Source organism: Eublepharis macularius, chromosome 8 (genome assembly GCF_028583425.1).
Source record: "Eublepharis macularius isolate TG4126 chromosome 8, MPM_Emac_v1.0, whole genome shotgun sequence".
NCBI classification, from domain to species: Eukaryota; Metazoa; Chordata; class Lepidosauria; order Squamata; family Eublepharidae; genus Eublepharis; species Eublepharis macularius.
In genome coordinates, this window is record NC_072797.1 from 22099959 (window position 1) to 22155014 (window position 55056).

Consider the following 55056-nt stretch of genomic DNA (forward strand, 5'->3'; position numbering starts at 1 on the left):
TCACAGAGTTGGAAGGGGCCGTACAGACCATCTAGTCCAACCCCCTGCCCAGTGCAGGATCAGCCTAAAGCATCTCTGATGTCATGTTAATCACTTATGCTTTAATTCAGAAAGGTTTTATCTGTATGTTTCAGCTTTATGCTACTCTTTAAATTCACAGCTACAATACTCTATTGTATCCTGTGTTTCACTGAATGTTCCAAGTGCTGATCATATTGTAATTTTGCTGTGCATGCCCTAGTTATTATTAGATGTCCTAGTTATTGATCATATTGTATTCACTTTCAGTATGTAATCCGCCTTGGATCTTGGTGAGAAAGGAAGACTATAAATAAACAATAATAATTATAATGATTTGCAAGAATAAGCTCAGCACTATTCAAAACATAGAAGTAAATATATGTCCTGGTCAAAAACGTTGTTTTAAAATATAATGGACAGGAAAAGGCAGTGGAGAGAGCTAGACTTGGATCTGAAGATACGGGGTCACATCCCACTTCTATCAAGCACTTGTTGGCTTTAGTTAACATCCTTCAATGTCAGTTCCTCAACAGCAAAACGAAACAGTGTCCCACACACCTTACAGAGATGGCAAGACAATCAACCCAACAGAAGGTACAAAAGAGACATGTCCTAGAGGGCATTTTAATCAAGGGATTAAAACTGTGGTATAATCGAACAACTCAAGAGGTTGATTTTATCAGAGAAAGAATAATTGTCTAGTGCAATATTTATTATTTTAGTCCATTTCTTCAGCCCTTGTAACACACTTTCTGCATTATGACATATTGTACCTTAGACAGTTTTGTATTTGCATTGTTAGTTCTACTGCATTTTTTATTGGAGGCTGTAGAGAAATGCCCTTGTGGTTTCTGGAGTTACCTTTCTATGGGCTGCAGAGGGGAGGGGCCAGTTCTGGAGTAGAATTTGATTGGAGGGAGAGCGAGTCAGTTGGTGGAGGGGAGTTGGAAGTTGGCAGTTGGTGGCTGGAGAGCGGAAGGAGAGATGGCTCTGAGGGGAGAGGTAGATCTAGTGTAGCCCCAGGGATCAAAGGATTGGGCCTTCCCTATACAACATCTCATTAGGGCATGAGGGAGACAGAGTAGGGGATTCTGTTTCTGTTTTATTATTCCTTCAGTTCACTGTATATTTGCCTGTGTATAGTTAGAAGTTCAATAAATGAGTTTTGGAATTGATGATGGAGGAAAACTCTTCTGTTCCACATAGTCCCCCATGAAAAACAGTTGCAGAGGTGGTCCTGGAGGATCCGGAAACACACCTTCAAAATTGAGCACATTGCTGGATGGCATAACGTGATTGCAGACTTTTTATTCAGAACAAACGTGGGCACTTAGGGTGTCAGACCTTGTGGGTTGGGGAAACTTCCTGATTGTTACACGTTATGTTTTGTTAATGGCTTTCTCCCAAGCTAGTTGGATTCTGCTATGGGGTTCTCTCTGGATGAGAGTACCCCTCCAGCTTAGAATCTAAGGATGGGGAGGTGTGGAGAAACGCCTTTGTGGTTTCTGGAGTTACCTTTCTATGGGCTGCAGAGGGGAGGGGCCAGTTCTGGAGTGGAATGTGATTGGAGGGAGAGCAAGTCAGTTAGTGGAGGGGAGTTGGAAGTGGACAGTTGGTAGCTGGAGAGTGGAAGGAGAGATGGCTCTGAGGGGAGAGGGAGATCTAGTGTAACCCCAGGTATCAAAGGATTGGGCCTGCCCTACACAACATCTAATTAGGGCATGAGGGAGACAGAGTAGGGGATTCTGTTTAGGTTTTATTAGTCCTTCCATTCAGTTTATTTTCCTGTGTATAGTTAGCAGTTCAATAAATGAGTTTTGGAATTGATGATGGAGGAAAGCTCTTCTGTTCTACATAGTCACCCAACTGCTTGGGCCCACTAGCAGAGGAGGGGGGTTAGGAGGCTGTCCTGCCTAACCAGGACCCCATACAGGGACAGTGGTGGCAGCGAATACCCGGAGACAGGGAAGGGAGACAGCCCCTGCAGGTGCCTAGCCAGAAGCAGAAAGGGAGGGGTAGGCAGAGCGGGGTCTACCAGTGGGAGGAAAGGCCCCATTCCGCCACAGAGGTCTTTGCTGTTTGATTTTTATATTTTGTAATCTGCCACGAGTCTCAATGAGAACGGTGGACTGTAATTGAAGTAAATAAATAAAACAGATTTCAGAGATCTTTGCAAATTATGGCTGTAATTTCATGAACAATTGCTCAGAAGTATGTCCTGCATAATCCCATCAGATCTACTTATGTTCAGGATCTAGTTCTCAAAGTGCTATACTACTGAAAAACAATAGTAGTATTGACTGGAAGGTAAGATATGATGTGAATCTGCAGTCTGGTATCCAGAAAGACAGAACAAGGAGTAGTATGGGAAGAGGGTAACCAGATTTGTCCCTGGACTTTGTAATGCAGCACAAGTTTGCCTTTTTCCATTTAAATCAATTAACAGAGTTATATAAAGGTATCATTAATATCCAGCACTTTCCTCCAAACAAATCCAAACCTGAACAGCCACTCAAGGAAGAAGTGGCAACATAGGTTTAAAGATTTGTTTAATCTTTAAACACACGAATACACTTTCTAGGAGATTTTTTTTTAAAAAAATTCAAGAAATACAGATGTATATTATAGCAGGACTTCAAACCAGTGATACCTTAGAGACCAAGAAGATTTTCAGGGTATAAACTTTCAAGAGTCAAAGCTCCCTTCTTCAGACATGGTGCATATTATACTGAAACAGAAATCACACCATCAAGTTTCTAAAACGCTAATTAATTTTACCCATATATTAGTAAGATTTAGGAAAAAATGTATTTAACAGATTTTATGAAAACCATTGGTCCTTAGGTAATTGCAGCATAAATTACGAACTGAAGGATATCTTTTTAAGAGTTAATTTGTAGACTTTTCAGTTAAATCATTTAAAAAGTGTATTTTTGGCTATGCCACAACAAGACTTATATAACATAGTGTGGATACAAAATTAAATAGAGTAGCCTTAATAATGCTAGGAAATGCTGAAGGCAGTAGAAAAAGAGGAAGACCCAAAACAAGATTGCTTGATGCAATAAAAGAAGCCATGTCCTCCAATTTGCAAGATCTGAGCAAGTCTATTAATGACAGGACATTCTGGAGGTCTTTTATTCATAGGGCTGCCATAGGTTGGAGGTGACTTGATAGCACACAACACATACATTCTTAAATAAGCGCAAGGCTCCATTGTGGCTATTAACAAAAATAATGCCGGATACAATCATCTATCCAAATTACAAAGGACATCAATAAAATTCTGACAAGATGGTCAATGCTAATGCAAAAAGGAGCCATTTTTCTGGATAATCTTTTTTTTTTTTTTACAACTTAAATTGAAAACTTGGTTTGTTTGTTTGCAGAACTGCCCACTTCCCTTCAACCATGGATGCAGGCATTTGTGCCTTCTGTTATAGGATAATAAAACAACTCTTCTATTTTTTTCTTCTCCACGGCACAATGCCTATGTTATGGTACTTTCCTTTTAGAGTAGGTATATTGAATGAAGCTATGACAACTTAAAATTCTTTGCACTGTGAGCAAAAACGAAGACCTTTTTGAAAACACTTCTAGGACTCTGATGCTACCATCTAAAACAGGGGACCTCAACACGGTGCCCACTGACCCCTTTCCGGGGCCTGCCAAGTATTTTTTGAAAGAGGGTGATATCAAGTGGGGCTTCTGACCAGCATGGCTTCTGATAGGCCACTGGAGATTTGATCGGCTGTGCAGATTTTTAAAAATGTTGCTTCGACAGCAGCTGCCACCACAACACAAGAATCTTCATTGTGTGACTGAAAGTAAACTGCAGCAGCCACTTTATGGCTGCATTTCGCTCCTGTGGTTGGCTCCTGCATTTTGTGGCTGCGCCCACCTCATCGTGTCAATTCCAAAGGCACCTGCAGGCATAAAAAGGTAAGGGACTCCTGACCGAAAAAGTAAATCACATATGTTAAAAATGTGTATTTCAGACATTTATTCATGTGCACAGCAGCCCACTTGTTTACAATTTTGTTTTTAAAATCATTTCTTCTTAATACCCAGCACCATCCTAAACAGAGTCAGTGGGCTTTGAAGGATGTAACTCCACTCAGGACTGTACTGACAGAAACCAGCCATTCCAGAGTACATCAGCACAAGCAACCCCTATTCTGGCAGCAGTTCTTGGTACACTGCATGCTGCTGACCCACACACAGTAGCATGGGTTTAATCTGGTTTATGACATCCCATTTCATGTCCTAAATGCATGGCTCTTAATGACTGCTGGCAAAGAAGTAGGAGGCCAGCAATAAATCTCTCGCACAAATGCCACCTTCCCCAAAGCTTAATTAGTTGTAGTAAATTGCAAATACTCCCAACTCCATGCTGGAATAACACACTTTTCCAACACCATCTAAATCGAAACTGCTAATGGTTTTGTCCATAACTCTCCTTTGTTGAGTTCATAGCACCCATGGGTAAGAGAAGTTAAAAAATATCACTGGGCAGTGCTAGACCCTTGGTTTCTATAGTTTTATATTATAAATTAGCCTTTGGCTTATTGGATTCAATTACTTTAAGAGATTTAAGCTGTGCAATCTCTTCCTTAGAAAAACCATAATCTAAGAGAATCTCTTCAGTGTGCTCTCCTACAAATGGATCCCTTTTGGAAGAAGGAGTAGCTGGGGTCCTGGAAAGAAGTGGTGAAGGTCTAGGACTTATCTCTTCTTGATCATTTTTAAGAAAAGTCCCACGATCTTTGTTGTGTGGATGCACAGCAACATCATCAAAAGACAGAACTGGTGTCACACAGGCATCCATGTTGTCGAAGATTTGACACCATTCTGCTTGGGTTTTCTGTGAGAATACATCAGCAAATATTTTCTTCATTTCAGGCCAGCCAGAAAAATTATACTGATCAGGAAGTTTATGAGAATCTAGCCCCAGACCTGAAACAATAAAAAAAAATTAGCTATGTTATAAAATAGATCTACTTGATTCACTGAACTGCTGTAGAAAGTAGTATTTATTATAAGCAGTCAGAAATGATATGAAAGTCACAGTTTAAAAGGAGATGACAAAATGAATGAAAATCTAACCCTCAAAAACAAGGATGTAGGCACACTCATCATTTACGTCCGCACACAAACCTCAATGGGCTGATATAGGGTCAAACTACAAGTGACGAATGACACAGGTTGGACACTTGTCAGCTTCCCTCAAGTTTTGATGGGAAATGTAGGCAGCTTGGCAGAATGTTGGACAAGTGACAGTTAAAAAGTCCATTGGACAGCAGTCGGAGAGCCAAGCTGCAAGACCAGGATGCCTACATTTCCCATCAAAACTTGAGGGAAGCTGACAAGTATCCAGCCTGTGTCATTTGTCACTTGTAGCTTGGCTCATAGTTTCTGGAATCCTCACAGCTGTCAGTGTGATGTACAAGCACACTCTTGGAGCACTTAAACATAGTTCTTAAAGTATTGTATACAAACATCTGGTTGGTCACTTCACTTCATTTATACTCCATTTCATTTATACCTCCGTTTCCTTCCAAATGAGAGCCAAATGTGGCTTACAACATTCTCCCTTCCTCCATTTTATTCTCAAAACAACCCTATGAGGTAGATTAGGCTGATTACTAACACAAGGTGATCCGGTAAGCTTCCACAGCAGACTGAGGATTCAAACCTGGGTGTCCCAAATTCCTGTCTGACAACCAGATTCTAGTTTGACTGAAGATTTAAACCTGGGTGTCCCAGATTCTAGTCCAATAACTACTAATCTATTGTGTTGCAAAGTTTAATTCTATATACCATATGCTAGTCCTATTGAAACAGTTTTTGATTTACTACAAAAGTTTTGCTTTTTAGATGGTTGTTGTGGGTTTTCCGGGCTGTATTGCCGTGGTCTTGGCATTGTAGTTCCTGACGTTTCGCCAGCAGCTGTGGCTGGCATCTTCAGAGGAGTAGCACCAAAAGACAGAGATCTCTCAGTGTCACAGTGTGGAAAAGATGTTGGCAGGTCATTTGTATCTCCTCAGGAGGGGTGGGGTTGAGCTGAGTCATCCTCTAAGAGTTTCCCAGGGTGTGGAATGCTAATGGCGGGAGGCTTCACTGTATCCTGAGGAGGTTCTTTTGCATATGGATTGGTGCTTGATGTGCTAATCTTCTCTGCAGGGCTATTGTCGAGTATAGAGTGTTTTGTTAGCCTGGTGTTTTTCAGAACTGGAAACCATGCTCTGTTCATTCTTAAGGTTTCTTCTTTCCTGTTGAAGTTTTGCTTATGCTTGTGAATTTCAATGGCTTCCCTGTGCAGTCTGACAAAGTAGTTGGAAGTGTTGTCCAGTATTTTGGTGTCCTGGAATAAGATACTGTGCCCTGTTTGAGTTAGGCTATGTTCAGCCACTGCTGATTTTTCAGGTTGTCCAAGTCTGCAGTGTCTTTCATGTTCTTTTATTCTTGTCTACGCTTGTCTACGCTTTGTGGTCCCGATGTAAACTTGTCCACTTGCTTTTTATTCTCAACGTTTATGCTTTCCTGCCCCCTAGATGTCAAAAAAACTAAGATATGTGTGCTAAAGTAGCATAAACTGCAGCAATTTGTAGTGGTCTATTGGCGTTATTCATAATTTTGCATGTAGAAAAAGACATTTATACTTTTAAATTTCACAAGTATGCCAAATAGTTCAATTTTATGTTACTGAAGTTTCTAATGATGCTTTATATGTTGTCAAAACAGTAAACTAAGTTCAGGTTTGAGAAGGAAGCATTGCATGTATTATATTTTCTACCAAGTTTCTGTGCTCCTCCAGCCCTCAAAAAAAGATATCCCCTCCCATGGCTTCAACATATCTGGACAGTTTACATGTCTAGAGGAAGATGCTACTTGGAATGCTTTTGCCCCTGTACAAAACTGAGCCATGACCCAAGAGCTCTGATTTCAGACTAGGTGGGTGTTCCAACCATTCTGATCCCTTTAATCAAGACACAGAGGAGGCTTCAGGTTGCACTGTTCTGTAACTAGTCCACATGGTTGAAAGAGGAAGTACCCATAGAACAGTTTGCACAGCTGGCCTCCTATTATGCATGTCAAGCTTCTATCAAAGGAAGAGAACCTCATATTAAGTAGATTCCATTTATAATGAACCTTGGGGGTATTTTCCATTCATATATGTAGGTGTTAGTAGCCCACTGGACAGATTATTCTGAAGAACAGAAGCCAAAATATTATTAATTTTAGCTTAGATATAAAACAGCATGTCTTGCATTCACCTCTATGAATATCACCCCATTATGAAGTTACTGATGGAAGGAAACCTGGTTAAATCAATTTCTCGGTATGTTGTAAAACGCCATAGTAAAAAAGCATCCTGGGTTTTAATAAACACATTTATTAGCTAATAACCACTACAGTGTTCATTAAAGTTAAAATTAAATATTCAGGTGTCCTAATATCTAACCTTTTGCTTTTATAGCTTTTTGTCCCATACACACTGGTAAGACAATGGGACAATGGTAAGCCATCTGCTTTGCATGCAGAAGTCCCAGGTTCAATATCTAGCTTTTAAAAAAAAATATATCAGGCACTAGCTGATGTGAAAGGCCTTGACCTTGGACCCTGGAGAGCTGCTGCAACTCAGAGGACTGATCTTGACATCATGATCTGACTCAGTATAAGCAGCTTTGTGTGTTTGAGAGCCAGTGCGGTGTAGTGGTTAAGAGTGTCATCCTAGGATACAGGAGACCCAGGTTCAAATCCCCACTCTGCCATGAAAACTTGCTGGATGATCTCGGGCCCAGTTACACTCTGTCAGCTTAACCTACCTCACAGGGTTGTCCTGAGGATAAAATGAAGGAGAGGGAATAATGTAGGCCACTTTGGGTCCCCATTCGGGAGGAAGTACAGGAATTAAAAATAAATTTTTATAGGGGGTTCACAGAAGCTGAGTGCTGATAGCAAATATACACAGCTGAATGCATTCACTCAAAAGGTCTCCCATTTGCTACCCATGTTCTGCCCATCGCTAATTTGCAGATCACGGTAATTTCATTCAAGGCTGACACTCTAAAACCATTTCACGATGGAAACTATGCTGAAAGTTGACTGTCACTTAGGAAGAAAGTACAGAAAAGCCAATGGAGAGAGAGAGCCTGTGTGTGTGAATTTAGCAGAAGACTTCAGAGGGAAGGATTGGGAAGTGAAGACCTCATAATAGACATGATGCAAAGCACTGACAAAATGGTGACCTTTATTGGCATTTTTTTAAATGAAAGCAAATACCCTGGGATTAAACTAATTGTCTTGTATTTCTCAAGAATCAATACTGCTTTGAACCAGGCTGAACCTGCCCTGGGCCTGTGTTGTTTCTATTATATAATACCATTTCTCAATCTCTGTTAAGTGCAATGATACCACAATGAAAATTAGCACAGGAGGAAACAGGTTCTAAAAAGAAGTCCCCAAACTGGGATATTAAACTGACCACTCTAGATGATGTCACGTTTTCCACATTTCCTTCTCCTTGTCTTCCAGCTCTTCCTTCCTGGAACACTCTTCTAATTCAAAAGCTTAAGTGCTTATCCAGACAAACTCATTTCCATTTGGTTTGTTGGGGCTATTTCCCCCTCTTGTGTATATTTTCTAAAACCACAGGAACATGTAAATTTTGCTAAATGAGCCTCCAATTAGTTTTAGTACCACTTAGTCTAATGCCAAGCTTATTTGTCCGCCAGACAAACTGAGGCCTGCACAACTGTGCAGTTCTTGCAAGTGACCTTAAAAATAATCTGCTCATAATCAAAACACAAGAGCCACTCAACATAAGCCAACACAGGGGCCAATCCATGTCTAGATATCTTTAAAGAAGCCTAGCTGACGCTAAAATGTATACAGAAACAGAATTCAGTTTTTTATATACAGAGCCACTGACTGTTTCAGGTAACTCACCAAACAGAAGCAAATAAATCTATAGTGAAAAGTCCCATTTATTCATACAGATGCATTCTTATCTTGACCAGTGACCCAGTGTAGACTTGCACTCGTCCCTTTTTGAACATGTGCACCTGTGTCTACGTGTGTAGACAGCTGGCAGGCTTGCCTTGATAATCATGAACTCACACACCTAGCCAGAAGTACAGAGCTCACAGTGGCTAATTCTGTGGCAGTCATGAAGCCACTTTATCCTTTGCCCTTATACTAGAGTTGGAGCCAGGCAACTGTTCCAGTAAAGACGTGGAGGGAGAGGGAACCAGAGACTGCCTCACAGCAGAAAAAAACTCATTCCCTGTTCTTATATGGAGGTATGCAGCTGAATGATCACAAAAAAAAAAAACATTTGTGCATAACTGGAAACAGTCCAAAATGTCAGATCTAGAGATGTAAAAACCTCTTCAAATTTTGAAGCCATTTTTTCCTTGTTTTTTTAAATAGAAATTCTGGGGAAAATTGAAATATATGCAATACTTTCCTATCAAAGCTAAACTTCTTTTACTGATTTAACAACATAAAAGACATCATTTATAACTTAATTAGCATAAACAATTGTAATATTTGGCATATTTATGGAATTTTAAAGTATAAATATAAGCATTTTCTATAAGAAACATAGAAAGTATGCTCAATACTTGAGAAAGATTTGCAGATTGCTGCACCTTTTGCCATCATAGAACATGTATCTTTAACTTCTCCCATCCGAGGAGAAAGAAAAATAAAAGTGAACAGTAGAAAACACATTTTATAGTTAGAAAGTTGAACAGAAACTCTCTCATGGAGTAACAATAACTAGGACTACCATCAAGTTTGAATATTAAGGTAAACTTTGTAACACTGAAAACACTGATCCTTCAAAAAGCCACCCATTTCCCCAGCAACTGACAATTTTCAAAGTACCTTCCTTAGGAGCAGCAACATCCACATAGGCATGCCACTGTGTTAGCAGTCAGACCCCCATCCTCAAGCTAAAAGGGCAGTTTATGGATATAAAATATCATAAGCCCCTTGCCAGAAGTCTCAGACACTGTCTGATCACAGGCAGAGAAGATGCCAGCTGGCCTGGAGACTGGAAAGTTATCAAGCCATGAGTCATAAGGGATGACTGACTGAATGGTGGCCAAGCCCTGGAGTGAGGCAGAAATAATGAGGATTCCAGAGGAAACTCCCAGCTTTATCCCATTAATGCCCTCCCATGCTTCCCCCCACCCATGTAACCTAATCTGGATATCCAGCACATCTGATAGCCTTCCTATCCAATACTTGCCAGGTCATCAGAGCTATATTTTTACCTATAGTCCATCCCAAGATAGCCATATCAAACCTTTCCCAACTTATTGTCCTACCTCTGGACAAGCCATAAAGGTACTATTTCTGGAAGCAAGACGTACATTTTGCTCCAGGCACATTTCGCTCTAACTGGGCTGTCCAGCCATATGCTCAGTGTGTGTGTGTCTTGGTACCTACTCATGCACCCCCTCTCCATTGGGCTCCTTCTCTCCATGAAATGCTGGTTGTTTTGTTGCTCTTCTGCGGACCTTCTCCTCCTCTCTGAGACTGGTAAATATCACCCTTTCCCCAAAACTGCTTTCCCATTTTCTCATTATTTTCCTAGTTAGCTCTGTGTGTATGCTGTGTGTGATTTTCTGTGCATTTGCCTTTTACTGCTCTGTTAAAAAAAGAACCTTTCCTGTAGAACATCTGCCTGTTTATTTGAGAGTTCTCTAAGGGAATGATCCTGGTATACATAGGTGGAGATTTCCCAGTTATCCCTTCCTTGAATGCTAATTCCCACAACTCACAAGGAGACCCCCCTCCCTCAAATTAGGGTAACAACTGCCTCTTCATTATTTATCACTTTTGCAGAGTTCAGAGCCATGGAAGAACTGCAGCATAGCTTTTGAGGAGGATTTACCCAAAGACTTTCAAACTTCTGTGACAGTGAAGTAACAGTTCATTCATATACCACGCTAGGTCCAGGGCAAAGTGCAGCATTAACATAAGGGGTCAGTTGGAGTCAGAATAATCACTGCCTCTTTCTCCTGTGAAACAGCTGATGCAGTACAGAGGACAGCCTATGGTTACCACAGAGATTTGACCGAAGCAAGGAAAGAGGATGAGCTGGCACTTCTCAGACTTTTAGCTGTCCAGCACATACAAACTGTAGCCACTGTCTGGAACTTTGTACAATATTTTTATCCCTGACCTAGATTGATTCTATTTGAACCCATTATGGGTTTCCTGCAATCTCCTTCTCCTGATCATACTTTATTCTGCCACTGCTGTAAAACAACATAAATTACTTTAAAGTAGCCAGCTTTATTGTTCAAAAACTAATTAACTGCAAGCTTTGATTGGAAGAAAAAAGAAAAGAAATATTCTCTCAGTAATGGCAATCAAATTAGGAGTTAAATTTACAGAAAAATAAGTTAGCTATAACAGGCTTAAAACTTCTATGCTTAAATTATAGAACTACTAATTATTAAAGAACCCCTAGCCCCCATTTTTGGAAGTTTACTTACCAATCACTTTAAAACTTAAGGTAATATCCAGAACACAAATGCAGTTAAAATTAGCGCCCCCAACTCACCCATTACAGAAACAATGCAAATGTATACATTGTAAGAAAATAGTAATTTTGTCTTTCCATAGTTTATAGCTGATTTGCATATAACAACACTAATTCTACATATTTCTACACTTCCAATTCAGGCTGCACTGTGCTTGCTGTAGAGTCTTTTGCTTTTTATGCTGCTGCACCGTTTCCATGGGGTGCAGGATTTTTACCCCAAATTCTGAACATGGCAAAAATATGGATGAATAAACCTGCATAATGAGGTTATGTACAGAGAAGGGAGATTAGAAGAAACCCTAAACTGTAGAAGCAAAGGAGAAAGAGTTACCATTTGGGGGTTGAAAAACAACTACAATAAACATTGCTAAGTAGCAAAATCAAAAAGAGTCCAGTAGCACCTTTAAGACTAACCAATTTTATTGTAGCATAAGCTCTCGAGAATCACAGTTCTCTTCATCAGCAACTGGTCAGATATAGAGGAGGAGAGGGGAGGGCGGAGTAGATGCAAACAGTTCCTTCTGATATGGAGATGCAAACAGCTGTTTGCATCTCCATATCAGAAGGAACTGTTTGCATCTACTCCGCCCTCCCCTCTCCTCCTCTATATCTGACCAGTTGCTTTTTGCCCCCCATGCATCTGACGAAGAGAACTGTGATTCTCGAAAGCTTATGCTACAATAAAATTGGTTAGTCTTCAAGGTGCTACTGGACTCTTTTTGATTTTGCTACTACAGACTAACACGGCTAACTCCTCTGGATCATTGCTAAGTAGGTAGCAGTGAAGACAGCCCCTGGAGAAAGGATCCCAGGCAACCAGGAAGAATGAGTGGATAAGCTGCTGCCAGCCACAGAAGAGGCCAGGGCATACAACGATGGCCAGGAGCAATGCTGCTACCTCCTCTTCCCTGCCCCAGCAACTGCCACTCTGCTCTGCCTTCACCAGGGAGAGAGGGGGCGATAACAGTGCTGCTGCTGTTTGCTGCTGCTTCTTTTTCCTTCTTCCCTTCCCTAGCACCTATCCTCACACAGGTAGCAGTGGAGGTGGCCAAGAGGAGATGCCACTGCCCCAGTTTGCAAAAGGTGGGCAAACAGTGGCAACCAGGAGGAGGCAGGAGGAGGACAAAGGGGAGAAAATAGTCATCTACACATACACGTGGAAGCACCACAGAGAAGGGAGGCTCCTAAAAAGTTACTCCCCCCATCCTCCTTGCTTGTAAAATCTTATTTTCTGCTTTTCCTTCAATCTCATGAGGGCTGCAACTTTGCTTGTTTAAAAATATTTAAGTGCACGTTTACAAAACTCTTTTGATGGGGGGAGGGGACTGGGAATCAGGAAATTCAACTACTGATGTAGCAGATAAAAGAATCCCAGAATCTGAACCTGAGCTCCGCTCACAATACTGCCGCAGTGAACACTAGGCACATTGAGAATATGTCAGTTCCTCAAGCATTAGTTCTTTTATCGTAAAACTTCTTTCTTTCTTAAGACTACTTTGCTGAAGAACCAAGCCTGACAAGCTGGGAGCCTACGACAGCCTCTTAGAGCACATTCAGACTTCATCAGACTACCGATGAGGGATTTTTTGGTCCTTTTACAAAGTCATCTTTTCCTTCTGCTTGAAGACTTGCCAAATATGCAGAAACCCCTGCTTTCTCTGTGTGGACTTGTTTAACTGTTGTTGTAATCATAATAGGGGCCAATGGTTATTATTAGAAAAAGTGGTATGGACAAACTTACCACTGATCAGCTGCTTATAGAACTGTGGCTCAAGAGCACCGACCGCCACAAATTTCCCATCTGAAGTCTTGTACGTTTCATAAAAAGGGGCACCACTATCAAGCAGGTTTTCACCCCGAGGTCTGTTCCAAAGGCCCAAATTTTGTGACTTCCACAGAAAAGAACTTAAGTATGCAGCACCTTCTACCTTAAAGATACAATGTACAAAAGAACAATTTCACACTCAAATAGCTTCAATAGGAATACAGGAAGTGCTTGGCTAGGTTCTTCTTCCTTTGACAGATGTAAAGACTTCTTTCTGCTTTCCTCATCTTCTCCCATCCAGCATCTCTCACAACTCACAACAGCTAGAACTTCTTTCTAACGCTAGCATAATGTGTTAATTCCTGCTTTTATGGTTTTAGTACCCAAAGCTATGTCTCCTGTTCGAAGTTCTTGGCTGTAGCCTCAAGCAGCCAGTTTCAAGGGGAATGTGGTTCCTTATGTTAATTCAGTACAGCCAGCCTTTTAAATTTAATCTGATTCTATAAAAAGCAAACGTTGCTCTTGTTTAATTTTTCTTCATGCTGTCCTATTCAGTTAATTGAAAATACCATCCTGGAAGTTTTCACTCTCTCATGTTGCTATGATCAAAGGTCTCTAATAAAAACCAGCAATAAAAGCATTCAGCCATAAACAGCAATTGTGAATACACTATAACTTCACTTGGCTTCAACAGATGCTTCAAAAATTATCTCGTGTCCTAATCTGATAAAGGAAATCCACACATGGGCCTGAAGATCAGTTTGGTTACCTGTCTCTACTGAACAGAATGCATGAACCTGAAAAAAAACACACCACTACCCACTGCCACAAGTAACACATACAGCTGGATTGGGAATCCACACATCTTAGACTGGGAGCAGTAAGACTTCTGATTCCAGAAACACATAAGACCACCTACCATCTCTTCAATATTATCTGTATCTTTTTGGTTAAAAATCAACTTACCATACTTGCATCGATTACTTGCCCTTTGCCAGATTTTGTGCGTTCATAGAGTGCTATAATAATGCCCAACGCACACATGACGCCACCTCCAGCAAAATCAGCCAGAAGATTCACAGGAGCATAAGGATTTTCATCTTTTCTGCCAAGTCTCGATAACACACCTACATACAATAAGCATACTTTTAAAAAAATAACCTGTGAAGTTAAATAACTTTTAAAATAAAAATAACCCAAGCAGTATAAGAATCCTACTACTTTTTATCTCACAATTTCTAAATCAATTATTTTTTGTTAAGAAATCCCTCCTAATGTCTTCTGAACAGTATGCTTATAGCATACCTGAAGGACCACCTATTCCCTGACCACTACAGTCATCTGAGGCCCTACTTTGGGCGCCCCTGCCTTTTGAGATTAGGCGGGTGGCAACCTGGGAATGTGCCTTCTTGGTCACTGCACCAAAACTGGAACTCCCTCCTCAGGGAGATTTGTCTGTCCAGTTCTGTTACTATCTTTTGCCAGCGGGTTAAGACTTTTTTGTTTTGTTTGGTGTTCCTTCAGTGATCCCTCCTTCCTGCCCAATGTCTTAATTGCTATTTTTGTACATATTTTAGCTCTGGTTTTAATTGTTTTAATGTTTCTTTTTTCAATGGTTTTTAAGATGTGATTTTATTATCACTTAAGTATCGTTGTAAGCAGACTATTATGGATACTTTCCCTCCCCCCCTAAACTTCTCTTTCTTTTCTTGCTTCTTTATATTCCTTCTTGCTCTTCTATTTACCTTGTATTGGAAAAACTAATAAAAATTTTTTTAAAAAAAGATGTGATTTTATTATGTATGTTATGGTAGTCCTTGAGAGGGCAGAAAGACAGGGTATAAATTTTGTAAAATAAATAAATAAAATGACTCTAATACTGCTGCTTTCATCCCATTCTTAAAATGTCTGATCCTCTTTACTGTGGTGGAATAATGAAAAGTGGGTTGGTCCTTCTAGCTAATTTTTAGTAGATACTTGTGTAAAAAGCTTGCAGAAAGGAAGCTAAGGCCTTTTACCAACAGAACAACCTGCAGATTTCACATATGCTATAGCACCTCTACTGACTCATCAGCTCCAAATACCTTTTACAATATATAATTTGTTCAGTTGTTTCTTTTCACAATAGTATACTACCAACTTTAAATAACATCTGCTAATAAATACAGAACAGGTTACTTATTAAAGTATCCTTACAAAGAATAACAAGCATTTCAGTCATTTCTATACCCTTTAGTACTACTGGACCTTAAAACAAAGTCCAGAAATCAGCTCTAAGACATGGCTGTGCCACCCAACACAGAGTTACACTTTTCTATGATCATTAAAGTAAATGATCTTAGGCTGCCATCCTAAGCATATTGACTAAGGAGTAAGTTCCATTGAATTCAAGGGGATTTACTACTTGAGTATACATGCTTAGGACAGTATTACAAAAGCCTGACAGCACGATGTGCGCAGCTGATTTATTTTCCTGACTGACATAACGGAGAGATTACTGAATTACAATCAAACACATGAATTATGTACAGACACTAAGAGCATTTATAATATGACATTGTATAACTTACCTGACACAGCCAAATAATTAATATCATGACCTGCCATCTTGCTATATGCTCCTGAATTGCCAAATCCAGTTAGCCTTGCATAAATGAGTTTGGGATTATTCTTAAGGAGGGTATCTGGACCAAGACTAAGTTTTTCCATGACACCTGAACAGGAAAGAGATACAAAAGTTCGTTTGGACTTGAGACAGGACACCAAACGCATTTCCAGTTCCTGTTGCTTTCAGAGTGATCCTCGTCAAGTCTGTTCAGAATCCTACTCGGGTCTATTCAATAGCATACTCCTAAAAAGGTGACAGAAGACTTGAGTCAAATTTCTGTTTTCCACATTTCTGTGTAACAAATTGTTTCACTTGTGGTGGCAACAAATTGTTCCAGGGAGCAGCATATCGACGTGACCAATGCAATGGATCAGATATTTTATTTAATTTTTTTAACTTCCCTCCAGTACTGTTGGTGACCCTGTACAAACCATTAAACATCTGAACGTTTGCTACAAGACTGCCCCATCCGTTTCTTTCCATGAGTTGAGAAAATCCATTTTGCTCCTTATGCAAAACTTGAACATGGTGCTGCAAAGAAGGTATACTGCTTACACATTATATGGAAACTATGAAAGCAAGTCACGAACACACAGTTGCCAGAACCCTAAAATCTCTAAACAAAAAGTGTTGTGATTAGTGTTAGACAGGGGAGATTTGAAGTCAAATTTTCATTCCCCAATTTACTTTCCCTTATCCCAGATAGCCCAGGCAAACCCAATCTTGTCAGGTCTCAGAAATTAAGCAGGATCAGCCTTGGTTAGTAATCGGATGGGAGACTTCCAAAGAAAACCATGATTGCTGTGCAGAGGCAGGCAATAGCAAACCACCTCTGTTAGTCTCTTGCCTTGAAAATCTCAGCAGGGGTTGCCACAACACAGCTATGACTTGATGGCACTCTCCACCACCAATTAATTTCACTTTGGACCAGTGCTCTCTTTTAACCTTTCCAAGGGGCTGTTGTGAAGATGAAAGGGGGACTAGCCAACCCAACTACACTAGTCCTGAGAGTGTATTCAAACATCACTGGATATTGTGCTTGCTACTGTTGCACTACAGCAATTATTCACTCCCTGGTTTGACTTGTCCACACCTGAAAATCTAGTTGTGAATGCCTGCTATAGATCTATTATAATGCAGTATGCAGTGTTAATTCCAGACGACTTGCTGTGTTAAATCTGTAGCAGCAAAATAAAACAGGAGTCCAGTGGCACTCTAAAGATGTATTTCCAACATGAGCTTTTGCCAAAACAGAACTCACTTCATCAGCTGCAAGTGAGTTCTGAGCCATGAAAACTTATGCTGGGGTAAATTTTGTTAATCTTTTAAGGTGCCACTGGACTCCTCTTTTGTTCAATGAGGTGTGTGAATGCAGGCAAAAAACTGGACAAAAAAGCAATGTGTATAGAGAGATTCCTCCCGGGAAAAGACAGAAAGGGTGTCACCTCCCTCAGCCATTCACACGTAGAGAAAAACAGCAACCAACTGCCAAAGGTAGCAATCCTATTTGTGAACAGCTCTCAGAGCAACACTTCTCTGCCTTTTCCTTCTGAAACCTCCAGCCAGAGCCATTTTTTCTGAGGCAAGTTTCAGGTAGGTGGCCATGTTGGTCTGGATTAGAACAGCAGGATGAGAGCTCCATGGCACTTTAGAGACTAACACTGTATAAAGCTTTTGAAAGTCAAACCTCCCTTCAGATATTTGAGATTTTCTACCAGGTATAAGCTTTTGAGAGACAAAGATCCCTTCTCTAGAGACCAAGCATCTGAAGAAGAGAGCTTTGACTAACAACAGCTTATACCCTAAAAATCTTGCTTGTCTCTAAGGTGCCCCTGGACTCAAATCCTACTTTTCTGAGGTAAATCCCCCCATTCTGGTTCCACCTAAAACCCCACGCCCCACTCAAGCACTCCCCCTCAAATCCTAATCAAACCCTACGCTGAAATGGGGGGACCCCCCCTACATCTCGCCCATCTTTTCAGGCTCCTTGTCCCCCAATTCTGTTGCGTCTCCCCCAGGCAGGCAGGCAGGCAGGCAGGCGGGCAGGAACCTGGTCGGAAGGGCTCGATAAGCACGTCCGCCTTCTGGCAGAGCCTGGCCAGCGTCTCGGCGCCCCGCGGCTGCTTCAAATCCAGCGCCAGCGAGCGCTTGCCCCGGCCTTGCACGTCCGCATTGAGGGTCGTGCGAAGGAAGCGATCCACCCGCACCACTTGGGCGCCGAAGTCGGCCAGGATCTGGCCGCAGAGAGGCGCCGGCGCCAGGCCCGCCAGCTCCAGCACCCGCACCCCTCGCAGCGCCATGATGACGGGGCGGGGCGGCCTAGGCGAAGCGAGGCAGGCCTCGGCTTGGCGCCTCCTCCCGGGGCGGGCGGGAAAGAGAGAGAGGCGGACTGCTTGGACTCAGGGACGGGCAAAGTACGTTTGAGGGGCCGGAGTCCAACAGCTCCAGCCTGTGCATGTTTACTCAGAAAGTAGTCTCATTTAATTCAACGAGGGGGGGGGGGCTTGCCTTGTAAGCGTGTGTTGGTTTGGTCCGGCAAAGCTTATCCTGAAGTTAAATTAATTTGAGCCCAGTGGCGCCTGAGATCTCCACTCCTCCTTGTAGAGGTACGTTTCCTTAGGGCTCAGCGATCTCCTCCTTGTATGTGAAGAAGGGAGCTTAGATCCCGGAAGCCCAATCCTTTTGGCCTCCCTGAGCCCAAAGTAAATTTACCTCAGGGAATTTATCTCCACAAGGAGGCGTGGAGGTCCCTGAGCCCTAAGGAAATTTGCCTCAAGAAGAGTGGAAACCCCTCAGCCCTAAGGAAGTTTATCTCAGGGAAATCAAAAAGAGTCCAGTAGCACCTTTAAGACTAACCAATTTTATTGTAGCATAAGCTTTCGAGAATCAGGTTCTCTTCGTCAGATGCATGGTACTTGATTCTCGAAAGCTTATGCTACAATAAAATTGGTTAGTCTTAAAGGTGCTACTGGACTCTTTTTTATTTTGCTACCACAGACTAACACGGCGAACTCCTCTTCATCTATCTCAGGGAAAAGAGCAAGAGTCCAGTAGCACCTGTAAGACTAACAAAATTCGTGGTAGGGTCTGAGCTTTCATGAATCACAGCTCGCTTCTTCAGATACTCATGAAAGCTCAGACCCTACCACGAATTTTGTTAGTCTTACAGGTGTTACTTGTTCTTTTCTACTGCTACAGGCAAAGTTAGGCTACCCATCTTGATCTATCTCAGGGAAATTTACTTCAGGAAATTTGCCTCCGCTCCTCCTTGTATCTGAAGAAGGGGGCTTTGACTCTTAAATCTTAACCCTGAAAATCTTGTTGATCTCTGAGGTGCCACTGCATTCAAATCCTGCTGTTCTGCAGACCAACACTGCTGCCTGCCTAAAAACTTAATATGGCTTTTCAGGTGCCCCAAAATAACATAAGAGTCACAGGAAATTAAAATAGGATTGTTGCCTAATGGAAGAACGCTTCATGCATCTGATGAAGTAAGCTGTGAAAAGCCTGTGCTGGGATAAAATTCAGAGAAATCTTTACGATCACCCTGGACTCCTGTTTTATTCTGCTGCTGCAGGCAGACAGAGCTGGAATGATCAGCAAGGTCCCGTTAGCAGACTTGCATGGCTGTCCCTTTGGAATTAATAGCATTCCAAATATTTAATTTTCGTGGCGTTCTGAGGGAAGTTCCTCTCAGTGCAGATGATTCTTATTTCGAAGAAGAGTAATATTTTTTTAGGAAATAAGCAGGTGCCAGACAAGTTTTGCCAGTTTCAAAACAGCTGTATTGTTCCCCTGCATATAAATACATCCTAAATATATTTCTGCTAGCAGGTGTGCTTATTTCTTGACTTGTAATGAAGGTTGCATTGGTCCTTCTAGGCTTATTTACTTTTAGTACACATAACAGATATTCTTTATTCTATTTCTTTAATGCGTTTTTATCCTGCCCTTTTTCTAAGGAGCACTGAGCAGCATAAATACTCCCCCCCTCCATTTTATCCTTACAACTATCCTTTGAGGTAGGTTAGGCTGAGTAAGAATGAGCGGCCCCTCAGTAAATACTGTATATGGTACTTGTTTCAATGTATATTTTTCATTATTTTCTAGAAATATAACCTGAGATAAGTAAAAGGTTCCTTTTTATTGTGGAAGGGATACAAATACTTAATGTTGGATTGGACTAGCGATTCACTGTATGTTGCTTAGCTCTACCAATCAGAGGTATACTAACTGCTTGCTGGCTGCCAGAATCCTAAACAACCAGGGATCCAACACAATGCCTCTGCCTTTTGATCCTGCAAATTCCTATGCTGGTGTTCCTGTGCATCTGAACGGGACTGCAAAAACAAAGGCAGGTACAATGTAGCATTGGATACTCATGCACTGACACTTTACATTTGGTGGTGAAGGGCATTGTGACCAGTACCAGTTCCAGTTTCTTTAATCTGTAATGGCAACAAGAAAGAGACAGATAAAAGCTTAAGGTTTATGCATGGGGTTTGCATTTGCCGCCTTCAGAAGCGTCAGAAGTATGAGCCCCTAAAGACTGTAATGGCATGAGATTCATTCATTTATTTCAAAAATGTATATGCTACTGCAACAGAAAGAGTTTTAAACGCAAGGATTACCAATTACTGCATCCAGAGAGTGGAAGGTAAACAGTTAAAACAATTGCCTGGAAGAAGGATAATTGACATGCTGCTCCCCTCTCTCTGTGATTGGCCAGTGAGAAGGTAACAAATGGGAGACCACAGGATTGTCAGAAGAGAGTCTAAACTTGGAATCTGACCAGGGAGGGACAGACTGACAATCCTCTGTGTGAGAAAAATGAGAAAAGTTTGCCCTAACTGGGATAGCTTAATGAAAAGTGTTTAGTTAGTGAACTAAAGTGGGAAGGCCAGCACTAAGTGGTTAGGAGCGCAGTGGTATAGTGGTTAGGAGCGCAGGACTCTAATCTGCAGAGCCGGGGTTGATTCCCTACTCCTCCACCTGAAGCCAGCTGGGTGACCTTGGGCTAATCACAGTTCTCTGGAGCTCTCTCAGCCCCACCTACCTCACAGGGTGTTTTGTTGTGGGGATAATAATAGCATACTTTGTAAACCGCTCTGAGTGGGCATTAAGTTAGATAGAACTGGGAGCATGTGGTTGGCAAAGGAGGTGGGTAGTAAAGAGACTCCCCTTCAGCCAAGAGAACAGGGTTATTATCAAAGAATGTATAGTTACTATTCAGTTGTTGCTGATTATGCAAAAGTCTTTTCCACATCTTTTATCCAACTAACTGCATTTGCCCAGCCCTCAAACTACAGCATTGTGCTGCTGGAAAAATACAATCCACTCCTCTTCTATTCACCGCCCCCCCCCCCCCAAGACAGTGCCTTGTAAAATGTGGTTGCACAAGAATTGCAGGCATCTAAAAGTCTCTCTACACAAGACATCTTACACTAGTAGGATCAAGTGAAAGACCTTACACTTGTTCTCCTGTTGTAGATACATATGCACTGCTAGGGAGACAGAGTACACTAGAATATAAGACCACACAGAAAGTAAGTCACTTGAGCATCCCTGTGTAAAATGTCTTGTGTAGAGAGACTCTAGTTGTCTAACTATTACAGGGGTGGGCAATTGTTTTGGCTCGGGGGCCACTTTGTGGGAGCGGAGGTTAGCGGAGGGCCGCACCTTTTAAAATGATTGCATTCATTAGTTAACTCTGCATTTCAGAAAAGGTATAAATTGTATCATAAAAATCAATAAATATAAATTAAATAAAATAGTGGTAGTTTTATTCAATTTATTTATTGTGCTAATTTCATATCACATTTAATTTTAGAATCAGTTTTATCTCGGTTCAAGGCAGATTTTTCTGACTGTCTTGGCGGGCCACAAAATAGTCTGTAGCGGGCCGCATGTGGCCCGCGGGCCGCAATTTGCCCACCCCTGAACTATTATATACCTTGTGAGGTGATCAGTAATACACTTGTTCCTTTCTCAAAACTGTACCATTTTGGATTTTTAAAGTTTTGATTTTTTTCCCCTGGCTTTAGAGTCTGACCATTTCATTGTATCATTCCCAAATGAGTGCTCTTGTTGCCTTGGCTTGGGTTTTCAAACACAAACACACACACAACCCTCATGAACAAAAAGCTTTTCCCACCCCCTTCAGCATTTCTGTAAATCTAATCTTCCCTAAAGCATATTCCCTCTTGGAGCAAGTCTTGTCATTCTTTTCGGTATGTGGCAATAGGATAGCAGGGAATGAGAAGTGCTGTCAGTCAGCTGCGATGTCTCTCTATGTGTTATGTGTTAAAGAATTTGAGAGAAAGATAGAGGTGTTCTATTTAATATTAAAAACAATGGTTATCAGAAGTTTGCACCTGAAGTCAGGGAGGAAGAAGCTCTTCTCCACAGACTCATATGCCCTCAGTTTTGGCAGTGAATTACAGCCCAGGTGAATATTTTCTATTTGTCTCCATTTGCCAAGCAGTCTAGGGGTTTTTTAGGATATATGTACTGGGTAAATGTGCAAGTAATTGGGGGGGGGAGTTTTGTTTCCTTTGATGAGTTTAGAGTGGGGAAGATTAGAGGGGAAGAAAAATGTTTTTGTCTCACACTAGACATCTGATGGTTCTCTTGGGCTAATCAGCTGTTCTATGATACTTTGAAGTATTCACACTCCAACTTGCTAATGTGTTTACTGAAAAAAGGTAAGAGCAGCAAAGCAGCCTTTATGGTTTTTGACTAAGAATAATCAGAGGCAGAGATTGGAGCATTTGCATATCTGGTGCTTCATTAGTTTTGATAAATCAGTGATCGTATTTATTTCTGGAAAGCTCCTGCAGATGGCGAATTAGCATAAAGTTTCTTTGAAACAGACATAAACTTTTGTGTTGTGTTGTTTTATGCTTTCCGGTCTGATTTGAGATGTAACTTACATCGGTTTTGTAAAGCTAGCAAAAAAACTGTTTTAATAACACGGAATAGCAGATTTAGCAAATTGTGAGTTTTAGCAAACGCATACAGTAAGCTGTTCAACTTCCTAGCTAAATGGGTTTCTATCAGGGCCAGTCAAGGTGAAGCAATACTCAAGCTGTATTGCTGCAGGAGCCACTGAAGGATAATACATTATCACCCATTGGTATATTGTGTTTTTGCCACCGTGGGGGAAAATCCATTTGTGATGCAATGGATGGGAGTGCTGAGTTTTCGTCAGATCTTTGCTCAGGAATGCTTCACGATGCTTGTACACACAGGGGCAAACCATGGCCGGTTCCAGTTCTTCGGCATGTTTGCCTGTGTGATAGATGTTCGCAGATATGAGATACATTGTATTTGTGTGTGTATATGTTAAACGTTTTATGTAAAAAATGTAGGATCTGTCAAAGTTTACAAGGAGCCATGGACAAATTACTGTCTCTGGTTGTCTGTATACCACACTTCCTGAATAAGATCTTACTTGGAGAATGCTGTAGTGATTGGGCCATAGGCTGGCTCTCCTCAAAGCATGTGCTTTGGTCCTCCATTGGAGATCTAAAACAGCTTCCTATACTATTCAATGTTCTTTCATTTTTATCCTCACAACAATAACCCTGTGAGGTAGGTTAGCTAGAGAGAGAGAAAGAGAGAGAGAGAGAGAGAGAGAGAATGGCCCAAGATCACCCAGCAAGCTTCCACAGTTTCCAGTGGAGATTCGAACCTGAGCCTCCCAGATCATATGCTGACACACTAACCACTTCTCCACACTGGCTCTCGTATGGGACTGCCCCTGAAAACTGTTTGGAAACATCAGCTAGCACAGAATGCTGCTGCTAGATTAATGACCGGTTTATATTGGTATGATTATATAACAGTGACGGTTTGACAGGTTAGTTAGTTACCTATTTGTTTCTGCATAAAATTCAAGGCTTGCTACTTTTACCCAAGTCCTTCATGGTCTGGAAGCTGCAAATCTAAGGGCCTGCCTTTCCCCTTATGATCCTACAATGTCACTAAGGTCATCAAGTGCATCACTTCTAGTGAGCCCCTTTATTTGAGAAGTTCACTCAGCTACAGCCCATGTTGTGCCCACACTTTGGAATAGCCTGCTGTACATGGTACGGAAAGCTTCTACGCATTCTTCCGTCTGTAAAAGTTGCAAACTTCAATTATTTTGATGGAAGTGGAAGTAACTAGTGGAAGTAACTAATGAATGTCTCTGGCAGCTGGTAGTGAGTGTCCTTATTTTAACTTGATGTATTTTAATGTATGTATTTTAACTATGCTTTGTAATGGTGTATGTTTATGTTTTGGGCATTGTGGAAAGGCATCATACAAATATTTTTAAATAAGCAAATTAACAAAACATCTTCTAGATTAAGTGAGCAAACTGAATATGCTAAGCCCGAGCCCGCTTCGCCCAGTCCCAATCCTAGAGTTGGTACCATCTTATCCTCACTGCAAGTACTGGGATGATAAAAGGAGGAAACTTGGAGGAAATCAGAGGATCCTTCTTGAACTACAGTAATTTCTTGTATGATTTCCTTCCTTGAAGAAATGTCTGGGAAGCTATGGGGCTACAAGAGAGAAAGAAAAATCCAGGAAGAACAATGACGGAGGAAAGACTGGGAAATTCTGGAAACAAGTTTAAGTAACAAGGGCCTCAAAAAGGGAGAACTGACATCTCTTAACCCATGAGATCTATATTACAACTCGTATTCCGGAACATATGTGCTAATTATCTATAATACTGCGTGGGCAACAACAGGGGAAAGAACATCATGTGCCTATTAAAGTTCAATGAGAGATGGTACCCTTTATTGTACTTATTGGTCTGCTGGAGATAAAATGCTGTGTGAATGTTTGTTTCCATAGTTACCCATTATCTTCTTTTTATACAAGTATTAGGTAATTTCTGAGTTTATTCATTGTCTCTTTGCTTTGTCCTTACGTTGAATCCACATGCTTCCTGTCTGTACTCTTAATGTTTGCAATGCGATTTTTCAGCAGGTTTTCCACGCTTCGCTTTTGACCTTTCATTTATTTCTTATTTAAAATAGGAGCACACAATCACCCACCTTATTTAGACAAACGTCTAAGGGTGTCAGAAGGAGAGAGAATCAAGGAATGCTGTAATCTAGGCCTATAGAGTCTTTGCCAGCTTTTAGCCCCAGGAATTTCATTTTCAAAAGGAGGCTGAGAATCTGACCCATTGCAAGCTTCTTACTGCTGAGGATGCTAGCTGGCCATTCCTTTGTTAGACTGATGATACAGAATGAATACGCAGGTAATTGGAAGAGGAGGTGGAAGTAGTGATTGCCGCTCAGAAATCTTGGGCTGCTTTCACACCAAGGATTTTCCACATTTGAGCCACCCAACTTGTGCATTGTTTTTTTTTCATGTTTCTACAACATACCATCCTCTGTTCATACACAGACCATTAACTACTTCTTGCTTCCATAAAAAGTTCTACTTTATTTTAAACCTGTAAAAAAACACCAGAGCTTCCCAGGCAGGACACTATCGGCAGCACTAGCAGTTTCTTGTGTATGAAAGGGAAACCATGCCATTGCTTGTCAATCACTCTCTTTCATTGTTGTGGACATGATGGCCAGCCCCTTGCAGCAATGGAAAGAACTAACAGAATAGAAAACAATCATCCACAGCTCAGCTTGTCTTTTAGAGGGGTGGTGGTGGAAGTTCTTTTAAAAGATTTTTAAAATCTTTTGCATCATTCCTATGCAACATTACTCATGCACCTCCAAATCAAATTAAAAAATTTGAACAGGATGGCTGAAGAATCCTGAGGGTCACATGAGAATACAGGGGTTTTTGGGGGGGGGGGTTCAATACACATCAAATGTGAAAGGGAAACCACAGCTACCCTCTGCTGTCTAGAATCTCCATACAGTTTCAGACACAATCACATCAGCGACTGGACCACCATGGAAAACAACCCTAATGTGGAAGCAGCCAGGGTTGGGTTGCCTAAACTTGGTAAACCAACAGCTGAAGTTCCAAGGAAGTGATTTCTATGGGCGGACATGTCTGTTGCAGATTTGTACTGAGAAGACAAGGGAACATGCATCTTTAATGTACCAATGCACAACATGAAAATCTATGTTGACCTTGTTTCCAGTGGAATAACAAATAGAAGGCAGCTGCTACACAGTGGCATGAAAACATGCCCATGCCACAGCAGCAGCAGCAAGTGATGTGGGAACAAGCAGGAGTGGCGTCCATTTCTCCTGTTCCCATGCCACCTTCCCTTTTCCCTCATCGTTTCCACCTGTACTTTTGTGCAGGCACACCAGGGACCATGTCATCATCCCCCATGGCCCTGAAACCCCCTTCCCCTCCCTTTCCCTTTCCATACCTAGGCATGCTGTAACACTGCAGCACAGTTCAGCAGGAAAAGAGAAAAAACCCTTTAAAGGAAGGGTGCAAAGGAGTCAGCTGCCCATATCATTTTGAAAACCTCTCTTAATACATGCCATGGTGTCCAGTTGAGCACTAGCCCGTAGTTATTATGCAGATTCCCCTTTGAGGCAGATTAAAATTGTGTCTTTTCCCTCCTACAGCTTAAAGGGAAAAGCCCCAGGAACATGCAGTGTTACAGCATGTGTAGATATGGGAAGAGGAAGGGAGGCAAAGGGCATTTCACATGAACATTCCCCTTTAATTCAACAGCTTCCTGAACAAAAAGCGGGAGGGGGGACCCCTTGTGGTTGTGGAAAGAGTGTAAGTTACGTATGACCATTGGACTTCTCCATTTATGGTATCAATGCTTGCACTGAAAAATATATTCTGTCATTCTGTGCATCACATCCTAGTCCCCTGGACTTCAGCACTTTGTAGCTTCTTTTTATTTGGTGATTTGAAAAATCCAACCTGGATTTTCCATTGGATCTTTTTGGTTGATTTTACTGCATTTTTAAACATTGTTTTTTGGAATCCCTTCTAAAGCACTTCTATATCGACAGAAGAATCTTTTCCCCAAAAAATCATCTTTACTATTAATGTACACAATAAGCAAATGCTTAACAAAAACATACATGACAACAAATATTAAAGGGTTTCATATTATAAAGAGTGCTATTGGAACTAATGGCTCTGGTTCTGTTTTGTCCTTTATGCCAAAATGTTGCTAATATACTTTAAAGCATAAACCTTTTCTTTGGTGTGATTTAAGCAAAGGTTGCATTCAGTTGTCATGAACAAACTTAGGTTTGCTAGTATGATAATGAGCCCAGATCATTCTTGGACTTGTGCATTCCCCTCTCATGTAAAGAGAACTAAGATTAAAGACCTCCTGATTTGTAAAGTCTTGTGGGCCAGAAACAAACACTCATTTGTTAAAGCAAATATCACAACAAATGGTGATTAGATCAAGGGGCTCTTGAACCCTGAATCAGGAAATCTTCAGTCTCGGTGCTGTGTGAATGGAAGGGGAGAAGGAAGCACATGAGCATAAGAATAAACCAGGTTCATTCTTGTCCCGAGCACACCAGTTTGTTCATAATGTCAGAAATCAGTCAAAGCCTACATTTAAAAAAAATGCATACGTCCCAATCCACAACTATTAAGGCCAAGTATTTTAATTAAACCATTTTAGACCAATTAATTTCAACAGGACGGAATCACTTTAAAGACAGACATTCAGCTTCACCTAATTGAAAATTAGCCAGATAATTATGATCAATACTTTATCAATTATTAGTATAAAAAGAAAAACTTAATCTATTGTTCTTCCTAAAATGAAATTTTGTGCACAGGTTACCAATTTATTATCCAAAGCAGAGGTCATGTCTTAAACTATTTGACCTGTCCCAATAGCTATTATATTCATATCCAGGACTTTTTTTCAGCTGGAACATGGTGGAACGGAGTTCTGGAACCTCTTGAAAATGGTCACATGGCTGATGGCCCCGCCCCCTGATATCCAAACAGAGGGGAGTTTAGATTGCCCTCTGCACCACTGGAGCGGCATGGAGGACAATCTAAACTCCCCTCTGTCTGGAGATCAGGGGGCAGGGCCACCAGCCATGTGACCATTTTCGCCGAGGGCAATTTAAACTTTTAAAAACTCCCCCCTTGTTCCAGTTGACCCAAAGTAACGTCATTGGCCCTGGGAGCACGCGTGCACTTTGTGTGCGCACATGTGGTACCAGGGGCACCACCTCCCACCAAGAGTTGCCCCCTGTGCTGGCAACCCACTGATTTCCACCACCTCTTTTCCCAGAAAAAAAAGCCCTGTTCATATCTACGGGTAAATTCAAGAGAAAAATCTAACTAACATGTAGAATATTAGTTGTTAATTTTAATCCTAATCTAGGATACATTCACTCTGATCCAGCAAGGAAGCAATTTCCATATATAGATAGGGTTAGCAGCTGGCCTGTCCCTTTAATGTGTGGAAAGGGGAAGCAGAAGCTTTTCATGGTATGAAAGTAAATAACATCACATGGTTAAAAAAACCCATTAAGCCTCTATTAAGGACAGGACATTTTTCTCCAGTCTTGTTGGCAACCCAAATATAGATGATTTTGCAGAATATTATACACTGCATGCAAGTGGCATGTGGATGCACACCTAACTTAGTTCTATGGATGCAAGTACTCCAAAGCAGATTGGATCCTGAGATCTCCACATAATGACTTCCCTTTTCGTTTGAATGAAGGTCTGCATGCATACGGTAGCCCACGTTGGTCTCATGGAGATCTAAATCAGGCAAAATGCAGTGATAATCATACCACTGCATTTCCTGGAATTAGATTTCAGTGACTCTACTCAAAGGCGAGTGGTGTGTGGACCACAGAAAGGCAGTGTGATCCACAATGACACAGAGGGGCATATATCAATTCATGCCTAACTTCCCTTAGCACACTATATACTAATTAATGGGATTAGAACAAGGTCCTACAGTTTTAGTATGCTGCCATTTTGTTTCACAGCACAGGGGAAATGAACAACAAAGGGGAAAAGATCTCAAAGTTTAAACTTTCATCTATTTTGTTTCAAAAAGAAGAAACCCCGCAAAAGTGGAAAAGCGTTGATGATCTCCATGCAGCGCTCCGTTGCCCATCCGCAGCCAAACTTCATCTCCCTTGGCAAGTTTAAGGACTGCGCTGTTGCTTGATGTGTCTGTTTTCCCTTTTGATTCATAGCTAAAAACAAAGTTTTGGGAAAAGATCAAGCAAACTTGTAAAGTTCTTGTTCCTAAGATCCTGCATCGCCCCCCAGCAGAAACATTGGAATAGGTCTCAGGAGAAATGTGGTGGGTAGCAGAAAAATCAAGTACTCCTCCTTTTCTCACTAATATATCTCTGCAAATTAATCCCTCCTGGTGCTGCTTTGCAGCAGAGGAACATCAGGCCATGTTTGGTAACCATCAAGATTTCTGACATGCGAACCTGCCTTTTTAAAATGGCATACAATACAAATGAACAAGCAATGCCCATCAACATACCTATATAAACTGAAAACTGTATTGCCGTTGTGCATCAAGTAAACATACACTTCCTCCACATCTTCATGTTTCATCATATTGAAGGTGAAAAAATATACCCCTGCAAAATGACCATATTATTTATTAAAGTTCTGCATACAAAATGAAACAGGACAGTTCTCTGGTTGAAGTTCTGAGAAGCCAACTGTTTTTTCTTCCTCCCTTTCTCTTAATTTACAATTTGTGCCATAAGTCAGTTAAACTGAAGGACTGGTGCCACCTGGATCCATGCCACAGTAACATCAAGAAGACTAGACTATTGTAATACACTCTACTTGGGTCTGCCCATGAAGTCAATTTAGACACTCCAGTTGGTACAGAATGCCACAGCTTGGTTATTATCCGGAACTAAGTGGAGTATGAATATTATATCTATTCGGCACGTTCCATTGGCTTCTCACCAGGTTCAGTTCAAGGAACTGGCTATCACATGCAAAGTCCTATAGGGACTTTGATCCTCATATCTGCAGGATAGCCTTTCTTCCTATATTCCACAATGACAGTTTCACTCACCTGACCAGGGCCTTCTGCAGGTACCACCCTGCAACTGTGCAGGTTCAACAACTACCCATACATGTGCATTCTCTGTCGTGGCCCCCAGCTTGTGGGATGGTCTCGAGGAAGTGTATTCATGCATATGTTTCCAAGAAAATGCAAAACTTATTTTGATTCTTTACATACTAATTCTCCTTGCAAACCCACTCCTTGCTCAAAAGGCCTGAATTCTCTGAAAACCCAAGTAATTTTTTAAAAAGTATATATATATATGCAATTTTAAATAATTTATTATGAATACAGAATTTGAGTTACCTTTAAGCTACTTCTTTTTTGAAGAGACTGTCACAACACAGACATATTTGAATATGTGCATTATTCGTTATGCAGCCTGATCTTATGCATATTTGCTCAGAAACAATATCTAGTAGGGTCTAGGATGCACTCTCAAGTCAGTGTGTATGTAATAGCAGCCTTACTGGAGGCAATCTTACAGATTAATTCATATCTCTGTAGAATGTGTTCATTTTACTTACCATTTACTGGCGCTCCAAATCGGCCAGTCATTACATCAAAAAAATTCCCAACATTGGTTTCAACGCTGCTGAAGATTATTCCACTGTTCTGATTACTGAAGTGGGTTGCCATCGAAGCCATGAATGCAACCTATACAAATATAGCTTGTGTTTATATAGGAGCTGTCAAGCAGGAGAAATGACAAATAGGGAGACATGGCTGGAACCCATCCATTGCATATGGGCTTCTTAGCACTGGAGCATATTTTTATATTACCTAGATGTACATTTAGGACCTGAGCCAGGTCTCAGCAACCTCTAGTGACAAAAATCCCATTGACTTAAATGGGAACAAACAACTATTTATGTGCAGGAAAAAAAGAAGACAAACATGTTGGAAGGGTAAACAGTTAAGGTTTAGATTTCACTTTAATATAAGAACCAGTGTTGGGACTGGATTCTGGATTCTCTGCATCAAATACCATCTCAGCCATTGACTATTTCTAGGAGAATTACTTGCTTAGAGTCACAGTTACATTATTGGGAATAATATCAGGGGCTAATATTGTTCAGATTTGTGCAAATGCAGAAAAATCACAGAATGAAAAACTGGGCACGTAATTCAGTTTTTATTATGTATGCACATGTATACACACACACATAAGCAGGATTTGGTATATGATCTAAGCAAGTTTCTATCCTTTATGACTTTGGAAGCATGCAAGCAATATTGGTTTCATCCAAAGCCATAGAGGTGCTTGAATAAGGCTGTACTACTATGCTCATATAGGAGTATGCTGCGTTTCAATCTGAATAAACATAGAAAACTCAATGAAAACAAAAAGGCAAACTCCATGCTAGGAAACATTTTTAAAAGGGATTGAAAACAAAAGGGGGAAAATTGTAATGTCCTTGTTTCGCCTCATTTAGAATACTATGTACAGACCTGGTTGCCGTATTTCAAAAAGAATATGGGAAATGCATAAAGGAGGACAATGAGGAGATAGATTAGGTGGGCGAAGCACCTTTCCTATGAGAAAAGGCCAGAATGTCCGGGATTTTTCAGTTTAGGAAAAAAGATGGCCGAGGGGAGAAATGATATTTGATTTATTATTTCTTTAGAATACTCTGAAAATAATGTTGCCAATCTACAGGTAGGGCCTGGAGATCTGGAATAACTGATCTCCAGATTAAAGTGATCAGTTCACCTGGAGAAACTTGCTGCTTTGGATTCTATAGCAATATAATAATAATAATAACTACCACACTTATACACTGCTCTTCTAGACAGATTAGCGCGTCACCCAGAGTGGTAAACAAGTTAGTGTTATTATTATCCCCACAATACAGCTGGGGAGCTGGGGCTGAGAGGAGTGGCTTACCCAAGGCCACCTACTGAGTTCATGGCAGTAGTGGGATTCGAACCAGTAGAGTGCTGATTCACAGCTGAACCATTTAACCGCTGTGCTACAGCAGTTCCTTCCCTCTTCAGACTCCAACCTCCCAGGCTCCACCCCCCAAATATCCAAGAATTCCTAACCTAGGAAGTTCCCAACCCTATCTGAAAACCAGTTCTGAAAGTCAGAATGGGGGAAAGCTAGACCTCTATGCTTTGTTTCTTTGGTCCTCCAGTGAAACAGGTGGGCTGCTGTGTGAAACACGGCATCTGACCTAGATGGATAGGTTGATCTATCAGGCTGGTATGTTCTTATGGATAGAATTGGACTGGTTAGGGAATGGGTCCTCAGTTTCCTGCCACAGAGGAACACAATCAATATGTAAAATTGTACAAGTTTACTTAATTTGCATGATATTAATAAAGCTAGAAGAATTAACTTCTTGGATGCCAACTTTCTTCCTTTGTTTTAGGGCAGATCACATACAGTTCTGCTAATCATAATCCAATCTACACCCCCCCTTCTTGCTAGTTTCAATGGGATTTATTGGCAAACTGTGTATTTTGATGAGGATCCATGACTGAATCTCCTGACAAACAGCTTTCTCTGGATTGTGCCATCTCTCTCAATTTTAAAACACTTAGGTAAACAAATAATAGTTTACATCTCGTTAAGAAAGAACAGGAAAATATGGTGTTTAAACATGTGATATTTGAGTTGTGAACCATTAATTAAGCAAAATACACATTTTATTTACTTTAGTTGCTGTAACTTGGAAATAAATGGGTTTCAGTTAATTCTGAAAATTTTTGTTTGAATGTAAAAAGCAAACATTATTTCATTAGACATCACAAAGAGCAAGCCATTCTCCCACAGTGGCTGGAAGCTGCTGCCAGTTGCAACATTAAATCAGGGCTGCCAACAGGACAGGAGAAAAATGTTCTTCTGTCCCTTTAATAGAGGCTTAAGGTAAAGGTAAAGATAGTCCCCTGTGCAAGCACTGAGTTATTACTGACCCATGGGGGATGTCGCGTCACGACATTTTCTTGGCAGACTTTTTATGGGGTGGTTTGCCTTTGCCTTCCCCAGTCATCTACACTTTACCCCCAGGAAACTGGGTACTCATTTTACCGACTTCAGAAGGATGGAAGGCTGAGTCAACCTTGAGCCGGCTACTTGAACCCAGCTTCCACCAGGATCGAACTCAGGTCACGACTCAGCAGAGCTTGGGCTGCAGTACTGCAGCTTACCACTAACAGAGGTTTACTGGGAAGTTATTTACTTCCTTGCCAAGAGAACCTTCAGCTGTCCATTTCCACACACATACACGATTTTCACCCTTTTAAGACTATTGAAGTCAAAGGGCTTAGAAGAGTGTGATTATAATAATAACCACTCTTCTAGAGAGATTGGTGCCCCACTTAGAGTGGTGAACAAAGTCAGTGTTTTATCCTCACAATACAGCTGGAGAGCTGGGGCTGAGAAGAGCAGCTCACCCAAGGCCATCTACTGAGCTCATGGCAGTAGTGGGATTTGAACCAGCAGAGTGCTGCTTTGCAGCCCAACTACCTAACCTCTATGAATACACTATAAGCCTATATTAAAGGGACAGGTGATTTCTCTCCTAATTTGGGCTATTTTTTTTTAAGTTAAATCAAATGTTTCTATGAACTGAAACAATCTTAACTCTCTGCCATAGATATTATTGTATTTTATTTTTACTTTATTTATACGCTCCCCTTTTCTCTCCAGTGATGAAGGGAGCTTTGACTCTCAAAACCTCATACCCTGGAAAGCTATTTGGTCTTTAGAGTTCTACTGGATCCAAGTCTTGCCCAAAGCAGCTTATGCCATGCTGTTTTCCTCCATTTTATCCTTAAAATAACCATCTGAAGTAGACATGGGCAGCCCAAGGAATTTGGGTGCTCTAGGCTACCATCTCCACATTGCAGGGAGGTGAGAAGATTATGCCCACCCTCTTCTTCCCCACTCCACAGTAAGAAGCAGCTGCCTGCCCTCCTTGTCCCCCCTCCTCTGCCCCTGGAGGGAGTGTGTGATCCCTCAATCACTCAATAAGCTTCCACAGCAGAGTGAGGATTTAAACCTGGGATGCTCTAACTGCTATAGAACATTGTCTGTATTTGAGAGAGTGAGGGGGAAGATACCCATTTTCATATTTCTGGACGGTGCAAATGAAACCATATGACAAATAACCATTATGTGGTAAATGGTATTCGAATTACATTTTGGGCGTGGATTTGAGAATGATAAATAATGTTAGTAAGTAGAGTTGCTAGCCGATCTAGAGAAAAATGTCCCGCCTCTTTAACGGAGGCTAAATGTGTAAAAAAAAAGCAGCTGAATTTCTCCATGGCATGGAAGTATTTTTTAAAATTTTATTTTTACCTCATTTATTGGGTTTACATCCTTGCTCCTCGCCTCCATTTTTTCCTCACAACAACAACCCTGTGAGGTAGGTTAAGCTGAGAGTTTTTCACTAGTCCAAGTCACCCAGCCAGCTTCCACAGCAGAGCACCCAGATCCTAGTTCATCAGTCTAGCCACTATACCACACTGGTAAATACATCACTTGGCGAATAACAACCCATTAAGCCTCTGTTTAAAGGGCAAGACATTTTTTCTTCAGGCCTTTTGGCAACCCTATGAATAACTGTGAAGAATTACCCTAATTTTCTTCTCCACCTATTCAACTACACCATTGAGTGGTTATTATGGTCTGTGTTGATATTTCAAGAGCCAGTCCCTAATTCCCCAATTAAGCATACATTCCAGCCTTGGGATCGGAGGCAAGACAAGGTGTTAATTGGAATTCTTTGTTTGGTGTCCTCCTCACCCTCCCCACCAATTTATATTTGGAGGTTTGGAGAGAAGGAAAAGAGCTACTAAAATAATGAAACGAAGGCCCTTTCATTGGTTACAGGAAATAAAAATCTATGGATGATCTGTCTCCCTTCAAGGAAATTTCTGTAAACCTGTTCCACTCATTTCCCTCATGCACCTGTACCAACCTAAATATTATGTCTGGGTGATTTTGCTGTGTTTGCGGTGATTTTGCATGACAAACTTGACGGGAGACTGGGGACCTAATTGGAAAAGGCTTTAAGGGTGCTTAATGTGTTGGAATCGTTCCCTAGCCTTGGAAAAGGATGCCTACCAGAGTTAGAAGGAGAAACAGAAAGACGGCTAAAAGAAAGTTTTAGAGAATCTCTAACTAGAGTTGACCTTTATAAAATATTTTATTTTTCATATATTTAGTCCAACTTTGCTCGTGCATGGTTTTGCATGCTTAGGCATGTTCCTTTATTTTATTAAGGCTCAGATCATATTTTAATTATTTAAGCTTGAACACAGTAATGGGCTTTAACTTTCCAGAAGGTTATGTTTTGTCTACTGAATGTTGTTTGAAATTCCAGTCAACTCTGACCCACGATTCTATAATTAATAAAAAGAGCAAATTATGCAGTTCTGCTTTTTCAGTTGCATTTGGAAGCAGAAAATTGACCAGATCTGTTAAAATAGCTCTGTTCCCAAACCATATTATGTTTTTCCTTTTCCTCTGACATTAGAAATTCTAATGTTTTTCTTGCCATTAGAAATTTAATTTAGAATAAATGTTCAGGAGCCCTCTCAACTGGGCAACTCTGCTGGTGTGGTATCAGATTATTACCCGACTTTTCTTTTTCATAAACCAATGTAAGGGGCTTATAGAGATCTGTACTGTAGTAGATCTTGACTTCCATTTTACAAACAGAATAAAAAAGCTACAGGGTCAGGTGTGTTTTTATTTCTTCCATCCAATCAGCTTCTAAGAACTGGTCACACAAACACACAAACCAGTCACATCAGATCATAGATTTATTATTCCAAACTACAGCTGACAACTTCAGCTTGGGAAATTCCTGGAGATATGGGAATGCTGCCTGAGGAGGACGGAGCTTGGGGAGGGGAGGGAGTTCAAATGAGGATGTGATGTCATTCTGGGACCTCCATTTCTCCTATACTCTATGGTATACATAGAGCCCCCCACCCCAAAAGCTTCCATGTCCTCCAGGGGAACTGATCTCTGTAGACTAGAGATCAGTTACAATTCAGGCCCCACCTGGAGATTGGTAACCCTATTCCAAATCCAGGCTTCCAGGATAGCTGGAAGAACATCAGAGAATAAGGACGTTTCAGATGGAAGGATGAAGGACACCTCTCTCTCCTCAAACTCACATATACTGTACATTCCCATGTGGATGTTGCCAGGCCAGCCTTTCCTTGCATTGTGAGTAAAAGCACACAGAAAGGGATGGTGATTGTGACACTAGCGCCGATTACAACGTACTGTCTGTTGCTCCCCCAAAGGCGTGTGTAAAGCAGATTAGGGTGAAAATTGGAAAGAAAAAGCCATTATTAAAGGAGAACAGCACCAAGGAGTTCCCAGGCACGTGGAGCTGGTTCATGCCCATTCAGTGGTCTGCTGCTGCCGCCGCCCTTCACTTAGGTGCCCTGGTGCCAGCAGGGCCATTGAACTCCTCCAAAGATAGCAAGCTGAGGAGCAGCAGGAAGAATTTCATCTTGCCCAGAAAGCCTTCCTGCTTTGGAGGCTTTTCTGATTAAAACTGTTAACCTAGTGTTAAATAACACAGAGGTCATGGGCGCATGCGTGCACATTCATAAACACATGCACCTCCAAGTCTTTCCAGATCAGTATTTCATGTAGAAGGACCAATTTGGTCACATTTTTCTCTCTCCTTATTTTCTTGTGGGTTTTTTGCTTTTCATTCAACTCTGGTTTAATAGTTTTAGTTAGAAAGGAAGACTGGCCACCACAACCTGTCTACTCTTCCACTTTTACTAGTAAAAAATAGGGGGGGCATCTTCCCCCTACTTCCCTTCCTGTAAAGGAAAAACCAACCTCTAGTCCTCCATTTCTGGGTGTTTTTATGCACAGTGCAAGGACAGGCCAGCGGTCAGTGGAGTCTCAGGCTGCTGCTAAACAGATGAGGGTGAGGAGGATTCACCCTTCATCATGGAAACAAAACTGCAAGGCACAGGGAAACATGGCATAACAGCAGAACTCAAAGATGATAATTTATTGGCTTTGTCAATAAAAAAGCAATTTTAAAAAATTTTGCTGCACTCTGCTGATTGACAATAGAGCGCTTTCCTGCTTGTATGTTGTGCTGACATGCTGTGCCAGCACCATTTTGCCAACAAGCTTCCCGCCATTGTGTGTGCCTGCCAACACTTGTCTTCTTTGGGGTCCACAGTTCAATGAATTTTCATACACTTGAGGAGAAACTCATTGGATCAAAGGGTTTTTGGACAATGTGGTTTTTGGTTAAGTGTGAATAGAGCCTTATTTCCCCAAACTCCTCCCCCCCAAAAAGCACAGTGCATGCTTGCATGCACAACTTAACACTCACCTTGACATGTGCCTTCCCTAAGCATTTCTTGGGGGCTATAAACCTGGAACTCCACTCTCAAACTCAGGGGGTTGATGATTTAGAGGGAGGACTGTGTTCTGTATGGTTTTGGTGCTGTTGCATGCAAAAACAGCTGCCCCATAGACTCGTTTCCCCACACACACCCTTGAAAAGAAGCGTGCACATTTCCATATGTGCAGCTAACACACACACAACAGGCTGAAACTCATGAAAATGAAAACCAAAACAAACAGCTCAGTTCTGAACTAGCCCCAGATGACCTGGAACAAACCAGTAATGAAATGGAATTATTTTGAAACCTCCCGGAACTGAAACAAAAATGGAAACTTTCTTGCTCCACATTCCTAGTGTGAGTCATAGTATACAAGTAATATTTGAGGAGGCTGTAAAATCATTGCAACAAGTGTCATAAATCCTTCTCCTTCAAAGCTCCACCATTTTTAGGCATTTTGAATGGCTGGCCATTTTTGTTTTCTTATCCCTTGTTCTTTTGCTTCCAAAGCTGCATTTTCCTGCACTCCAGTGGTGAGTTACAGATCTTGCCTATACTATACTTCTACTACCAGATGCCAGCTCTGCCCTCATATCTACCCAGGAAATACTATTACAGGACCCAATGGCGTCAACTACACTATCTCTGGCACAGCTGCTCATCCTCCAACGTGATATATGCCCTCATGTGCCAACAATGTCCATCTGCTCTGTACATTGGACAAACCAGCCAACCTCTGCGCAAAGAATAAATGGACACAAATCTGACATTAAAAATGGCAACATCCAGAAACCAGTGGGAGAACACTTCAGTCTACTAGGACATTCCATCAAGGACTTAAAGGTCACTGTAGTTCAACAGAAATCTTTCCAAAACAAAATCCAATGGGAAGGTGCTGAATTGGAATTCATATGTAAATTTGACTCAGTCAGGCTTGGATTGAATAGGGACTATGAATGGTTATCTCATTATCAGAAGTAACTGATTTCATTATCAGAAGCAAACTGATCCCATTATCAGAAGCTACTGATTGCATCTACTCTCCCCTCCCCTTTCCACCTATATATCTGACCAGTTTCTTCTTACCCCCCCGCCATGCATCTGATGAAGAGAACTGTGATTCTCGAAAGCTTATGCTACAGTAAAGTTGGTTAGTCTTAAAGGTGCTACTGGACTCTTTTCTATTCCCCCCTATACTATCAAAACCTACAGCTTTCCAAACCACCATTATATGTGGAAAGGCTTTGAGCATTATTGAAAGATTAGGGCTAGGGAAATTTAGTTCTTAGAATAGCACGAAGGGGCAATGACACTGTCAGAGTGTTTTACAGCAACTGCCATCTCCCACTTCTTTTTTCTGACTATGAAAGATTGTTTAATTAAAATAAAACTTTCACTCTTTGCACATTATTATCTCTTTTCACTAGGGCACTACTTCAGAACCTTCCATCAGCCCAGCTGCAGAGCAGGTTGATTTACTATTCAGTAACAGTGAAAATCATTCCTGTGGAAGAATCAACTACAAGATATATCTACTCAGTGCTGTAAAATGATATTCTAACTTTTGAGATCATTGCTGACATCCTTCCTACCACCTCCATACTGTGCCTAAGCAAGGCTTTTTTTCAGCTGGAATGCGGTGGAACGGAGTTCCGGAACCTCTTGAAAATGGTCACATGGCTGGTGGCCCCACCCCCTGATCTCCAGACAGAGGGGAGTTTAGATTGCCCTCCACACCGTAACTCCATGTGACCATTTTCTCCTAGGGCAACCCACTGAGTTCCACCATTTCTTTTCCCAGAAAAAAGCCCTGTGCCTAAGTATGCTTGCTTCTAAGTAACAAGCCAAACCAAAACATTAGGATTTTCTTTTTACTTGTACCATACTAGTGCTGGCAGTTTATTATCTGGTCCCCATGCAAAGGGGAAGGAAACCTTCTCTACAAGCCTCAGCAACCTCTGTCTGCCCCCTATGGTCTCCTTTTTTAATATTTTTAAAAGTAAAACTAACAGTGCTCCTCTCCCCATTCCTAGAAAGCCCCATTCCAGACTGACTGCAGAGGTGGTGGGGAAACCGATCAGTTTCAAAATATAAAAATAATGGTTGCAGTAGGGGATTAGAAAGATGCCCCACTCCCTGTTGCAACATTGTCTGGATTCTTCTTTCTTCAAACTGATCTTCTCCATCCTCTTCCCCTACCTGTGGTGGGCTAAAATTAGAGTCCTCCAGAAGCAGATGTATGAGATAGGTGTCTTGGGGCATTTAAAGGCATACACACCATCTCTGGCAGTGACCTAAATGTAATAATTATCTATTGTGGGCGGAAAAAACTGATTTATGACTTTTCACGTCATAAATCATGGTTTCACTTCTTTTGTGTCACTAAGAGGCATTATTCCATGGCGACCTGGCTTCTGGTGGTGACACCACTTGGAAACTTTTTATTAAAGTTGGTTCTTTAAACAAATATGTTGCAATATCTCTGCAACAAATAGGGCCTACCTTTTGAAAATGAAAGCTGGGAATTCAGAGAATCTGACAAACTGTTATAACGGCTCTATGGAGTGGCTTCTGCTCTGTGGAGTGGGCTCCCTTAAGAGGTGAGGGGGTGCTCCTCTTTGGAGATTCTTTGGAGGTGCTGAAAGGCTTGTTTGTTTGCCATGCCCTTTCAGGGGGTGTGAATGGCAGGCATATTTTAAGTGGGGAAGGAAGGAGAGACTTGAGGTGTGTGGTTTTGTCTCAGTTTTAACTGGAAACAATTTTTAACTCTTACTGTAAGCCGCCTTGGCAAGATAGGGCACAAATGCTATAATAATTAAATAAATCAAAATAATACGATTACTGCAACAATATGCCAATTGTAGATTTTTAGAAACCTTGAAAGAGCCCCCCCGCCCCAGTAGAGGTGGGAGATGGCTATTGCAGACGGCCAGGGCATGGAATATGAGGAGAAACCTGCCACGTGGAAGTCCCACTGTTGTCGCACTGTATGGTTGGCTGCAGTAGCAATGGGGAAACCACACGCAAGTCCTCATGTGGAAAATCCTGTAAGAACAAAGTTTCTAATGCTGAACAGCCCATCAGCTTTATTGCAGAACCTCTCCTATTTGGAGAACAGGATGGTCCCCGATAATGTAGAAATTGACTTGTATTGTTAATCATTAGGTTTAAATATTCACCGGATAAAAAGTCATGCTATAGTGTTCTTTGGACAGGGGACATTCCCATTAAGAAAATGATGATAAAAAGCACACTTTTTACCTGAAGTTCTGGTGGGATGCCAGGATACCCCTTCTCTCCTTTTGGTCCATGTTGGCCCCGCTCTCCTCTGGGTCCCAAATCCCCCTTGTCTCCTTTGTCACCTTTTGATCCTTCGGTACCAGGTGCTCCATTATTTCCATTGTTTCCATGGTTCCCTTAAAATAATCAAAGAGGCGCTTGTTTGTTTTGCTTCCTTTAAAAAAATTTGCTTCAGAAATGGGCTACTTCACCCAATTGCATTTTTTCTCTCTTTTGCATAGAGCTGTAATCCTCCTTAAGTTGCATTTTGAGCAGAAGTCAAGGTTTGTGGGTTTTAGTTGCACAATATTGTTGCTCATATTGAATTTCTAAGGAGTAGAACAGTAGGTGGGGAACAGAAAAAAAGGCTTTGTGGTTGGAATGATATCCTTCCTAGCCAGAGGCAAACAGAATGTGCAGCTGCAGACAAAATCAGTATTACCTATGGTGAATAACTCCCACAATGCCTTTCTACTGATGGTATTGTAAAAGGTGAAACATAAAAGATCAGTAATGGATACTGTTCCCTCTTTGATAATGGGTGGATTTCCTTGGTTTTAGCTTGGCAGTATCCAATATTGTGTTCTGCATATATTGCTAGCAAATAAACAAAAAGGGACCATGGTGTTCAGTAGCCAATGTAGAAAAAAAATACCATCATGGTATGACTAAAATTCCAGTTTTTTTAAAGGAGTAGCCTACCATTCCATATTATTTACAACTGTTATTCTTACAAAGAGACACAATTTTTAAAGGAATAGTACAGTACTCCAAAGATAAATACAAGAATTGCTGGAGTCTCTTGCTGTTTATATTTTTTCTTCCATATTCCTGAAGAGATTCCTGTACTATTCCTTTAAGAATTCTGCATTGCTAGCCAGGCATTGCCCATGGGTATTGTCTCCTCTGAATGGCATCCAAAGCAGATGCTCTGTCACTCAGAGCCAAGCTACAAGTGACGTCTTACACAGGTTGGACACTTGTCAGTTTCCCTCAAGTTTTCATGGGAAATGTAGGCGTCCTGGTCTTACAGCTTGGTTCTCCATTACAGCTGCAAGACCAGGATGTGCCTACATTTCCCATCAAAACTTGAGGGAAGCTGACAAGTGTCCAACCTGTGTAAGACGGCACTTGTAGCTTGGCCCTGAGCCACATTTCTCCCCTCAGCTCAGGTTTAGTGATACAATGGATGGATTTCCCCTTCGTAAAGAGTGTCCTACAGGAGTAAGAAAAGAACAGGGGTGGGGTGGTGGTGGTTGTGTAAAACTAAACTCTGCTGTAAGGTAGATAATTCCAGTTTTCATCAACATGAATTTTGTTCAAGAAATAAGTGAGATACCACAAATGTTGAAGAAAGGTGTACACATACAACACAGCAATCCTAAGCAAATCTACTCAGAATTCTGCTCAGGTCTATTAAATGAGGATTACCTCAGGAAACTGTTCACCGTGAGAGAGAAGATGCCAGATTAGGTAGACCACTTGTCTGACCTAGCAAGGTTCTTCTTGTATTTTATATTCTTAGGATTGCACTGCAAATCTTCCAAGGAGACTATAATAGTGACTGCAGTTATTACTTACAATGATAACCTGAACCAATTTGGTAACCTTTAAATTAAATAACAAGTGGAATGTCTAGACGACCCGTGAAACTAGAAATAGACATTCTGTAATACATATCATGAATTACTTAAGGAAGCACATCATTTTCTATATTCAGATAACTCAGGAGAAATGGGATTCTTTTAAATTATTTTTCAGTAGATGTGCTGTATAATTAAAAAAACATCGTACCATCCCTTATTAAGTTGTCGAATTACACATGACTTCAGTTGTAAATTTTTAAAATGCATTCATCTGATTTTAGTAACTCCTTCTCTGGATATTTCTGTGCTTACAACTGAAATTTTATAAAGTACTTTTGTGGAAGGAAAGGTTGGTGGCTGATTTGTATAATAAACTGTATAAATCACTGGGAGCTTATGCCAAAGGAACTTTGCTATTTTTATATATTTTGCCATCCAAAGCTGCTTATAGAAGCACTTTATGCTACTCAGTATGTCATACTGGAAATTCTTATTAACAGAACATTAACAAAGAAGTTAAAGAACATCTGCTCAGCTACAAGAACCACTGATGACTTCAAAGGCAGAATAACCTCTTCATTCCAACTATGCTTGCTGAGCAAAACATCTGCTTTTGCATAAGCTGAGGTTTCAGGGCCTCAGTTTGCATGACTTCCCCAGTATACATTTGGTGCAGAGCTGGGATTTTTTTCCGGGAAAAGAGGTGGTGGAACTCAGTGAGGTTGCCCTTGGAGAAAATGGTCACATGGCTGGTGGCCCCGCCCCCTGATCTCCAGACAGAGGGGAGTTTAGATTGCCAGGCAATTTCAACTCCCCTCTGTCTGGAGATCAGGGGGTGGGGCCACCAGCCATGTAACCATTTTCAAGAGGTTCCGGAACTCCGTTCCACCGCGTTCCAGCTGAAAAAAAGCCCTGGTGAAGAGGGACTGGCAGATAAGAGCCATCACTGTGTTGGATCTGCCCACAGTTTTGGCCAGTTAAGGCAGAACAAGAGACCAGAAATAGGTTGCAGAGACTGAAGGCAGGTTGCCTCCACCACATTTTTTCTATTAGCACTCTGGAACAATGGAGTTCTTATTTTTTACCTGGCATTCCAGGAGGCCCTGGTGGCCCTTGATACATTCGATATCCAAAATCCCCCCGGCAGCCACATTCTGGCGGGCTTTGAGGTCCACTGTGTGTAGTCTGCAAACATACAATTCAAAGTACATTTTCATTAACTGAATATGTACATAGTAAGAGATCGATCTTTAATTCAAGTTCCTGAATGTCCAGATTGCAGGCTGTTGTGGCAATGATGAGAGGACCTATTTTTTTCTAGATACTTTAATCGTCTGCAAGTTGAAGACAATTATTTTTGTAACAGTGAAAAATCCTCAACTCTGCAAGTTGAAGACAATTATTTTTGTAACAGTGAAAAATCCTCAGTGGGACGTACCTATGGACACTCCCACTGTAGGAAGAAAGCCATGAAGCCAGTTTATCCAATGTGAGCTTTAATTTGGCAAGAAAGAATGTAAGAGGTCAGGGAGTCAGTGATTTGTTTCTTCCTTCTCTAGTCCAATTTTTTTTAAAAAACAAAACGTATAAACTCAAATGGAAGACAAGGGGAAGAGGTAAATATTTCTCATCTGGTGGCTTTTCTACTGAAAACAGTTCCCCCAGCTGCTTTCCCTCCTGCAGAGAGCTAAGGTACCCTAAAGTGCAGAGAGTTTGGCCTTCAGGTCTGGAGCTAGCTTGCAAAGATAGCCAAGAGACTTCAAACTTTTGAACTTTAGGCAGCTTTATACTGGGAAAAACTGTAGAGCTGAATCCTCTGAGCATAATAGCGCTCAGGTCTTTCCCATTTTTCCCTTTCCCCAGCAGATGCCCTTAATCCTGAACTGCTACTGGAGCCTTGTATGCCATGAGTCACAGGGTATATGAAATAGCTCCAACTCCATTTTCTGCTGCAACAAGAGAATCCAAAAACAAAAGAAAATCCAACTGGATTGCAGAGAGCCATGTCGGTCCCTGAGCTTGGTATTCGATGTACAGATAGCCACCACTGTAACATATTTTATAAACTGATATAATTAGTTGAGTGCAATGTAAACTGCTGATTCCCAAACTTAAAAAAAAAAATACTGTCCAATAGCAGTCAAGAAAGAATGAACAAGTTTCCAAAGAATTTGGTAAGAAAAATGTTGCTTTAAATATTTATCTGGTGTAAAATGATGCAAGCTCTATGTCTATTTTATAATGTGTTTTTTGTTTGCTTTTATCTGAAGTTTTATTTATCTATAGATAGATAGATAGATAGATAGATAGATAGATAGATAGATAGATAGATAGATAGATAGATAGATAGATAGATAGATAGATAGATAGATAGATAGATAGATAGATAGATAGATAGATAGATAGATAGAACAGCTGCTTCCTTTGTAACGAACAAAATATTTGCTGTCTGAAAATCCTTCACTCAGTAAATATCTGACCAGGCATTTCTTATAACCGATACTGATTGTACAAAGAAAACAACCAATAATCTTAGCTTCCAACTCAATGAATTTTTTGGGGGGGGGGAGAGAAGAGGAGAGGCAGAGTCTGGAAAAATGGCATATGTGTACTTATCCGTACAATCCTAAGAAGAAGAATACCCTTCTCAGTCCTTTGAAGTCAGTGGGTTTAGTAAAGATGTAATTCTGTAAGGAAAATGAGGGCTCCAGCTCCAGGCTGGAAAATTCCTGGAGATTTTGGCAGTGGAGCACGGAGAGGACAGGGTTTGGGGAGGGGAAAGTCCTCATCAAAATATTATTCATTTATGGTTGTTGGGGGTTTTCCGGGCTGTATTGCCGTGGTCTTGGCATTGTAGATCTCTCAGTCTGAGAGATCTCTGTCTTTTGGTGCTACACCTCTGAAGATGCCAGCCACAGCTGCTGGCGAAACGTCAGGAACTACAATGCCAAGACCACGGCAATACAGCCCGGAAAACCCCCAACAACCATCGTTCTCCGGCCGTGAAAGCCTTCGACAATACATTATTCATTTATGTTTTGCCTTTCTCACTGAGACCTAAGGCATATTACACAGTGCAAGCTAATACAATATAATCAACATCTAGGACATTCACTGAGCAAAACAGAATATGATAAAAACTTAGGACATTCAATGAACAGAGACAATATGGTAACGGAAAATTTGAAAACAAGCATATAGCCAAACACAGAGATGAAACCTTTCTGAAGCAAAGCATAAATAATTAACATGATATCTTTACGCTATAGAGTCCACCCCCCAAAGCTGCCATTTTTTCCCAGAGGAACTGATCCCTCTGGCCTGGAGATCAGTCTTAATTCCAAGAGATCTCCAGTCACCACCTTAGTCTTTAGTCTACCACCTGGAGGTTGACAAGTCTAGGGTCAAATTACAGTCAGTCAGTCAAGCAAGCCTTTATTGGCATATAGGTCAAATTACACATAACATGCAAATGAATATAACTTTAGCAGAACATCCTTTTTGAAGAGGAAAAGCACCTTCCTAGGGTTGCCAGCCTCCTAGTGGTGGCTGGAGATCTCCTGGAATTATAACTGATCTCCAGGTGACAGGAATCTATTCTCCTGGAGAAAATAGCTGCTTTGGAGGATGAGCTCTATGGCACTATACCCTGCAGAAGCCCCTCCACAAATCCCACCCTCCCCAGGCTCCACCCCCCAAATCTGCAGGTACTTTCCACTCTAGAACTGGCAACCCTATGGAGGCTTGTCAGAGTAGGATTCTCAGTCCCCTACTCCCAGCCTTTTCCCCCACTGCCTCTTACCTAGCCAGTGAGTACCCCCCAAGCGTGCTCCCCCCAAGACACCCCCTGTCCCGCAGAGTCCAAACCTGGCAACCCTAGATCAGAAGCAGAGAAAGTACAAGCCAAAAGCTTGTACTCTGGCCACCATTTCCCTCTACGGGGCCTCAATGTTACCAACCTCAAGATGGAGCCTGGAGTTCTCTTGGTCTTACAACTGATCTCCGAGCTACAGAGTCTAGAAGAAACAAGTTCTAGAATGGCATCCCATTCCTGCTGAGCTCTTTCCCCTCCCCACACACCACCCTCTCCGGGCACCTCTCCCAAATCTTCAGACAATCTGACTATGGCTTTCAGATAAACAGTTGAATCCACAACCTGGTTAAACCAAAATTATTGAATTGTAGTCATTTCAGCCCTATTTATTTCAATGGGATTAAAATTTATTTTAATTTTTGTGCTGCCTCTGTTAATCCCATTGCAGAGCTGGCTGGAAAAGTTTTCATTAATTTAGTTTTCAAAACCAAGCCTGGCTGAAATAACATTTTTTTTAATTACTTCTTTTTTATCTTGTCTTTCTTCCCAGTGGGACCACAAAGTGGCTTACATCATTCAGTTATATTTATACCATCCGACTAATTGAATAATGAGACTGGTTTTGGGAACCATTTCCATCAAAGACAAGGTTGGTTTCAACTATCAATGGAGATTTTCCTGTAGTGACAGCACATTTATGGAACTCCTTGGTAGATGAGATCGGCCAGATCTAACAGCTTGATCTATTCAGGCATGCAGTTTTCATTTTTAGATAGGCTATTAATTTTTAAACATAGGATGTCTGCAATAATATACATTAACATCTCTTGCTAATTTATCGGTGATTTATTATTGTATTTTTACTTACATCTCTTACAGTGAAATTCTATAAATGCTTACATGAGAGTAAGCATCACTGAATACAGTGTGCTTACTTCTGAGTAAATATGTGTATGATTGCACTCGGGAATTTTTGAAATTGAAAAATATTAATGAATTAAAACAACAGCAATTTAAATCTAATAACACATTTATTATTTCGAATAAAATAATATGTTAAAACAATGTTTTTGACTATATCAAATGATATACTTTTAACTAGTCTGTTCCACTGCCCACTTGAACTAGATTCCGTACATTTAATCTAGTTATAGTTACATCAATCATCTTAAAAGGCTTTCAGCTGTAAACAAAAGCACAACATAACACTCCAAAGTCTAGGCTAATGGGACATGAGAGGCAGAGTTCTGACTGAGCATATGAAGTCATACTATACTCATTCAACAGTATTCTTTATTTTTTAAAAACATCACCTCTCTAACAGGAGATAAATCATGAAATTCTACAGTCTTTTATATCTGTCTGAAATGTTGCTTGATTAGCAGAGTTATACCTTCTAAACCCATTGATTTAGGAGGGTGCACCTCTGTTTAGGATAGTATTGGAAGAGTTCTGTGTAACTCAAACTATTTGCATAATGCTACATGAACAAAATTTAGACCCAGTCAAGCTGCTTTCTTCCCCACTTTGCATGTCAACTACCATTGATTTCAACAGAACTTAAAAATGTTTACCTTCCACTAGATCACATCCTTAATTTGCTGAAGATAGCCCAATGCAGCAAATGAGAAACACGGCAACAAAGTTTCTGATTGCATACAAATAGAGAAGCTTATAGCTAATGACAGGCTACTGGTGCTCTGCTATAACGGTCCTGTTTTCTGATTTGTCCATCAAAGGCATTTTACATATAACATAGAATCACATGTCAATATAGCATCTCTGCAAAACAACTTTACTCCTTATGTAGGAAAACAAAATCTCATTAACTTTCCAAATGTTGTCTTAGAAGATTAATTCAGAGTACCTGAACCCTGTCTGAGGTAGTCTGTGCTACATCATCTACCTCTGGTTTCAAGGCATTTGGGTCAGTAGAAGGGGTATTACCATCCTCCTCCTCAACAGTCCACTCAACAAGTCGGCTCCGCTGTCTCAACAATTCCCTGCTGCTCGAACCTTTGTGGTCAGTCTGATGACGACTCTGCAATACTTTGGCCACTGGATCATTAGATCTTCTGCTCACCTCCATGTGCTCGTCTTGACACAAGCAAAAGTGAAGAAACAGAAGCAAAGTCAGAAGACTCCAAGTCAGGAAATCCTTGGGTGCCATATTACTCAACATGGCAAAGTCTCAGGAGTGCCTTTTGCCACGGAAAGATCTGCAGTTGCCGGTGATGTGGTCTTTCCCAAGTTATTCACCGCTATGAAGCCAAGCAACAAGACCTGGTTACCACAGCTTTATATGCCGTGTGCAATAAATTATACTATGAAAATGTCAAAGTGGCAGGATCCTCCATCCCAAATCAGTCATGCTTTCTGAAACAACCCAGTCATTATTCACCACATCCCCCACTGCAGGGAAAATAGATTTGTATGCTGGAAACGACACCGTTTTTAATGGACAGCTGTGGTTCCTGTTTGGGGGCACTGACAAATGTTACACCGTTTTCTCTGTTTGGGCATATTTTCATTTCAGTATGAAGAACTGAGATGGAAATGAGGAACATGTGGCTAATGTTTTATGCTCCTTGATTAGGCATGGAAAAGCTCAGAATTCAGACTCTAAAGAGGTCCTTTGGATACGGTCTCTAATTTGTTGGCCGGAAACATGCATCTACATACACTGTATCGGCTGATTCTGGAAAAAGTAATGTACTAGCAATTAGGAAACAAAAGCACAAGGGGAGAATTTTGTCTATGGTTCTGATCGGAAGATTATTTCTTACTACGGTTAGTCGTGAAAGATAACCGTTTGCTTACATGCCAAATATTGATGGCGTCTGAGCAAACAGGCCAAAAACAGCTGTATTCAAGCTCATACTGAACCCCAGTTCTTAGTGCTAAGCTTGAGCTTCCTGGTCAAACATTCCCACCCCCACCCTGCTACACACATTTCTAATTTCCGATGTTTTGCTAAAGTCTGGTGCCAAACTAAATTCAATTTTCCTGCCAAGTAAAGATAAATGACCGCAAACTCAAGCAGCATGTTTCAGCCTTATAAATGATTCTGTCCCTATAAAATTATCCTGTCATTGTAACAACCCTCTAATTTTTAGAAACTACCTACTGACAGACATTTGGGATGCTAAAAATACAAAAGACTGCCCAGTAGATATTTCTACCTTTGCCATTTCACTGAATAGAGTGATTTCATTGGAAATGTACATACTAATATGAAATCACCTGCCCTGATTTTTTCTGAAGCTTGCCAACCAAGACTATCATGTCCCAAGTGAAATGTCCTATATTTTAGGATCATATACAGAAAAAGAAATACACATTGGCTTTTAAGTGGTACCCTGCCTGCTAATAATTTGTTGCAACCTTCAGCTTGCAGCAAATGGCATGCCTCCATACACATAATCCAGATTTCCACTCATACAGGTTAGCTCTCTATTGAAGAATAAGGAAAGTATTCCCTGACAGAGTATACCCCTGGGTTTTGGTGAGAAATGCTACGTCACATGAAGGTGCCTTATACTGAATCAGGTTGTTGGTCCGTTAAGGTCAATAATTTCTCCTCAGGCTGCCTCTCCAGGGTCTCAGGTAGAGGTTTTTCACACCACCCAATGCCTGGTCCTTTTAATGGGATGCCAGAGACTGAACCTAGGACCTTCCACATGCAAATCAGAGGCTCTTCCATTGAGTCACAGCCCCGTACTAATCTGTGGATTCTCATGTGAAACATAAGTCCTCTGAAATTAATGGGCCTTACTTGCCCAGAATGATTTAAGACCTCAGGATATGGTCACACAAGTTGGTACAGATGTATGCCAACCATCTGGGGCCGAGTACTGAAAAAACACAACACCTACCTGTGAAGATTGCATTCAAGCAAACAAAATGGGGTAAATGGAGATGAGAGTTATACTTGGACAGACACTCCTGGAGCAAGTCAAGCTGCAGCACTACTGCCAGCATCTCAGGGATTTACCTTAGACTTAGCTGCTGACTGTGCAGGTCTGGGAGGCAATGCTGGACATAATCCTTGCCCGTTGCCTTCTTCCACACCAGTGGCCCAGTATGGTTGTCATGCATTGGTTGACTTGGGCAGAGATGTGACGCTGAGTGCCAAGCGAAAAGGTCTGGTGTGCCAATGGTTGCTTACCCCTGGACTGGTACTTTACTTTAATTACACCATGAATATGCCTTAACTCTTTTATCACATTGCTTCTACGTGGAAGCCATATGAGATGTTTGCTCTCAACATGGTTTCCATAACATTCAGAAAGGTTATCCATGTGAACCATCATGGCAATGTGGAAAGGTTCCATGCTGTTGCTAGAAATCCACGTTGCCAGCATAGCAACTCTTCCTATGACAATCAACATGGCATGTGTAGTGCAGATTTATTTATTTAAAACATTTTATGCCACCTTTCCACCCAAATAAGAATCTCCAAGATGACGAACATTTAAACATTAAAACATTTGAATATTAAGTCATATGAAATTATATATAAACATTCAATAAAAACATATACGCACATAACACACAACAACAAAACTATGGAGGAGGGCCAATAACAGTTATTGGGGGCATGCCAAATGAAACAAAAAAAATCTTCACTCGCTGGCAGAAGACACCCAGAGAGGGAGAGAGATTTGGCACCACAACCGAGAAGGCCGTTTGTTGAGGTGCCACCTGTCTGGCCTCTTATGGGAGGGGCACCTGAAACAGGACCTCTGAAGATGACCAGAGTGGACAGATATGTTCATGTGTCAAGCAGAAATAATTTCAGCTCTACATGGGCTGCCCTTGGTGAATGTGCTGACCTGCCCAGAGTGAAGAAAGGAGAGAACAAGAGTATGAACTCCTTTTTAAGACTTCTGCTTTGCCATCTGCCATTTTGCTCTTTCACTGCGTGTCATGAAAAGACAGAGATTTGCAGAGGTCAAAATCAAGAATGTGGCATGAAATGTCTCCTCTCTGTTTACTGATGAGACGTATAGCCGAGGAATAGGCTGTTTTATGTTTATTTGTCAACATATTGGAAGCTGTACACCAATCTGTTTTTAAGTGCACTACAAGTCATTGTAACATAGATGGTAACCCTAGAACTGCATATATTTTCTTGCTCTTCCTTTTTTAAAAAAAAACTTCCAAGGCATGACTCTGTTACAATTAAAGAATCTGTATTAGCTGGACAGACACTTTAGCCATAGCTGAAGCTGTGATTTTAATACATAATTGAACAACCACAAATATCAAAATCTGACATCCTTTAAAAGGTAGCAAACTGCCCACAACTGCAGCAGTTAAATATGCTTTTGATAAACTGCAAACAAATCACGGGTTTCTACTGTGTTCATATCATTGGCTAGGGGTGCAGAAAAGAAAGTTTACTAGAGCAAAAATAGGAGAGTAGAAACACAGTCAAAAATCAACAGCACCTGAACTCTAAGCAAAAATTCAGAAGCAAGAAGTTATTGAAGGCCCTTTTTTGCTTACTAGGAAATGAATTTTCTTGGTAGACAAGGGGTTAAAAACATGAGATTATAGACACTTGAATGAGTCACAGAAGACATGCATCCTGTTGGCACTTAATAATTTGATTCAGCAAATGATGGGATGGCACTGCTGTTTTCAGCTGTAGTTAGAGATTTCAGAGTTTGCCAAATGTTGTTCTGGAGTTTCATGTGGCAAAATGTTTCCAGATGAGTAATGTGCATTCATAGTACAGATATACCAGCACCGGGAAGAATAAATCAAAGGAAGTACAGCCTCATGGTTTTGCAGTCTGCATAAAAACTGAAATCAGCAAGATTTTGACCAAAATGTTTTTACCTTCCTTGCCCTCTAATTACATTCACCATTTCCAGCCTTCCCTACCTACTCTATGTACCATCATTGCAACGATTACAGTGTGGTTGACATTTTTGTTCCAATCTGTATAAGAAGCTAAAGCATTGTAGGAGCAGGGTTTGTTGCAATCCTTCATGGCCAGACGAGAGGAAAGTAGGTAGGGCTGCCAATTGCCAGTTATTTTACCTGGTGATTTCTCCCCCCCCCACCCCCTTAAGTCAGTAATTTATGTATTGGCTACCATTCAACAAATATCTGCTTACAAGGCAATTTACAACACATTTAAAATACAAAGTTGAGCCAAACCAATTTAAAAGCATTTTAAACTACGCAAAAGCAGCAGTAGAACGTTCCCATCAATTACCAAGCACCCAGCAAAATTTTTAGGTATGTCTTCACCACAAAGAGATGAAAAGACATGAGAGAAGAACACATACAGATATCCTGGGGGAAAGTATTCCACAAATCTGGCATGACTAAAGAAAAGGGCCTGGTGGCAAATTTCTAAAGGAAGGAATAAGGAGTAAGACACGTGGGCAAAGGTGCTCTGCCTTTAATACCTTGAGCTGGCTTTGGAAGCAAACTGGTAATCAGGGTGGAATTTTTCAAGCAGATATAACAACTCAGAACTGACACCAGATGGGGGGCGGGTGGCAGCATGCTGTAGCATCTGTAGTGTTCAGGAGGATGCCAGCTTCCAGATGATGTCAGGAAATCTGCAAGAACTGAAATTGATCTCCAGACCACACTGGTCAGTTCACTTGGAGAAACTGGCTGCTTTTAAGGGTGGACTCTATGGCATTATGCACCACTGAGGTCCTCCTCCTCCCCAAACCCCGCCCCCAAATCTCCAGAATTTTCCCTATGTAGTGTCCAAACATCTGCAAGGGCAGCTCCATGTAGAGTGCCTTACAGAAGTCTAATCTGGAAATCAGGAAGTCAGATGTTGGTAGCCTGAGCTCTATGTTCTAGCAGTGGGCATAGGGAAGCAGGCTAACCATAGTTGATATCCTGCATTCCAGGTCACAGCTAACACTAGAAAATCCAGGAGCAAGAATGAGTTCAGGAATACGCCCTTAGTTTTGTTGAACAAACCAAGTCCCCTTCTTTTCAGCAGGGCAGTTGGCAACCCGAATCTACATATGGAAGGATTAATGATCTTTCTTTGGGTCTGTTGGCAACTCTTGTAAAATAGACATTGTAACTGGTGTTTTCCACCTTTAAAAAGAAAAACTGCAGAGAAAAGAGGGAGTTATTGTAAACAGAGAGAAAAGGCAGACTCTTTTAGGTCATTTGGATAGATATGATGGCTATAAACTGTCTAGCCCTTTGCAGAACTGAAAACAGTGTTCAGGATCAATAAATGTTGAGGGTTCCCCCCCCCCCCAAATTAATCATTCAAGTCTGGAGTGTGACGGTAAAATCAATAGTTTCAGGTGGGTAGCTGTGTTGTTCAGAAGACGCTATAAAAGGGCGATGCAAACCTACGGATACGTAACAGAGCGTGCCAAAGTGATGTAATGCTGCAAAAGTACAACTGTCAGTTGTTGCTTGGGCTGATACGATCTTCTGCTTTGTGTTGTTTTGGGTTTTTTTGTACAGCACAATAACATCCTTATCCTAACCTTTTTTTTTGATGATCAGAACTGTGGGACAGAGAGCTATGACAGTTGAATCCTCAGATTTCACCAGATGTGTATACTACTTGGAAGCCACCAAGGCCAGAGAATTTACTGTTCAGCTGGTCCACAAAATGTTCTCAGTTTCAGCTTAGGTTTTTGGTACAAAGCTTGTATCTTTTGATCACGGCATCACCTCTCACCATTAAAAGTCAACAATAGGGTCTCCAGTCTGCCAAATTTTTACAGACTCTGTTGCTGTGTCTTGTGCAGCATGAAACAATTGGGACTTTCCTTGTTGCTTAAAGTCCAGGTTAGAAACAGCCCAATCTGCTAAACAGCTGTAAACAGCATGGGATTAGAATGAACCGGGAAAATGGAGGTTCATTGCGGTTCATGCTTTGTCACGTTTCATGAACCACGAACCACGAACCAGCATGAAATTGCCTGGTTCGTGAACTGGTTCATTTGATTTGTGAATACATCACTTCTGGGGCAGCAGAAGGCCTGTAGAAAGCCCATCCCCCTTGTTGCCTAGGAAACTGATTGATCGGTGCCAGGCTGTCTGCAGTGACGAACCAAAAAATGAACCCAACGAACCAGACTTCATCACGGTTTGTCAGAAATGCCCTCTGACGAACCGCCAGTTCGCGAACCAAAAAAATGGCCCAGTTCATGACAAACTTTGGTTTGAATTTTGGTTTGTGACCATCTCTAATAGCAACCCTGACTCAGCTGTAGCTTTCTATGGTCTTTAATCACAATGTGCTCAAAGCAGAGCCCCACAAAATTTCCCCATCAATAACATTTTGTTGTTAATGAAACTAAGAACATAACAAGAACTCTGCTGGATTGGATCAACCATCTATCTGATCAAGCACCTGGTTTTCCACAGCTGCAAAACAGTTTCCCCAAAGAGTCCACAAGCAGGAGCACAGAAAGACCAAATCTTCTTTCTGATGCTGTCCTGTACCAATGGCTGTTCAGAGATGCATTATCTCTGTTATTGAAGATTCCTTTCAATCAGCACAGCTAATAGCAGTTGATGAACCTATCAACCATAAATCTGTCTCCCCCCCCCATGCTTTATAGCTAGGGACATCACTACGTCTTGTAGCAGTGAGTGCTACAGGTTAATTGTGCATTGTGTGAAGAAGTACTTTTTTTGGTCCACCCTTAATCTACAGCTTGGCAACTTCAATGAATATTGCCAAGCTCTAGTTATTTTGGAAAGTGGAGGAGGAAACATACTTTTCCCACATAATTTGCATAAAAAATATAAACCCAGATCATATTCTCCCTTAGCCATTTTTCTATAAACTGAAAAGCCCCAAGCTCTTTATCCTTTCTTGAGAGGATTAGTTTTTTATGTTGTGGTGAAGATCACTGACTCTGAAAATTAAAATAGCTTACTGTTGCTTTTTAAAAAAAATCAGAATTACAAATGATTAAAGAAGACAAATTCCGACTTAAGCATGTTTTGCTTCTGAAAGAGGCTCCGTCCCTGTACAGTAGTAATTCAGCTAATGCAGTTTTCCATATTTCTCTTTTTATGCCAAGACAACTATACCTGTTGAATTCCTGCCTCTCACACAGCTACTA

The 55056-nt window shown here is 41.1% G+C and overlaps 2 protein-coding genes across 2 annotated transcripts; both read right to left on the reverse strand.

Moving 5' to 3' along the window:
* Positions 1-4009: 4009 nt before the first annotated feature.
* AMACR (alpha-methylacyl-CoA racemase) lies at positions 4010-18299 on the reverse strand. Its single transcript, XM_054986826.1, has 5 exons — positions 18011-18299; positions 15923-16066; positions 14319-14479; positions 13329-13515; positions 4010-4977 (listed from the first exon to the last, which is right to left on the reverse strand). The coding sequence occupies exons 1-5, from the start codon at positions 18258-18260 to the stop codon at positions 4568-4570; spliced, it is 1152 nt and encodes a 383-aa protein (XP_054842801.1). The 5' UTR covers positions 18261-18299; the 3' UTR covers positions 4010-4567.
* Positions 18300-28026: 9727 nt separating this feature from the next.
* Positions 28027-48225, reverse strand: C1QTNF3 (C1q and TNF related 3). Its single transcript, XM_054987180.1, has 6 exons — positions 47838-48225; positions 43242-43341; positions 40553-40707; positions 30472-30601; positions 29402-29501; positions 28027-29099 (listed from the first exon to the last, which is right to left on the reverse strand). The coding sequence occupies exons 1-6, from the start codon at positions 48150-48152 to the stop codon at positions 28940-28942; spliced, it is 960 nt and encodes a 319-aa protein (XP_054843155.1). The 5' UTR covers positions 48153-48225; the 3' UTR covers positions 28027-28939.
* Between the last annotated feature and the right edge of the window lie 6831 nt (positions 48226-55056).

What these genes read in the sequence shown, in the direction of transcription:
- AMACR (XM_054986826.1), bottom strand. Translation starts at nt 18,260, where the DNA reads ATGGCGCTGCGAGGGGTGCGGGTGCTGGAGCTGGCGGGCCTGGCGCCG. An exon ending in TATCGAGCCCTTCCGACCAG is followed by an intron (nt 16,067 to 18,010) that starts GTTCCTGCCCGC and finishes TTTCCTGTTCAG; the next exon opens with GTGTCATGGAAAAACTTAGT. An exon ending in CTATAAGCAGCTGATCAGTG is followed by an intron (nt 4,978 to 13,328) that starts GTAAGTTTGTCC and finishes TTATTGTTTCAG; the next exon opens with GTCTGGGGCTAGATTCTCAT.
- C1QTNF3 (XM_054987180.1), bottom strand. Translation starts at nt 48,152, where the DNA reads ATGTTGAGTAATATGGCACCCAAGGATTTCCTGACTTGGAGTCTTCTG. An exon ending in AGGGCCTCCTGGAATGCCAG is followed by an intron (nt 40,708 to 43,241) that starts GTAAAAAATAAG and finishes GATTATTTTAAG; the next exon opens with GGAACCATGGAAACAATGGA. An exon ending in ATTTGGAGCGCCAGTAAATG is followed by an intron (nt 29,502 to 30,471) that starts GTAAGTAAAATG and finishes GTCATTTTGCAG; the next exon opens with GGGTATATTTTTTCACCTTC.